We start from the raw sequence: 72,089 nt of genomic DNA on the forward strand, positions 1-72,089 counted from the left end.
TTTATGCACAGCATATATCGAACACTGTACTGTATATAACTCAGAAAATATTTGTTATTGTTAATAAAGTAATCGATGAATGAAAGAAAACTATCTAATAAAGGATCAATCTCACGACGTTAAATGAATTCGAGATTTAATTAAATTATATAATTAAATTGTGTGTATAATTACAAGTATGAAACAATTACAAAATCGAATCCAATTTACTTACGTAATTCATCCTATTAATTTTTTTTCCTTTAAAAAATATATTGTTTATTAAACGTTTCATGACTTTGGTACACTACCTCGTAACATTGAGGTGAAAGTCATTATCTTTCTATTCTTTCCTTACTATTATTATTATTATTATTATTATTGCATAACATAAATTATTATAAGAGAGTAGGGATTAAATTATTTCTTAAATTGTTAACGAAAGATTTTTAAAAAAAAATTCATATTTACGAAAATCGTCAATGTTCTGGCAAACGAAATTAAAGCGTCAAAATGTCGCTCAGAGGGATCCAGGATCGAATAAGGGCGAGCAATCCTAGATTTTCTGGGGTGATCTGTCCTGGAATGTCCAAACACGGCATTGCAGGACTGACTGTGGTCATAATAATCTTTAAAAAATGGCCCTCTTATGGTGGAGAGACTAAAAACAAATTGTATATATTATACAAAATATTTACATATTTTCAATGCGTAAACATCGAAGCACACGTACAAAAGTCTGATTAGAAATTAAATTAACTAAACAGCGTAAAATTACAGAAAACTGATAGAAAAATCGAATTTGAATTAGAGTTCGTGACACTTCAGAAATACGTACATAATGAAGTAAAAACAATAGAAGTAACTGCGTAATTTTGCTTGGAATGTATAATTATAACATTTTCATGCGAACTATCGGAAATTGATTTTACAATTAAATGTTCTGGGGAGTAAAATTACATCATTTCGTGTTAATTTATGTATAAAAGACGAGCGAAGGAATTGTTGCAATTAGTAAACAAGTAATCCAAGCAAATATGAACACACAGATTCTTCTATTCGTTGTTACCGGTGAGTATATAGTTATATTATATAATTGCTAAAGGTTTTATTCTTTCAAAAATGTTGAGAGAATTAATTATTTTTCATAATCGAGTTTTCTCCAATGAATTGAGTAAAATTTTAGATAAAACGCCTCATAAATTTCGTTTACAGGGCTAATTTTCGTAAAAACTGACGAAATTGTGAAATCGCACCTGATCGATAGAATATTAAAAAGCGTTGATGAAAGACTTGATAAAATAAAATCAGACATTTTGGAAAAGAAATTATTGCCACATCCCGCTTTACTCGAAATTCCAACTGCACCAGGCAAAGAAATTATGGAAAGAGCAATATTGGACGATGTACCTGATGTACCAGTGATAGGATCCCTTAAAGAAAAGATCATGGGCAAACTTCCATCCACAGAATTATTAGATGCACCCGTGCCAGGTAAACTTTCAGAAATAAAGAGCAAAGTTATTGATGCCCTGTAGTCTTACATGAAAATAAAGACTAGTATAACTTCATTCATTATTTTTTTTCTTGAAATTAGTTGATACATTTTTCTGATTTCGTAAATAATTTGTTTTTATTTTACATGTGTTTTGTACTGACAATTGTTTTGAATTTATAAACGTCATATGAATTCCAATCGTAGATTTTTCTAAGCGACATGTTTCTTCAGAACTTTTTATGTATTAAATTACGAAAAAATAAAAATGTTTTCAGTTTTTAAAATAATTGTTTAGATTTCTCCATACTATTTTAATGATTTGATAGTAATTGTATATATTATAGATTTTATGAGGAAGTCACTTAGCACTCAGGCCTCTAAAATGCAGGTCTCATCTAGAGCACGATGGGCATTTTAGGCCCATTGTGCTATAGGTGGGACCTTACAGCCCATTGTACTTATAGATGGGACTTGGATTCTATCTAGATCCCACCTATAAGTACAATGGGCTGTAAGGTCCCACCTATAACACAGTGTTGATTTTCGCCAGAAATTTAAAATTAGACGACTGTGCCAAGATGCATGCTCGATTAAAGAGTGTCAAACAACTAAAAATTGGCTGATTAGAACTTATACAAAAATTAAACAAACGATTTAACATTTGACACAAAAAAGGCGTAACAAAAAGGGGCGGTAACTTTCGTGACAAATTTATTCTGACAAGATTCTTATTCGTTAAAATGGTGTCTTTTAGGATATAGACAGCCAATCACGGCTTAAAAAGCTTTTTTACAAAATATTACACTATTTTGTAAGAAATTTTCATAACAGATGGCGCCATATACAATTTTTACTTTGTGTGAGTGTTACCTCATTACTATTTTTATTCTTGAACATTTTTTTCTTTTTTTTGACAGCGAAATTACTCATTAATAAAAAAAATTATTCCTATTAAGCTTTTGTTATTATTTAAATTTTATTTCCTAATATAATTGAAAGTTATCGGATTTCCTTCATGGTTCCCTTAATCTCTTGATGAAGTAAAGGAAAAGTCGAGCAAGAAAGAACCTTTGCCAGCACTTTTAAAAATATATTACAAATGAAAAATTCAGATTTTTTCCCCTCCGTTATAATTGTTAAAACAGATAAAATTCCATTTCAGCCAACGTTTTGTAAGGCCATTTTAAACTCGATGAAACCGTATCTTAAATTCTCTTAGCTGTATTTGAGAGTCAAAATACAAGTTTATATCTTGTACCTTCATCTTTGTACTTTAGAACATCAACATAATTACTTGATGACAAATTTTGTCATCGCCAAACACGATAATTTTTCATTGACAATTTAAATGTCTTTCAATGGAAGTAAGATAAGACATGTAATCTAAAATTATATTTTTGATGCCATTTTCATATCCAAAAACCGCTGCATATTCTTCGATTTTCTCGTGTTCACCAGTGGATAAAACTACTGAACCTTAGTAATTTTGGGTTTCCTCCCGACAAACGGGAGATTTTTTGGATTTTCTTCGCATATCTATCACTTAAATAGACACAAGTTTCTGTTAAAAGTCCTGCCCAGAAGCATCCTTCTTAGCATTTTATAATGGTTTTATTTGTATACAACAACGTAACACATAGACGATTTTCCAAAGAGGGGTGACTCCCGGGAGGTGTTTTAAAGGAACTCATCCCTATTTAAGTGTTACTAACGTGAAGAAAATCCACGTGGACAGGTGCGAGCCTTCGACCAGTGTTCAGTAGTTTTATTCACTAAACACTGGTGGACCTCCTCTAGGTCCAATCCTAATTTGTATTTGGAAAGTTTAGATTTCAGATTAAAAATTAGAATATCTAATTAATAAGTTTATTATAATACATCATTTCTATCGAAATATTTAATATTCCAAGTTCCAAAATGATAATGTTGTATCATTACGTGATAAAATCCATAGATTGATTTTAGTTGTCTCACCGATTCTATCGCTGCTTGATAAAATAGTACTTTGAACTTACTTGTTGGTAGTATTTATTTTATAATAATATTTTGTCTGGACTTAGGAAATTTCATTGAACTTCTATGTTGTATACGTGTTTATCGCATTAATTTTAATGTGGCTGAATATATGGCATAACGAAGTAAAGACGTCATTATGGACACATTTGATTTTATATTAAGAAAATTATTTCATTAAATATGTAAATGCGGATAATATTCAACATAACCGTGAAATTTTCTCATAGAAGAATAAAGTTTTGTCCAAAATCAAATGAGAATTACTTACGTTATAGAAACAACTACGTATAAATGGGTTAATTATTTAAATGTAAGTAGATTAAGTAAATATTTTTCAGTTTTTATGAAAAGTTTATTTGCTTATTTTATTCCAGGAAAATAAAATTCTTGGAAAAATAAAAGATAAAAAAATAATTTATCTGAATAAATATATTATTGATTGATTAATGCGAGGCACCAACATGTTGTAGACTATGACCTGTACAATTTCACTCTGTACGGGTGATTCTAATTCACAGTACGGTTGAACCAATATCAGTGGAGTTCAGGAATGTTCCTTTTACGTAATTCTCGTAATAAATTATAAAATCCGAAAGTTCTACACGTGGTAGGTTGACACCTTAATCAAACAACCTCAGGAATTTCAGTGTGCTTGGTAAAAATTGTCGAGTCCCGGATATATCAAGTCCTGTCTTTCACCACCATTTTGGATATGGCTGAAATCATTATGGGCTTGATTAAAACGGTTTCTTAGCGTACACAGGGTAGAAAGAGTGAAAGGAAAACCTCTTTTAAATGATAGAAATATACATATATTTTGTATTTATGGAATATGCAAAATAATTGTGCTTCACCTACCTACGTCCTCTTATCAGCAATTTGGCCCGCCAATCAAAAAGTTTTCGTACCATTGTTTAAATATATGAATTGTCTATTGTTCACAGAGTGGGATATACAAGCGTCCTCAATGTCCGAAAGTACGTTTGTTTCCTTTCTTTTTGCAATGAGACCATTCCTGTTACAATATATTATTGAATTGGACAGCCAGATGGTCCATTTGAAAAAGTTGTTCTGGAGATCTGAGTTTGACTCAGAGAGGACACTTCAGGAAATTTTTCAGAGGTAGACTCTCCTAAATATGTCAGACCCCTCTTTTCATCACTCAGTCACTCTCATTGTGGACATGCAATAAAGATCATCTTGCTTATTTGTTTGTTTTCTTAAGTTACGACAACGCGACACTTGGGCTATCTGCCTACGGGGATGCTTTCCGAGAGGTATTTTTAAGGGTAACTGGTCCTTATTCAGGCGTTATAGACGTGGAGAAAATCCTAAAAACTCCACGAGGCCAGCCCGTCTTGGCGAGGCACGAATCCACGACCGAACTTCCAGTGTTCAGGGAAGGGAACCGCTTGGCCACTGATGGGTCTCATCTTGTTAGTACTTGTAGGAAGAAAAGAGTTATATATATACTAAATCATAAATATTAGGTTACAAGCAAAGAAGGCTTGATTTTTTGCCATGCACGCCGACCAGTAGCCAAATGAATAAAACCACTAAACCGCCAAATACAGGTTGGAACGAACATGACCAATAGGCTAGCCGTGTGGAGTTTTCCGGGCTTTCTTCATATGTCTGGTAAACTAAATGAAAATACCTCCTGAAAGGCATCCCCTTCACAAATTGTTCTCGTATTGCGTAGTTTTATCCCATTCCATCATCTTTCACACGCAATTGATATTCTATATTTTTTTTCAAATGTCTCAATCAAACAATTATCATTTTTTTAGAAGAATATAATTAAAAACCTATTATTTAATTACTTTGTTCGTATAATTATTATTTTATTATATTTAATTAATGAAAAAATATCTTTAATAACTCTTTGCCGATTAACATCGACAACATACTCAAACATACTAGATGGACTTGGATTCTCTTGTGAAAATTTCAGCATATTGTCTTGTAACCCACAATAATGCCAACTAATAAAATCTAAGACAGGAAATTTACTCAGTTGTAACTATTTATTTAAAAAATCTGAAAATATAGCTATTCAGTTAGAATCTTTCCTTGCGACAATAAGATAATCCTCCATCGTATGGTCATTCCATGTCTTGTTAAATTTTGTATTTATTGTAAGTTTGTTAATTTTTTTCTATGCGAAAAATTCTTTTATTAATATTTTATTATTAATAAAAGAATTTTAACACAGAAAAAGTAAAAACCAACATTCCAATGCGAATTTTTCATTCCTTCATGGTGGGTCTGGTCAACTCACAATGGGATTGTTAAAAGGCCCTATTAGTGCCTACAAAGCAAAAAGATTAAAAAATAAATTAGTAAATATTAATACTAAGCTTTAAATATATTCTAGAAATGAAATTTATAAATGCATTAAAATCTGTAAAAATTACAGTAACAGAAAATTAAGTATCTAAATTCTAAAATATTCCAATTTTAGACATTCTTCTGCATTCAGTAGCAAACTATTTAACAGAACGAAATATAAAATTATATTTTAATTTGTGATATATTATGACTTTGTCGCAATTTTCCAACTCGTACACGCCATTATTGAAATTAAAAGTGATTTATAGTGTATTTCCCGCGGTGCAGACAGGTTTTATTCATTCTCCTTTATACAGCCCATCTCTCCAGTTAGTGTGAATGACCTCACTTTGCCGAATATTCTCTGAGGTCATCATCAAACTTAGCGCATTTTTTCTCCTACTTTAGTATACATCACTTTCACTAGATAAACTAAGCTGAAATTTTTGAAATTTTTACTAAATATGTACAAATTTCTCAGTATTGTATCGATGTTATATAAGAATCAATACAATAAATGCTTCTATACAATCAATATCGTTCTATAACCATACATATTTTTTTAGTTTCGTCTAATTATAATGCAAACTAAGAAATATGCGGAAGAATGAATAATAACGCCTAATAGACATTTAAACATGCAAGAACTTAATATATAATCCCCATGCAAAGCTTAATTTAAAGATTTTGATCTTTGAAACAAACTTGAGCCATTCTCTGTAATAAAAGAACAGAATAATTCTAGATTACGGAATCATCGACTAAAAAAATAAAAAGTCTACTCTTACTTAATTTTATTATACGACATTAAACTTAATAGTCCTTTGACTCAATTTTACAGTAGACCTAATTATTTAATTAGGAACCTTAACCTGATTGAAGTTAAATCCTAATATTATTAAAATCTTACAGTTCTTACAGTGTTACATTCTAAGAATAAGAGCTCCAGACCCATAGATAAATAGAAAATTGAGATAAAATAGTATGAAATAAAAACGGAATACGAACTATATTTAAAACCACTCACAAATAAAAGATACTTCATGCGAAACAGAGTTTAATATTCGCATAATAAAAAGGCAAATAAGAAAAATGATACGCGGATATCAATTTACAGCTTTTTCTAAGAATTCATATTTCGTAAGATTTGATAAAATTATTATTGAGAAGAAACAGAGAGTAACTAGAGAATCTAAGAGAAAATAAGCACATAAAAGCCACTTTTAAAATGTAATTCTTTTAAATTCGATGCGCCTACAAAAAAATTATATTTTTAATTTTTGTTAATTATTTTTATTGCTGAAATCGAAAAATTTAAGAAGTATTTAAATCGTAGGAATATATATAAAAGTATCAAAGGGAGAATAAAATGAATTTTTGCTTCATTTTTTCTAATTAGTGAAGCATCAGAGAACACGAAGCGAATTCGTGTTCAATTTTCTTTGACTTTACTGATACTTCATTTCCGTTTGTTCTTTTATTTTTCTGATGATTCATTTTTGCTAAGTTTCATTTTCTTCTGATCCTCAATTCCTCTTACGCTTCACTTTCATCTGATCCTTCGTTCTTCTAATGCTTCACTTTGTTCTGATCACCAGTGCCGCGTTATAGCTTCGTGGTGACCCAGGAAAATTTGAATTAGAGCGCCCCATGTACAGTACAGAGTTGATTTCAAACATTTTTCTTCGGGGAAATTTTTGGGGGAATTGCCCAGTGACCCTACTCCTGCGGATCCCCAAATATGGCTCAAATTTAAATTTCGATAATCTTACAACAGTAACGAGATTACTCGTATAAAAGATTGGTTTGAGGTCCCGTTAGTGATGGCCCCAAGAAATTGCTTTTTTCGCCCATAGGATAACGCGCCACTGCTGATCATCCTCTTATCTAACTCTTGTTTTCTTCTGATCTTTCATTCATTTTATGCTTTCATGCTCCAACCCTCTATGCTCCTTCACTTTCTTCTGACTCTCTGATCCTTCGTTTTGTTCCGATCCACCGTTTTTCCGATGCTTCAGTTTCTGCTGACTCTCCATCCCTCTTATCTAATGCTTCACTTTCTTCTGACTCAGCATCCCTCTGATCCTTCGTTTTGTTCTGATCCACCGTTCTTCCGATGCTTCAGTTTCTGCTGACTCTCCATCCCTCTTATCTAATGCTTCACTTTCTTCTGACTCAGCATCCCTCTGATCCTTCGTTTTGTTCTGATCCACCGTTCTTCCGATGCTTCAGTTTCTGTTGACTCTCCATCCCTCTTATCTAATGCTTCAGCTTCTGTTGACTCTCCATCCCTCTTATCTAATGCTTCACTTTCTTCTGGCTCAGCATCCCTCTGATCCTTCGTTTTGTTCTGATCCACCGTTCTTCCGATGCTTCAGTTTCTGCTGACTCTCCATCCCTCTTATCTAATGCTTCACTTTCTTCTGGCTCAGCATCCCTCTGATCCTTCGTTTTGTTCTGATCCACCGTTCTTCCGATGCATCAGTTTCTGCTGACTCTCCATCCCTCTTATCTAATGCTTCACTTTCTTCTGGCTCAGCATCCCTCTGATCCTTCGTTTTGTTCTGATCCACCGTTCTTCCGATGCTTCAGTTTCTGTTGACTCTCCATCCCTCTTATCTAATGCTTCACTTTCTTCTGACTCAGCATCCCTCTGATCCTTCGTTTTGTTCTGATCCACCGTTCTTCCGATGCTTCAGTTTCTGCTGACTCTCCATCCCTCTTATCTAATGCTTCACTTTCTTCTGCTCAGCATCCCTCTGATCCTTCGTTTTGTTTACTCAACACACGGTATATTTAGGAAAGCAGAACTTAAATTAATAATAATAACAATAATAATAATTACAACAAAAAATAAAACAAACCAAAAACGGTAACTCAGTTACCGAAATCGCCAACCGAAAAATAAAAAAAGAAAATAAAATGAAGTCAAAGCGTAAAAAATAATCCACGTAATTGAAGCGGAAGTAGTTTTGCAATACAAAAATGGAATGCAGCGGGTCGTTTCCAGACGACGGAACACCGTAATTCCTAAATTCGTCGCCAGGTGTAATCTCGTCGAACGGAAGGACAGAAAAAAAATAAATAATAAAACAAAAAATAAAAAAAGCGAAAGTTGTTTAAGAAAAGGTTGGTCTCCCGTCGCAGCTTATTGTCTTCCTTAACGTCTGTATACTTTTCGGCACCGAATTACAATCGAAATCAATGAGAAATGATACAAACCAACTTGTTCTTAGTCGTGCTTTTATGTTTTACGTTTAAAATTAGGAGCGGTGAGTAAAGTTTCCTCCTAACTCTAAGCCTAAAGTTAGTCTTAAGTCCATATATATCATCTTTTCTAATTACAAGTGTGAGATATGACGTACGAAATGACGTATATATATTTATATTTTTAAATATTAATTCCTTTATGCATAAGAAGAAAGAAATTTGTAACTTGTTAAAGACGATGACCTCTCGATTAATGTTTATCGCACGGCCTACAGGATATTCATTGCTTCTTATCCCTGCTACTGGCAATTTATTTGCTTAGTGTTTTACTCTGAAATCGAATTATAATTATATTAACAAATATACAAAATTTGCAATGTTCTGCTGCTGTATTTTTTAAAAATATACTGAAAATTCTGTAGGGAGAGCTTTCCAAATGTTAATAAAGCTTTTAATTGGTATATTTTCACAAGTTATAATAGAATATGACATTCCCAATTCCTCTGATTACAAAGGTTGTAAATGTTTTTAATTATTTGTGTGTGTCGCAGGTAATTGCCAAAACTGGGAAATTTATGTGTTTAAATGGTGAGAATGCGTGCGGAAGAATTAAATTAATTTTTGCTTCGTTTTCTTCCGATCGAGGGAACGTCGGAAACATCAAGCGGACTTTTGTTCGTTTTCTCCGACGCTTCGCTGTACCGGTGCTTCGTTTCCATTTGATCTTTTATTCTTATAATGATCCTTCCTTTGTCTGATACTTGCCTTCTGATCCTTTGTTTTGTCTGATTCTCCACTCTTATGCCGTCGCATTCTGTTTTTATACGTGATTAGCGAATTCTTATGCCAAAACTAACTATTGATTAATCATAAGTGTGTAAAACTTTGATTAAAATTTGAATGAGGCTTTGTTGAAGTAAGTCCTTTAAATATCTGTTTTGCTTGCTTTATTCCTAAATCAAGAAGTATTTATTAGTTATCTTTATAAATTTACAAATTTGAGTGATTTTTCAAATGTAAACAGGTGGCAAATGGAATTTAAATTGTATTAGCTACCAGCTGCAATAGAAAAATATATAGAATTTTCATAATAGAATGAATCAGGAGTATTTAATTCTTTTGTTATATTTTTTTTTGTGTTATTAAGGGTTTACTATGCTGAAAATAACTTTTTTTGGAGTAAATTCATTTAAATATTTAAAGTCATTTGAATAAAGTAAGAATGAAACAGTTTTAGATGTCAAAATATATATATATTTTTCCTGTGGTTTTATGTTAAGAAATTTTATGGATCATGAAAAGATTGTTATAAAATCTTATTAATAAATATGTTAGGATTAAAATATCCTGTTAATGATTTATGTATATAGATAATAATGCTATCTGCATCGCTTATCAAGTTTATTTATGTAAGTATTATATAAGAAACAAAATTTCTGAAGATTTTCTTTTAAATTCTTGAATTGTGACCTAATACTAAATATATTTTCAATGGGAACAATTTTATAGCCTATGTTATAAACAATACATCTAGGATATGGTTTTTTATTGTATTGTTGTTCTTCACAATGTTTCATTTTTTTTTTTAAATTAATAGTTAAACTAGAACTTAATATGAAATTGGGTAAATGCTACATATAGATGATCTATATCAATGTTTTTCAATTGCTGGTCTGTGAAAAAATTTTGCCAGTCTACAAAATTATTCCATCGTACTGACATTGGCACAGTTGATTACAGTTGACATTTAAATAGTAATCTAGAGTTACTGTATATACTTTGTTACATAAGATTTAAATAAGCATATATAAGCATAATAAATGAGCATAATTCATAGTTGTATTTAATTACTGGTTCACATAAAATTATCTATCTATAATTTTACTGGTCTGTGAAGAGAAAAAAGTTGAAAAACACTGATCTATATGATGGTTATATTTTGCATAGAAAAGAAATTTCTTATAAATTATCTACTTTTAGTATATGAGTAAATATGTTACAGTTTCCAATAAGTTTGATTATACTTTAGATGCTCACAGCTTGAACAAAATATATTATGATCACTTATATTATAATTATACTGTATTTTTATAATCAATAAATGCAGTAATTCTCTCTATTATGCTAGTTTAATCTTGTTATTAAATTTTAACATGAAAACAGATAAAGTTTAAAACATTCTGAACAAACGAAATAATATAATATAACATAACTTTTATAATGACAATTATTATATATAAACTTTAATTGTAACTTGCTAATTTAATTGAAATTAATATAATTAATTAATGACATATAAGTAAAATAAATAATTTAGTTGTATTATTATTGCAATGTTTTATTAATGCAAAGTATATGTAAAAATATTTAATTAATACATTATAACAGTATTCATTTCACTCTGTCTGTTTATGAATAGTTTGTAGTAATGGAAAAATTTTTTAATTTCCTTTTATAATTAACCTGTATTTTATATTAAATAATTGTATGGAAGATGTAAAACTTGTTGCCAGGTGCATTAGAAATGTGATCCAATGATATGTGTAAAAATATTTATCAGTGATATAAATTATTTTTCCAGTTGTTAGAACGTTATTCAGTATTAATTATAAATCTGTATTTAAATATAATTTAGATTAATCATCGTAGTGACAGTGCATAAAATGTTACGAATGAGACATAATTTATTCTATTTATGAAAATTTGAATAAGAATTAAAGCTGGAAAGATTTTATAATGTAGACCATAAATTATAATTAAATTTTACAAAACCGTTTGTCTGTTTATATAACTGTTTATGATGTTGTAAGTAGTAAGAAAAACCTTGATGATAAAAGACATATTTACTAAAACATAAAATATAAAAATTTTCTAGAAAATGACTATATTTACTATGTATTTTGCTTTTGTTACAATCATGATATCAAATTCATATATATATGTAAGTTTTCTTACATAAAAAATTGTCATTAGCTATCTATGCACACTACATAAAAAATAAATTCATTTAAAAGGAATCAAATATATTTTTAATTAAAACTAATAATAATAATCTTTTACAATTAAAATTAAATATGTAGTGATTTCTGTAAAACTAATATTTGAATAATTGTTTTTGATATAAATTAACAGCATTTATCACTAAATGTATCATTCTGGTATATTTTATGATAAATGATCAAAATAATGAAATACATTATTAATATATGGAAATTTTAACCTTAAAAAACCTTGTTAAATTTAAACAAATAATAACAATATGTTTCAGTTGTAAAGTTTCCTATAGCTTCAGAAATAAATCCTCTAAAGGTTCTGGTAGTTTTGTTTGTTGTTTAGTTCTATTTATAATACAAGGGAGGGCCAATATAATTTTATTTTTATATCTTTTAGTATTTGGATATATTCATTCCTATTTTTATCTTTCCAGGTTTAGTTGTTTATATCTTAAACAAATGTTTGCAAACTAACATCTGTAATTTTTTAAAGTAGTAATTATGTTTATAAAACATTAACAATTAATAATGAAAGCTGTATCTACAATATTGATCAGATTGCTGTCTGGTAATTCCAAAAATTTTGTACAGTAAAATTAATTTGAAATGATTCTCTTTTTAAAATGCATGTAAACTAACCAAAAAAGTTGTAAATATTAATAAAAGTATTCTCATATTTTATTAATAGGTTTGTAAATATTAATAAAATATTTACAAACCTATTCTAATTTGTCAACTTTATTGACATATCACAGAAATATAAAATTTTTATCAGAGTCATTGACTCCCATAAAACATATTGTGCAATTTGTGATTCATACATAGATGTTGGATTTTGGAAATGTTTTTAATCTTATTTTCATTTTCTGGGTTTATATTTTTTTCATTGAATATTTGGGTAGAATAGAATATAATGAGAAGAATAGAAAGATTAGTGAAATAACTTGTAAAGCATAGGAGTATAGAATTTGAAACTTAAAAAGTTTTACAAATATGTTAAGGTATATGTTACATGATTTAAATCAGAGAACATATATAGAATAGCAATCTATATGTTATTATTAATGCTGCAGGGTTAACACTTTGTGGGGAAAGATTGAATTTTTCGCCAGACTCTAATTTAGTTTCTTGCATAAACACTCATTAACTAAAAATATCTTATCCATTAACTTATCATTTCATTTATTTACTATATCAGAAAATATCCTTTAGCAAATCTGTAAAGTTCTTTCTTTAATTGAATAATTTATTTTGTATACTTGTTTTTTTGCACATTACATCACTAATCCCTGTTTGAGTGTCTAGCATGTAAGATATTCTTTTAAAGCATTTTTTATAATAGTAGATTTTTCTAAAAAAATTTCAGTGAAGTTATATGCTTTTAAGTATTACTTACATTAATATTAAGCTATACACGTTTAATTGTCAGAGTTTTGAGAAATATTTTTACTAGATCAGCGTTTAAATCTGTCTTTCAATAATTTCATTTTAACGTACATGATAGATTCTATTTATTCTATTTCCATATCTGCAATATGTTGATTAACGATGATAGTTTTTTTTAAATTCTAAAAAATGTTGTCTATATCTTTAGTTTATCACTCATAGTATTTTGCTTGAAATTTCATTAATCAATCACTTATTCAGTCATCATTTTATCTAATCAGTTTAAAAAGTATGCTTTATGATTATTCTTTTACATGATATATAATGTTTTTGTTCTTTATACGTAAATCTTTGATAAAGCATAAAATAAATATATCACATTTTGCTACTTTAAATATTACTTTATAAAATTTTCACATTTTAAATATTTAATGCTTTAGTTTACTTTATCATCTTACATGAATTATAGCATCACTATCCTATAATTAAATTTTCTGGAAAATAGATATATGAAAATTCCATTTTTATTACACTGTCAATGATGGATTTATGCCTAGGTAACTTGTGTAAAAGATGGTGATTATGCAAGGTCTACGTAAATTCATAATCTGTATAATTATAATTTATATAATTATAATTATGTATGTTGAAACACAATGTAATAGTAAATTTTTATAAAATTACTTTCTAGTTAAAAATATAATTTTTAAATTTAAGAGTAATTGATGAGATTATACATGAATTAAATACCGTAAGTTACAGTCTTATGTGTATAGTAAATTAATCTCTTTTTCCATGCAAATAAATAGTGCTGTGCCAATCTAGAATATTAATTTTATGGTATAAGGTACATGATACTCTTCCACCTTACGGTATTCTTAAAGATACACAATGCTCTTCTATCTTATGGCATCGATATCTTTGTGTACCTTCTAAAGAATATTGACATACTGAAACCAACATATGTTTACAATATCAGTATTCTAAAATCTAGAATATTGATATTCTATATTTACTATTTTGGTATTCAATGTTGATATACTGAACACACTGATGTATGAAAGGAATCTTTGTAACAAGCATGATATTGATATTTAAATTTTGGTTTAGCAAGTTCTACAAATAAAGATTACATATTTTTCAAGTAACTAAATAAAATTTATAATGTTTACATAAATAGTAATGCTATCTTGTAACTAAACTATAGCTTACTCAGTACTATGAATCATTAGAAAATTTTAATATTAATTGATGAAGTTTATAATTTGAAATAACAATGAAATTAGATAAAAACAAATTTTGTGTTGGTAATCAGTTTAAAAATGACTAAGTATAGAAAATGTTTGTATAAGTAGGTTAATAATAATCTACTAGAATATATATTTTAATTTTTGTAATAACATAAACATTGTTTACAGATAAATAAATAACTTTTTTATGTTAAAACTGTACAAACTTAAAAAATGAAATTATTGAATTACATATTCATATAATATGATCAGGTGATTAAGTAGGCATCTAAACATACTGTACTGTACATCAAATAAAGATTATAGTGCTTTATTTTATTTTGCAAACTGGTTATATCTTAATGTTTCATAAATGTTGCAAACAAAAGATTGGAACACTTTCGTAGCACATTTGTTTTTAAATATGTTGAAAATATACAAATATTATATTATAAATTATATATGTTTTATCTCATACACGATAATTCGGCCAATATAAATTCCCACTGTTGTCCACCTATCTATCTGTCCTTCCTTAGTCTCCAGAACTGGTCTTCCATATCTGGTCTTGATTTTCATCTAATGGTGTTAGATGAAAGTCAAGACCAGATACGGAAAGCGTAGGAGCAGGAGGTCCCGATTATTCTTTTAGTGATAATATGTTTAATAATAATAAAATGCTGATATTTATTAATCTTTGAGTTTAAATAATTTTCTAACATTGAAAAAAGATTTAAAAATATACAGTAATGTTTAAGATATGTGTGATTTTTCAATAAGTTTAAATTATATTATATAAATTTGTTTTTGTATTTGTAGATATTTTATCAATTAATTTTGTTAAACATTATAAAATTATATTTTTAAAGTTGTTCATGAGTTCATATTCTGCATTTAGTTTACTATTTCTTATGATGATTAATAAGATATTTGATGGTGCTAATTGAATTACAACAGCAGCTACAAATAAACAGTAAAATTAGTTATTTAAAATAGATTAAATAGATTAAATCCACAATTAGAAATATGCTATAAAAATAAAAGTAAAATAAGTGTTTTGAAGGAGTAATTGTAATACCGGTTCTAATTCTGTTAAAAATCAAGAATTTGTTTAAATTCTTGTTGCTGAGATCATAGCTGAGATAAAAAAGAATTGAATGTAAGTCTAGGATAATTATATAAACTTAGTGATAAGAGTGATTTAAAAGTAAATCAGGAGTGTTTAGATTGAATTATGGCAAACTCTAGTTTGATTTGGTTGAAATAATTAAATAACGTATACCTTTATTTACAATGAAAGGAAATAATCTCAAAAAGTCTTTTGAGATTATTACAGAAATTATTTGCTATGGTAATTGAATTAAATGAATAGTAATAACTAGCATGAAATTTTATATTAAAATATATATTATGTTGAAGATAAAATAATGATGATGCTACAGCTCTGGATCGTTATCATCTAAGGAGGAGTGAATCAATTCAAAATAGAAACATTGGATATATTTTCAAGTACAGTTAGTGAAAATCTAAGTAAAAAATTAGTTTAAATAAAGTTTATTGCAAAACTTATAGATGTTTAATACTTTATATATTATAATATGATTATTGATAAAAAATAAACATAAAAAGACATTTCTAGTTAATGTCGGATTTTGTCATAAAATATATAAAAAGCACAAATGATAAATTGTGATGTAATAACATAATGCGTTTTGAAATATATTATTAACGTTCGGTAATTTACTTGAAATCCTGAAAAGTTGTTTGAGAATTTTATTATTATTTTATGAAATATTTTCAAAGTTAATAAATTTGATATAGTTATCATACAAGTATCTGAATGTGACCTATTTTAATATCATAATGACATTGATTCATTGTGATTGATGGCAAATGAATCAAACTGTCCTAGATCGGTACTTAGTTTGGAATGGATAAAACTGTTTAAAATTATTTAAAATAAAAATAAAATTTTAAGAATAAAATCTTAAAAAAATAAAATTTAAGTGTAAATTGAATCAATTTAGTAAATTTGCTTCAATACAATCCTTTATAAATTTTAGGCCTTTGTATTGTGAAGTTCTGAGAAAAAAAATATTAATTTCCACTTTTGGTAATGGATCATTCTGAAATCAGATTGTATAATTCCTTACATTCATAATAATTTGATCAGCTGTTTGTTTATATTATGTGTTTGTTGGAATCACATGAATTAGTTTGTGTGATGTCTGATTACAAGTATCATTAAAATATGGTTTTAAAAATATTTGACGACATTATATTTAGTACTTATATCTCATATGTATTAACTGTGGAAGGTGTCTGAAAAGTTACTGCGCAGCAAGAAATTTGTAATGACATTAAAGTTGTATGTATGGCATTACATATGAGATCTGTAAGTTATATGTTCCTCTAACACAGAAATGATTCTAACTTTAGCACCGGGGTGAAATCTACACACTCTGGAACCTGTAACCGGCGTGTAACACGTATCTACAGTAGACCCTCCTATAACACGGTAGATACGTTCCGTGTTATATGAATCTGTGTTATACGAGTCACTTAAATACATGACCCAATCACAGTCCGGCACATGTGCAGTTTAGGGGCTACAGCTGTTTGAAAGGTTTTCTTCCATAAAATTAATCGATTCTAGACTACTTTGACTCAACATTTCCAAATCACGTATAATTTTTTGGGAATAATCCATATAAACTATGCTATAACAAAAAATCGTAGGATTACTTACCAAGTTTGGCTTAAGCAATGGCACCGTTCGACGACGCCATTGCTTAAGCTTGTTTTCGTCATGGAGCAGCTCGTCGAAGGGCAGGCACGTGTTTCCTGATCAGCAAATTTTTCTCAGAAAAATAACTTAACTTTGGAGACATCATTAATAAAAATATAATTTTTATGGCTGTTAAATAATACATGGTTTTTTAGTAGGTCTGCTGCTCATTTAAACTCAACGGTTTGTACAATATCCTCTATTGGTCCAGATTCGACCAATCCTGTCGCGACAGAGTCGGCGATGACGTTTACCGTGTTATATGAGTCTCTTTTAGCATGTTATACGAACACAATTGCAATTTTTTTGCCATGTTATATGAATCCATGTTATAGGGGGGTCTACTGTACTGTATATCACAGGTGACAAACATTTTTGAACAATCTGATTGTTCATGCAAATGTGATTGTTTGAAAATGTTTGTCATCCATGATATACAGTATATACGAGTTACGCACCAGTTACAGGTTCCAGAGAGTGTAGATTTATATGTCCCTCATTTCCACTTTGCAGTAGATGGCATTACTGCTTGCTTAGATATTCTGCATTTTGGACTATAGTTTTTGGAATTCTTCTTTGCTGATTTTATAATCACCCACAGAATCTGACCCATTAAGTCTCTTGACTTCACTCCTCCTGGATTTTGGAGCCTTAGAGAGACATTTCCAGTATTTGCTATAGGAGAAAGTGCAATATTTAATGTGAAAATTCACTTTTATTAAAACTTTTTCAAGTATCTTTTTATACACAAGTTTTCAAAATTTTTTAAACATTTTAAATATAGTAAAGAGTTTAACTTTAGCTAAACTGGCTATTGATACTTTTGATCCAGAATTGGATGATACAAAAATATTCTATTGAGTACTCAATATGAATGTTCTTGAATCAATTTTAATTAGATTATACAATACTTCTAACATTTCGACACTAATCTTTTACATGTGAGATTCTGCAAATGATTCTGCAAATTTTAAATAATTTTATTTGTTTATATAAAACTGATTCAGTTATATAATAAATTTTAATCTCAAACAATTTATTAAATTAAGTTTTGTAAAATTTAAATACCTTCACCTTGATTATCATCTTTTCAAGGAATGACTGAAGATGCTGATAATTTATTTTTGCTAAATATTCTAAAATTAATTTATATTCATTTAGCAGTAAATACGAAGTAAATATTATAAAATTAATTTTTTAAATGTTGGCTGGATCTAGATAATTTAACAAATACAGAATAAATTGAATAATTCTGTATTAAAGAAAAGGATTTTTTTAAATTTTAGTTATCAAATAAAAAAATAACCAGTTCTCCTTAATATTTCAAGTGTGAGTTCATTTTTTTTCTGTGAATGCTTTTATTATTAAATTATCCAACTTTGCTCTCTAACTTTTAAAAAAATCTAACCATTACAGTTTGTCCTTTCAGTTTTTTGTTCAAGAACCTTACGTCTACATATACATATCACATCCTTATGTCTACATATAAAATTAAATATATTCTCATCTGTTTCATGATTATAAATTCAGATTATGATAATGATGATTATAATTAGACCTTCATTATGATTGTGAATAGCATGTATTGGACCATTTTTTCTTAAATGATCTTTCAAGTTTCACTATAGAAGTACTCTTATTTTGTCGTTGGTTATCATATAGTCTTTAGATAAGAAAACTTGCTATAGTTCATTGCATGTTTTAATATATTTAGTTCAAAATCATTGATCAAGAATGAAATGATAGATCTTCAATGCTCTGAAGGTATGCTTATGGATGACCTGACAAATTATCTAAATAGTTTCTTCTGCCTGACAGGTTGATGGTGATCTAGAATGTTCTGCATTCGTAACATGTTTAGTATATTTTATCCATTTTATAAATAGGAAAAGGGAATTCTTGAGTTTTTACTGTCTAAAAAATAAACATAACCATTAATTTCTATATCTCAGGAACTACTGATCAGAACAATTTGAAACTTAACAGACACAAGCAGTACATTGCATTTACATCAATAAATATTTTATTCTTTATTCAATTAAAAACAAAAATTAATATAAATTACATCAAACCAAAAACAAGAAATTACTAAGTATTCTTATAAAAATTTTTTTCTTAGAAAATGATTAATTTGGCTTGTGGTTTCTCCTACATAGCAATTGCTTATGCTGGTTATAATGTTCATCTGCTCTCTCAGTAGCAAAGTCCATTCTTTCATAAAAATACTTTGATGCTCCTTGAATGCTCTTGGTAGAGACTGATGGAATATAATTTGTTCCCTAGAGCAGTGACAGCAAATCTGACCCATGCAGTGATTCCAAAGTATCTACATTGAATATTTAGAAAGTATTAGGTTTTTATAAATTATACAAAGTTTTAAATTTTATCAAAATATTTTTTACCTGTTATGTGAAAGTAAGGTCCAAAATCAGTCATGAAGTCTGACTTGAATCTCAGATAGAAAAATTATATTAAATAAACAACACCAGGTTTCCCATTAAATGAAATGCTTTGTTCTGTCATAAAAACATTTTTTTTCCACTTATAGAGAATTTATTATTTTTCTGATATAGATTAAAAACTTAAATAAAATAAAATTTGTAAGCAGTATTTTATTCTTTTTTTGATTACTCAAATTAAACATTTGATTTGGAGTTACTAGATTTTGAATTCACTTTCAACCCATCTTTAGAGAAAGGTTAGCCATCACTGTCCTAGTGCATCCCACATGTGTTGTGTAGGATTTGGGTCCAGATATCTTGTTGGCTATTCCATTTGACAAATAGCATCATCATGATGAAAGCCATTGATGAGCATTTTTATATATGAAAATAAAATCTGCATCTGCAGCACATATGAATTGGAAAACTCTCAGTGGAGTTCCAAAATCTTATCTGTACATTCTTACAATAATGGCAGGTCTTGTAAAAATGTGAATCTTATTAAGCATAGTGCTACCCAAGACCATGATACCATTACCTTCAAACTAGTCTCTTTTCATAATGTTTGAGACAGTATTGAGTTCTCTGCTCTCTTCAGATTCTAATTTGATCAGAATCATTTTGTAGTAGTTGGATTCACTAGTGAACAGGACATTACCCATTTATTCAAAATCCATGTCAATGTTTCTGACACAGATTCTTCTGTATACAGGGGTCAATGGAATGGCTGTGGTGTCCAAGACATTTGTCTGGAATCTCCTGTAGGGAGTTTTAGGGTCAATTTACACACAACAGTGATGTGCCGGCACAGTACAGTAAGCATCGATAAATATCACACGCAGCCAATCAGAGTTTCATGTACGACACTTGTATGATTAACAGAATACAGGTCACGTGTCATAGATGAAACTCTGATTGGCCATGTATGATATTTATCGATGTTTATGCACCAAACAGTCACTGTTGTGTGTAAATCGACTCTTAAACTCAAGGACAGTGATCAAGGACAGCTCTACCAGGCATTCAAACAGAAAAAGAAAGCTGCCTACCAGGCATTCTTCTGTGGTGATAGCAGTCATGTGTCGAGAGATGTTAATTGTTGATGTCCAACATCTCCTGTTCTTTGAAATGTGGCTTGAAGCCTGGATGCTCTATGGCAGAATTCTAGACACATCTGCTGCTGCTTTGAATAATTCTTCCTTTCATAAAATTTTGTATGTGGCATTATTACTGTCAGTATATAAACTAAACAGTAATTAACTATCCTCAATGGTTAAACCACAACTGAAACAAAGCCATACTACTACTATATTTATGGAGCTTAAATAATTTTTTAATGGAAGATTTTACCCATATCTATTTTTATTAATTGGAAATATTCACATACATTTAGCACTCTTTATTTTGTTTCATCTATGGCTTGGTGGATGATTACGCTTATTTTTTGGACATGGGTATATTTAATATCTTTGTTCCTTTAAGCCATTTTCAAATGCTATACTAATTACAAAATATATTTTTTTATAAGTTTATGCAAATAGATTATGGACTTGATTTAGACATTAAAATAAATTTTAAATAAAACTCTAATTCCATTTAACAATACAAAGCTATATTATGATACATTAGTTTGAACTTTTACATTGTACGACAAATTAGTCTGTAAATGTAATCATATTTTTAACATTAAAATGATTCATAAAATATTTTAACTTAGTGTGACTAACATCCGAATTACTTACATTATTTTCTAGTTTCGACAACTCTGATTTAGTAGACAAATATACTCATTGCTTTCATATAGCTTGTAGGCATTTTACTTTGCAGTAAAAAATTTTGTGATTCAATTAAAACGTATTTCTACAGAAAATCTTTGTGATGTATTGTGTGTGTGTGGATTATTTAGATATCAAATTTTTGTTATTACTTTTAAGGCATCTGGAATGTAATATTTAAGATATGATTTACAAAATAGTATCAGTACAGTTAGCGAAGGTTTCACATATGTTGCTAAAACTTTTTGCAATTTATATGTAAATAGAAAATTGTATAACAAATTGTTGTTATTGTGTAAAGTTTTTTATTTTATAGACAATACATTTAAATTTATTTATATTTTTTTCGCAACAACTATAATAGATCTTGGTTTCCTGGATATGCAAAAATAATAATAGGGAAATGAATAATATTACAGCAAATTCTTGATATCTTTGTTTCATTATAACATCATTGAGGAAGGATACATTTGTTATCGTCTACAATTATTGCTCTTGGATTTTCTTTGTAAACAATAAAATTGATTTTATGAGGTGGGAATTAAATGCTGGAGGTTGCAAACAAGATGCAATTAGAATGATATTGACTGAATTATATCTTGTTTATATCAATTAGCATATTGTAGAATTGATTTTGTTATACATATTCTTTGATTGACATCACAGTTTTCAAGAACCTATTGACAGTGTTATCTGAGTACTTCACTGTATCTTTAAAATTATTATTTTTATAATTTAGAATCTATTGACAGTGTTATCTGAGTACTTCACTGTATTTTTAAAATTATTATTTTTATAATTTTAAAAATACAGTGAAGTACTCAGATAACACTGTCAATAGATTCTTGAAAACTGTGATGTCAATCAAAGAATATGTATAACAAAATCAATTCTACAATATGCTAATTGATATAAACAAGATATAATTCAGTCAATATCATTCTATATATCATATATATAATCTGCTATGTAAAAGTTAAATTATAAAACTAAATAAAAATTTTTTAAACAAATAGCAGATATACAATGTGTGTGTGTGTGTATATATATATATACACATTGTATATCTGCTATTTGTTTTCAAAAATTATCATTGAATAGTCTAAGAATAACTTGCTAGTTTCTAAAGAATCAAACAGGTTCAGATATTTGTATTGTTCTTAAGAAGAATGTTTAAAACAATTATATTGTTTTGAAGGAAATTCCTTATTGGTTTTCATTGGAACTATGATGATGATTTTTTTTAACTTCTAACTGTACATTGTCAATAAACTGGAATTTGTTTAGTTTGTTTTTTGGTATATTTTGAAAAAATTGTTGATTGATAAATTGTTAATATTTTTGTATAAAAATATTGTTTCATATTGATATTTATGTCATACACACACACACACACACACACACACACACACACACACACCACAGGAGTACTAGTAGAATTTATTTGTTTAATAAATTTATTGATTGTATTTTGATCTGTTTAATTATTTAAGATATTAATCATTTTAAATAAATTCTTATCATATAACATCATATCAAAAGTAAATTATTTATTAAAATTTCTTGAACAGTAAATAGTAATTTGAAGAAAAAAATAATAATTTTTTTCTTTATAGTACTTCATAATTTAAATAAATAAAAATTATTGGTTCATTCGGTTAATAATTATAAAAATAACAATAATAATAATTTCATATAAGAAAGAAGAGAAAGAAGTCTATTTTATCCAACAGTAGTAGTTTGGTTTATTATTTACAGAGAGAGTTCTACAAAATGCCAACCTGCGTAAATAGTGCAATGGCCAGTTTGTCTGCACCGAAATAGTTACCAGAATCCAGACATTTCTCAACAGACGAGTTCTGACTTTTAGAAACTTGTTTGCTGAGAAATGTTTTCAGACGTACATTTTCGTTAACAATGAGGAACAAAAAAGAAACGTTTGTGTTTAAAATTATTATAATTTAAATTTCAGAAAATGTGCAGAAATATGAAAAGAGTAGAGAATTTATATGTATAAAACATGAATTTTGTTGCAAAAATGTTTTACATGTTTATGTTTTATTAAAATATTATCCAATCCGTATAATTAGCAAATATATGTCTTTGTATTCGAAGTGGAAATTTAAATATTAATATAAAAGACAAAAATGATATAAAAATTTAAAATATATTCCTTACATATTTTTAATAAATTATAATTATTATTATTTTCATTCAGATTAATATATTTGTACGAAAATATTTAATTTAGATTTAGTGTACTGAATTCTGTGAAGAGTTTTTTTTACAAATTAGAATTGATTTATTTACAATATTTTACTTTAGAATTTTAAACATTTATTATTTTAGTACTTAATTATTCATGATATTAACTTAAATTTTTATATGGTAAATTGGATTTAATAATTTTTATTAAGTTTTAATTATAATTTAATTAATTATAAATAGCTTTATCTGAAAGATTAAAATTGTGGGAAACAATTTATTGTAGTTATATTTTACAGTTTGGACTTTGTAATAAATATCACATTCTGCAATATTATGAGTTCCAAACTAAGAAATTATAAAAATTAATGGCTTAATATTAGTTAGCTTATAGTAAAAACTTGATAGTTTAATTTTTAAATGAAATTAAAATTGAGATTTTTTAAAATATAAATCCAAAGATATACTTAGTTAGAAAGAATATGCATTAAGTTGAGGCATTAAATTTAGGTTTGGTGCCATATTTTTAATAAGTTACTAGAGTAAATGACGAATTTGCTTTTAGTCCAAAACAGAAATAACTTTTTTTCCCTTAAGTAGCCATTTTTAATGCTTTAAAAAAATTTTTCGTTGCAGCGGTAAGAGATTCTTACTAATCCAAGTTCATTGTAGATTTAGCTTGACTCACAATAGGAACAGCTGGGTAGTGAGGACAGGGCATCTCTGGCCAAACCACATATGAAAATTATTGAGACTGACTCAAAATGAAATCTGGATTTCTATAATCACAGGTGATACCTTTACCATTTTGGCCAGTCTGCTATTAAATTTATTTATTATCAGTATTTTAAACTGCAAAATTTAGTTTCCTTTATAATGTATTATCATATAACTGATTTACTATATTTATTATTACATAAGGTATTTACTTGGAAACAAGTAACCTTTAAAAGTGTGGTTATAATTGAATTGATAAGACTATTGAATTATAATAAACTATTACATATTAGATGATATAAAAATGGTTATTAAAGAATAAAACTAATCTATAACACGAAGGTACCCTAAAATATAAAAGTTTTGATAGCAAAGTGTCCTAATTTACTGACTATACCTATTCTATGTTCAGTTTTGTTGGTGTTTTGGAGACTGAATCACTTAAAACATTTAACTAAAAGTTAATTAAGTAGCCTCTCCCATACAGTTTATTCAGCTTTCAACATTCAGTTAAGAAATGAAAACAAAACCAAATTGAAAGTTTTCATTTTCTAATATATTCTAAAAAATACTGAGTTCAGCGTCATATCCACATTTGCTTGTCGCAAGTACTTTCGGCGATCCTTACTGTCGTCGTATTTGGCGTGAAAATTATCGTAGCGATATCTAAAATGTATGGAGAGAATTCATTAAAATTATAAATTTACATGTGTTTGTTTGAAATATGCAGAAATTATATAATACAATCAAAAAGAATATTTATCTCTTGAATAACTTCTTTTATTTTATAAATATAAATCCCAAATTTTAGTATTAAAGAAATTATTTCTGATATTTCTGTGTTTATTCTTAGTATGATTAGTGGTCATATATCTGTGAAATTTTATATTTTGGGTCAAAATCTAGCACAACTAAATATTTTAACCCAAATATCCTGAATGTGACATCCTAACATTTAAGAATCAGTGAAGTGTTTATTGGGAAAATTACCTCAATCTTGATTTTATAGTTTACTAGCAGACCCAGCCACGCGTTGTCGTGGCTTAAAATGTATCTATTATAAATGTATAAAACTTCCCCCGTGGAGGGAATTTTAAAAAATCCCTTCTTAGTGTACATTCTCTTGACGAACCCTATTAAAACGCAATCAAAAACAAAAAAAAACACATCTAAAATAGTATAAATAGAAGCCGAGTTCTTCATGGTAAGTCTTATTCCTGTCCCACTCCCCGCGGGGAATATCGAAAAATACCTTTTTAATGTATATTCTGTTGACGTACCCTATTAAAACGCAAAAAACCGCATCTAAAATAGTATAATAGAAGCAGAGTTCTTCATGGTAAGCCTTAATCCCGTCTATCTCCCCTGGTGGGTGGGGAATTTCGACATGTATATTATGTAAAAACTTGTGTTTATTCAAATGCAACGTTGTGTCAAAATTTCAAAGGAATCGGTAGGAACAGATGAACATTACATTTCTATTTATATAGATAGATAGAAGATGATCTGCTTTAGTTCAGCCTCACAGAAAAGCATAATGCCTCACAGAAAAGCAAACTTAGGTCGTCGGAGTTAGCGCCATCTGTTGGACATAACATCTAGGATTAAGGCTTTTATCTTTTAATTTATATGAATGTTTAACGGAATAATATATACGCCTATGTCCACCCTGAAGGTCCATTCCTAAATATTGGTGAAAGAATTTTTGAAATCGGCATGAGTAGTTTCGGAGATTACCTGTTACAACCAAACTTAGTTACCTCTATATATTAGTATAGATTTTGAAATTGTTAAATTTTCAGTTATGTGGAATTGAGTCAATGGAATGTATGATTTAATAATATAAAAACTCTTTAAAGAACGTGAAGATAGAATATAGTAGAAGTAAATAATTTAATTAATAAAATATTTATATTGTAAAGATATACAGAGGGGTGTTCAAATGTTCTGGAAAATGTAAAAAAAAAATAGCAAATTGAATTTAGCACTTAAATGGAACATATGTTGAAAAATAAAGTTAAAATATTTTTCCATATAGCATTGCTGCCCTTCTATGCTCTTCAATAAAAATCAGTGCTCTTTGATTCTAGCTGCTGCACTATAAAATGTTTCATTGCTCTATCATTTAAATTTGGGAATGAAAAAAGTTAAACACGTTTATGCTTGTATTTAATTATTAATATATCATTCTGTTTAGAAAGCCCTGATTAAGTGAGGTTCTATGTTATTTAAGGGAAACCTATAAGTGAATAAACTACTTTTCTTACAGTATAATTCATAAAAAAAATTTAAAACAATAACATGTTAAAAATGATTTGTTTCTGTTACTGTTCATTATTTAACTTTTATATGACACATCATTCATATTAGTGTCACTGCAATAATATACATTTTTATTCTTAAAACTATTGTATGTACAGGGCAATTTTTTTTTTTTTTTTAATTCATGCAAAACTTTAACTTTTCAACTGAAGTGAGATAGAAATAAAATTCCAAAAGTACTGCATTCTAATTCTCCAATTGGTGCACTATTAGTATACTATCAGTGCTAATGGAGTTATTGGACCATTCTTCTTCGTAAAGAACTTTACTTCTGCTGTATATGTTGAATTATTGGAAAAGAAGTTTTATCCCAAAATGGTTGCTGGGCGTAAACATCGTTGTGCTTGGTTTATGCAAGATGGTGAAGGCCCCTTTGCACGAAACATGTGTTCAAAACCCTTTACAGCATGTTTGAGAAGTGTGTAATCGGATTAGATTATGGAAAATATGCTGGTGGCTGACTGTCTTATTGCCTCGACTTAGCCCCATAAAAAGAAATCACTTGGGTTTATCTTAAAGATAAAGTATATCACAATGCTCCTACAACTATTGAAGGGTTGATAGACACAATAAAAAAAATAATAGTGATTCCAAGAAAGACTTTTATTATTATTGAATGTTTCAAACATCAATTAAAAACTATTATTGCGAGAAAAGGTAGTCATTTTTAAAACCTAATTCATTAAATGGCAATAAATTCTGTATAATGCACTTTTTGAATTTTCTTTTCATCTCATATAGTTGAAAAGTTATTAAAGTTTAAAATTTTGTGTGAATTAAAAATCACCCTGTATTAGCTGTGTTAATATATAGGATATGACATAAATATTATTGCTGTTATATGTGATTAAATTCAATAAGGTGTAAAAAAAAAAGATCTTAAAAGTGATACACTGTATAAATCATTTATACTTGTAATTTTTAATCTGAGATGGTTGTGACCATCCATTTTATCAAAGATTTTTTTTTTAATCTGAGACAGCATTATTTCACAGACTCTATTATTGGATTCTACTGTACTTTTAAATTCTAAAATTTAAAAGTACTTGAAAGAGGAACATTTAGTAAATAAACAGAAAATGTTTTTGTAGAACATAAAACAAAAAGCTTTATATTCAACAAAATATGATATGAAGCATTTGTTTTGAAAATGTTATGACATTAATCTTCTGCTTATTTAATTCTATAATGTAAAAATTTGCAGTGAGAAATTGATATTTGTTTAAGATTAATTAATTTATCTGTAAAATATTTCAAATTAAATTAAAAATTAACTAGAAATAAATATATTCTTTGTGTAGAAATAAATATGTACTGTACAATTTTATATCATCAGTTTACTTAGAAAATTATAACATACAAACCTTTAGATGATATATAATTTATTTGAACCTTTATACTATAAATATAAATTAATATTCATGTAAACAATATGGATTATGTTTTTTTCAAACTAATATTACTTGAAGTCAAAAATGATTTAAATGAACAGTTTTTATAAAAATAGTTTGGTCTAGAATACCAAACTATTTTTTATAACTAACACTTCTCCCACACCGGGTTGTATAAACAGAAAAAAATTTAAATACCTTCTAAAACCGATAACCGGTGCGAACTATTTTTCTAAATGGCGAACGTTTTCATTGCCCCTCCTGGGCTCTTCCTCAGGCCAATTCTGGATTTGATCAAATCCAGAATTGGCCTGAGGAAGAGCCCAGGAGGGGCAATGAAAACGTTCGCCATTTAGAAAAATAGTTCGCACCGGTTATCGGTTTTAGAAGGTATTTAAATTTTTTTCTATTTTTTATAAAAAGACCAAACTATTATAGGAATACTTTCAAAAGAAATTAAAACTTAAAATAACTGAATTTATTGAACTATTAAAGCTTTATTATTGTACAATTTGTTTGAAGAAATAACTTCCTGTTTGTTTATTTATTGGAAAATAGTTTGTCAAAGTTTTATTTGTTAAATTTAGCTATTTGTAATTCCAGTAATGGGAATTCCTTCCAAAATTCAATAATGAAAATATTGAATTATAATAAAGCATTAGAAGTTTTTAATTAAAATGCATAATGGAGTATTAAAAGGAGGTCAAGGTTATCGTAAAGAATGTTTTTAGAATATTGGATTTTTATAGCTTCGAGATGCATTTAAGTTCCACATTTAAAAGATAAGAAATTCTAATGATGTTATTTTATATAAATTTTTGTTTTGACAATTATTACTTCTGAAAAGATGTTTCAACATAAGCTTGAAAATATCAAGGGTTTAATTGTACAATTGATATTTTTAAATATTATGTATCTTTATTCATTATTTATATTTTATTGTATTAAGTATACAAGCAGAAACTTACAATGAAACTTTTCAAGGTTAACATTACAATGACTAAGTGAGATGGTAAAAAAAAACAAGGTTAAACACCAGTAATTATCTTTATTTCCCATCTTTACAGAATGATGCATTATTAACAAATAACAGTTCACATTTCTTTTTATCTTGTCTGTTTTGTGTACCTGTAAATATTACTAATAATCAATTGCAAATGAAGATGAAACAAATATTTATTAATTGATTTATGATATAAATATTAAATTCTTTGTTATTAGGCATTATATGTAAGAATATAATACACACGCTGATACCTAGATCCTCTGTGCGCACTGTAAACACTGCAAATGTTTATTTAGATAATATATGTTCAATTATTAATCAAAAGTAAATTTATACAAAATTTCTGACAGTGCAAATAACAACAACATTAAATTTTTATAAAATTAAACTGTAAAATATAAAGATTTTATTAAAATTTTCTTTCTGTAGTACTTCTTTCAAATAAGTGAATTAATTACTTTTTATAATACTTTGTGATACTAATTAAAGAGCAATTAATTTTTCAATTATGTTTACTTCCTATATTAAAAGTTGAAATATACAATGGATCACTTTTCAAAAGGAAAATATATTCAACGTAAATTATGTTAATTAGGTGAGAAAATGTAGGGTATAAGTTTGAATCTTGATAATAGAGCAGATATCAATACTAAAAGTTTCAAGCTTATTCTTTCTCTATTGCTGTTTATCTGCTATCATTTTATATTTTTATGAATGGAAAAGACACAAATGATGGTACCAAATTGAGTGTTTAGTTTGATTATCTACTATATTCTCTTAAAATGTATAAATTTCTTTATTAAAGGATATTTTTGCAATAAAATGTTTTTTAACTTTCAAAACTATTTAAACTTTAAACGGATGCTGATGTAAAAAGTGGCTTCGAAATGCTTCGAAACTTTGTGATTGTTGCAGACATGTCAATAGAAATAAATGCCCTTGAAAATATCCTGTTTGTTTCAAACTAATAAATTTTTAAATGATTCAAAGTTGATTTTCCTTTCACTTTAAATCATTAAAAGAAAACTGTGAAATTAATGTATAATTTGAGTACTGTTTTAGTTTTGTTTCATCATGTATAATTTTGATTAATGCCAAACTGTAAATTGAGATAACACATTAGTTTACTTTGTAAACTCTTTATATACAGTATATATAAATTTAAATATATTCTCTTGTGGTTTTTTGAATTTAAAAACGTCAACTCATAAACAAGTTGTTATATAATGTATAACATAAAATAAAAATAGGAACTAAAATATAGAAAAAAATTAAGCAATCAGTTGATATTAGTAAAAGAAGAGAACTAAATTCGTGTAACTGTGTAGGTTTTGGTAATCAGCATCGTATGATAAAGAAAATTCTTAGTTATATATTCTAAAATTATTATAAAATATTTTCACCTAAATAAAATGAAACTGCTTTCAGTTGCTATCAATAGTTTATTTGCAATTGAAAAGAAGTGACGTGCACTATTGTCAGTTTAGAAAACTGCTGAAAGTAGTATTGAGTCTAGAAGATAATGTTATATATTGTTAACTGTGCTTATTTGTTCATTTTATTTTAAAATCTGTTGTGAATTTAGGAAGAATTCAAACAATAAAATAACCAGTCGCTACTACAGTGTAACCTACAACAAACGAAGAATATTTGTTTGTATTGGGTTGTTCGGAAAGTTCGTAGCGATTTTTAAGAGAAATAAAAGAAATTGTTTTATTACTAAAAATATACTTTTATTCCATTATGTATGCGCCATTGTTTTTAATGATGTGTTGCCATCTATGGGGCAGCTTCATGATACCCTCTTCGTAGAACTTTCCAGTTTTTTTTGCGAAAAACTGATCCACGTGGATTTTGCAAGCTTCCAAAGTATCAAAGTTTTTATCATGAAGGGAATTTTGTAGAGAACGGAACAAATGGTAGTCCGACGGGGCAAGGTCGGGTGAGTAAGGGGGGTGGGGTAAAACATCCCAGCCTAGTTTCAATAATTTTTGGCGTGTTCGTAAAGACGTGTGAGGTCTGGCATTATCTTGGTGAAACACAATGCCTTTTCTATTGGCCAGTTCCGGACGTTTTTCTTTAATTGCCATGTTCAGCTTATCCAATTGGGAACAATACTTATCAGAATCAATTGTTTGATTCTGTGGAAGCAGCTCATAGTACAGGATTCCTTTCCAATCCCACCAGACAGTGAGCATGACCTTCTTTGGATGAAGACCGGCCTTTGGAGTTTTTAATGGTGATTCATTTTTCTTACCCCACGATCGTTTTCGGCTGATGTTGTTATAAATGATCCACTTTTCATCACCTGTCACTAAACGCTTCAGAAAAGGGTCATTTTCATTTCGTTTTTCAAGAGAATCACAAATGGAGATGCAATCCAGTAAGTTTTTTTCCGTTAAGTCGTGAGGTATCCAAATGTCATAACGATTCACGTATCCGAGCTTCTTTAGATGTTGAAATACAGTACTGTTTGATGACTTCACTATCTCTGCAATCTCTCAAGTTGTGTAATCAGGGTTTTCATCCAATAATGCTTTGATTTGGTCCTCTTCAATAACAGGAGGTCTTCCTGAGTGAGGAGCATCTTCAAGGCTGAAATGACCCGTTTTAAATTTTGCAAACCACTTTCGAACAGTTGATTCTGATACAGCACTCCCACCATAAACATCACATATCTTTTTTGCTGTTTGTACAGCATTTTTGCGTTCACGAAAAAAGAAAAGAAACAAGTGTCGATAATGCACGTTGTTTGCATCCATTTTTGCAATGAGCCAAATTAAACGCTATTTGAATAATCTTAACGGTTTTTTTGTAACGGACGCGTCTCAAGGTCATTTATCGTAATATTCATTGGTTTGTACAATTCTAATCATTTTTGCGTCAATCGGGTTGTCTCAACTGTCGGCTATCAAAAATCGCTACGAACTTTCCGAACAACCCAATATTTTCTTCCAACAGATTCAAAGTTATGTAAACAGTAGTTCTATTTATTTATTTAATTTTTTTAATTTGAAAAGGAACCTCCCAAGAATGCTTTTTCTTGTTGTTTTATATTTTGGTATGACTGATTATATATTGCTACGTAAATAGTTTTTACTATGTGAATTGTCTTAATGACTATTTTGAGAAGTATTATACATATTCATTATGAAATATTTAACTAAAGATTTATAATAGATTATTTAATAACTTATCGTTCTGTCTTTTCAATCTTCTACCATTTATTGTAAAAATTTAAACTCTGAACTATGCATTATAATTATAAAAATTTTTAGGAATTTATAAATACTGTTTTATATTTGTATTCAAATCAACATTCCACTGTGGAACTTACTATCATGTAGGTAATTATGACTGCGGAAAAGAATGTAGTGTGTAATAAGCCCTCAATTTTGAGAATACTTGATGCTATATTAGAAGACTATAAACACAAAGCTTTGAGGTGAGCTAAACGGTGCTGAAGATCAAACGAAATTAAATGTTGCGAATCGAGCACAGCTGCTCCTTCAGTAAAACACCTCTATTTGTTTTTCCTTTCGAATAAGCTAATATATGCTCAATTTCATTTTGTTGTAAATGTTACTAATAAATATATACAATTGCTGTTCACATGTATACACAATGTTAAATTAACATATACTATTTTCAACAACCATGTTGTAAATATTGCAGATAATTTCACAATTTTTCAAACTCCATTGTTAAGTTTTATTCTTAATGTCTGTAGATTTAAAAATAAAAAATGTTATTTGAATACTAAACAAGAATTTTATAAGTGTTAACCTTAGTTACATAAAAGTTTTTTTCTATAACTTGTGAACACATCAAAATAAAAATTAATATTGAAATGTTTTATTACTTTTGTAAACATGTAAATAACTGAATTAATCGAGTAAACACTAGATTTTTTGGGCTATAACTTGGTTAGACTTTTGCTACTTAATTTCATTACTTAACGTCTGTTTAGACATATAATTATTAAAATTTTTTTGTTTACATGCAGTTGAATTTAAAATTGCTAGAAGACAAAAGTTTTGATAAAATTTTATTAATAAAATATGCAATTTTAATTTAATAATTAATTTTAATTAACTAACATATTTACATAATCATATTTTAATCTTAATTTAATTCCATTATAAAATATATTTACCTCTTTAATTAATCTATTATAAACCAGAGCAAATGTTTTTTATTTCATTTTTTTTTTTCTATACTCTGTTGTTTAGATTTGTAAACAGTTCCATAACTAAAGATGTAATTCGATCCAATTGATATTATAAATATATCATACACATTTATCTAACTATTATATTAATTGATAGGTCATATTATAAGATTTTTTTATTATTTTAATAATAATAATAATATATTTGTTTTTAAAATCTAAATATATTTGTAGAAAATTTTTTAGATAAAACTATAAGACTGCACAGTTGCTGTGTCAGCTAGCTTTAGTAAAATGTCAAATTACTAAAAATAATTGCAGATTTATCAAATAGTCAATAAATTATAGAATAATATCTTTTATATTTATTTATGGAAATATGTGCTAATGAATTAATATGAGTTTTTTTTATTTAAATCCCGACATCATTAACGAATATCAAATTGGCACTGAAGTCATTTGTGTAGTATCTTTAAATTAAGACTTTTTTTTCCCCTATTGATAAAAAAATGTATTATATAGAAGCTTGTTATTGTGTTTACAGTTTCTACGAACAAAGATGAAAAAATAATGGAAAAAAAATTTGTTTTCCTTGTTAAATTTTCATTGCAGATTTAAGGAATGTAAACTTAACTGAGTGTGTTGATGTTTATTGAAATATGTTTAATCTGTTACGTAATTATTGATTGAAATTCAATAAACAGAGGGAGTTATGTGCTAATAATTTTCATAATTCTTAATTCGAATTAAATGATTAATAACATGAAAAATCTCAGAGAAAATTCTTTCAAGCTGTATTAGGTGTAGAAATTGGAACAATTTCATTTGCATATATCAGATTTTTTTAAAATTTTTTTATTAATAGCAGGTTTAAACTATTTTATTCATTGAAGATTGCTGCTGCTTCTGCTGCTTATCTTTTTATTTACTTTAAAAGTGTTTTGTGATATGATTTTTCAACTCCTTGTGAGGTAGTTGCTTCATGCGATAATACAATTATTCGTTTTATTAATCAAAGCATCAAAACTTGAAGAAAAATTCTAGCAGTCATAATGTATTTCTTAATTTAAACTTTCTTGGAGATTTCTTTTAAGCTGTTAATAATAAACAATTTCAAACAAATTTTATTTCATTATATTGTCTTTGCAACTGTAGTAAATGACAAATAAATGTTTTATATCTAATATTTATTATTATAATTTCAATAAATGAAGTTTAAAGAACGTATATAATTATAAATCGTTCCTGTTGAATGAGACAAGTATAATAATTGGAAAAACTGATTTTATTACTCATAAATTTTTGAAATCAGTAATCATTTTTATTTATTTTGAGGAAGAGGAAGTGATGATGTATGTGTTCTCAGTAGGTGTAAGTTCTAACAAGATTAGAAGATTTCCAGTAAATTATTTACTGACTTGAAGGTTATCATATAAATGTTTTTTCTTTCCAAAATTATTCAATAAATTAGTCTTCTAGAAATAATTTACTGCAAAATAATTCTTAAAAAATATCCAACTTAACTATTAGTAGAATTATTTTAATGTAAAAATCCTTAACAAATATGTCTAAGATATTCTTTATTTAAAATCAAGTGTTCTTATCCTGAGGTCCACGGATAGATTTCTGGGAGTCCATGAATTTGGATGGGGAAAAGTAATTACATAATCATTTTTAAAGTAAAGAATTAATAAAAATTCGTGGCCAGCGTTAATTACATTTAGTAAATATAAAATATAATTATGACATACAAAGATAAAAATCAGTTTTTCAATAATATTGATCTTTTCTAATCTTATGTACTTCATTTTATGAATTTAAAAATATTCTTAGAAGGAGGATCCACATCCACAGGCTTTAGCAGTCTGCCAAAAGTGGTATATGATAAAAAAAAAACAGCTAAGAATTCTTGTTTTAAGTAAAAAATGGGAATTATTATTATTACTGAAGCAAAATATAAATTGATTAATACAAGATAGGACAAATAATCTATTTTGGAACTAAAATTGTTAATTTTAAAAACATTTTATTAATAATCAATAACAGATATTATCAGTTATGGAATGAATTTTACAGAAACAAAATCATAGGTGATAAATTTTTAGTATTCTCTGATATTTTATTCCTGAACACATTGCATGGGAATAACAGTTTTAATTATATATTTCTTTGACATAATTAATCTTTTTTTAAGGGAAATTTTACCATTTTTTTATTAGTTTAATTCATAAAGCATTTGACAAATTTAACAGATATGAATTAACTTTTCAGTTAGGATAAACCTATTTTTCCCGTTTGAATGTCATGTGGACATATGATTTTTGTTCTAATATATATTATTTAAACAAACATCAGCAATTGAATTTTCTTTTTTTCCAGAAAAAAATTTTCTGTATTATGTTTTTAATTTACTATATATTGCATGCTACTAAAAATAGTACAGCAAACTGAAAAAATAGAACAATGACATAAATATTTCAAATTATATTTGTGCACTAGTTAATGTGAATTACATAAAATGTATCACAATTTAACACAATGCATGCATGCTTATGCTAACATTACTGCAAAATTTATTTAATGTTTAATTAAGTGACAGTTACTTTCCTGTAAATTGTGAGAAGCATTGTGATTTAAAGAGTTAATTATTGAGTGAAAGTTTTTGTTATAATTTATCTAACTGAATAATAATCAGGTTTTTTAACGTGTAAAGTAAGATTCCTTTTTCAATCTTTTATTTTTGCTCAATTTAATGTTGTTTTACTTTACCTGTACATGCTTACATACACGCACAATCCCCCACATGCATATAACACATGTGCATGTGTGTTTTCGTGTATTTATAATAATTATTGATGTAAATCAAATTAGTTAACATACTTGCAAATATTCCACGTTTCTTTGTTTTATTAACATATGTTTAAAGTAGAAACTTTAATGATATTGATCTCATTATGTAATTTGATACTGCATATTATTGTAACATTTGTGCTATAAATAAATTTAATTTTATAGCATAATAAAAATGATTTCTTCCAGGAATTATCATCTTTCGAATTCTGCCTTTAATAATTCGATTAGATGCAATCTCTGGATTTATATGAATAATATAAATACTGTTAAAAGTTTGTGAGAACTTAATTCACATCCATTCTATAAATTTAAAAATAGTTTTTTTTTTTATAATTCAAAATTTTCACTTTTTAAAACTTAGTCTTATTGTGTTGTGTGAAAAATAGAAATCCTAAAAAAGAATTAAACTGTATTGTGAGGTCTTATGAGTTTCTGCATGAATGAACTTACATTATGAAACTCTGATGGATATAACTGGAAATTTTGATGAGTCATTGAACTAAACAGTTTTTTTTATTACTGTATTTAACCAGTGTTATAAAGCAAAATGATTCTTTTTTAATTTTATGTCAATTGGAATTCAGGTTTTGTTTCGAAAATAAAAATTTCTACGTGATTTCTAACAAAGTTTTAATTTCACTTAAATTTAAGTTTTGATTTAATGAGCGCTTTTGTTTGAAATCTAAGAATTTGTGTTACTGACCTTGTTGTCGTTGCATGTTACAATTAATTTTTTCTCTGAAGCGTGACTCAATGGTGTAATACGTATGATATTTAGTTCCTTGTAAATTTTCTAGACTTGCTAATGATTCTGAAAAGTCAGACTTAATTTCAACTCAATTTGAATTCATCGATGTTTTCGATAACAGAATGTTATACAGTATTTTTGATTTAAACTAGACGAATTACAGTATAAAATTGTTCTTTTACCTGAATATTTTTTTAATTTTTATTAAAATAGTAAATGCAAAAATTGAAATTCTAATTATTTAAACTGTTTTTTAGTACATAATTAGTTCTAAAATATTTTTTAAACAGTAATTATTATCCAAAGAAACAGACTTTTTTGTCTTTTCCTTTTTCTTTTTTTTGATATATTGCATAATTAGGAAATTCTAATTATACTTTATCTATTTTATAAATTTAATATTCTTCTGTACAATGTAAATAAGTTCACATCCTGTTTGTTCAAAAAATAAAAAAACAATTTAAAATGTAGGTCTGGCAACTCAATATCAAGTATAGTCATCAAAACAACTGTTAAACAGCTATATTAGCTGTTTAACACTTGTTTTTAGTTTGTCTTTTTTTTTTTTTTTTTTTTAATTGTTAGTAGTATCAAAAGATTACCAGATATCGAATATTTGAATGTAATCTTGTTGATTACAAAATTTAATTGAAAAATATAAAATATTGCCATACGAAAAAACTTACCGAAATAATAAATTATAACTTAAAACTAAAATTTTCGAAAATAGAAGAAACGTTCCAAAATAAAAATGTATTTACATTGCAGAATCAATAACGTTAAAATACTAAAAAGTACAGTTTAACTTTATCCCATAAAGTTCAAGCAAGGACATGATAGAACAATCATGAGCAAATTGCTTGGAACAATAGCCACCTTAAATCACTGTCTGCTTTACTTTGTTACATTATACTCTATGCTATAGTTTACCAAGGAAATATTTTCTTCAACAGTGTCTATATAATCGGTTCTTACAACTGATGCTCTTGTTATATAATTTGTGATATCAACCAACCGATGATATATCGTAGTATATCATGTTAAAATATATGATGCACATTGATTTTTTTTTTTTATTTTAGTACCTATCTTTAAGTTAGGTACTAATTTAATGAGTCAATTATGGATTGTTTTTTATTACTAAGCTACTTTAAGTTTATGTATTGTAATATCATAAAAATACCTGTTCCTGATATTGCATAAAATATTTATCTTATGAATAATCATTTAATGGTTTATCATATTTATTAAGCATAATGAATTTGAGTTAAATTGAATTATTCTACAAAATTCAATGTTTTTAACTTTATTTTAAATTATAAAAATGAAAATTAAATTGTTTTATTTAAATAGTAATAATAATAAATTATTATTTAAATAAAATGAGAAAATATTATAATAATAAAAATCATACCCTTATGTAAATATTTTTATTGTTTAAAGTATAAATTTAAATTTTGTTTATATTATTTTGGAACAGACATTTAAATATGAAGTAAATATTAGTGAAATGGATGTTTTAAAATACAGTCGACTCCGCATAAGTTGACACCCGAATAACTCATCACCATAGGTTAATTAGTCGGCTTTCTGTGGTCCCGGCCGACTTACATAGGCAATAATGTTATTAATGTTAAAAAACTCGGTTTCCTCGACATCATTTAACTTGTCACCACTGGATAAATCAACATACTTTTTCTGTTTCACGCTTTTTTGACGTCTGATAAGTCGACTCCCCTCCTGAAAAAAATGAGTTCACACCGTACAATAAGCTGTGTGGTGTGAACTCATTTTTCAGGGGGGGAGTCAACTTATCAGAATTCTAAAAAGTGTGAAACAGAAAAAGTATGTTGATTTATCCAGTGGTGACGTATTAAACGATGTCGAGTAAACCGAGTTTTTTATGGTTAATAACATTAATGCCTATGTAAGTTGGTCGGGACCACAAAAAATTCACTACGTAACCGACCGGTGATGAGTTATCCGGGTGTCGACTTATGTGGAGTTGACTGTATTTTTAATTATGATTCAATTGAAATTTTATATCTTCTTTGATTTTAAGATGCACTCTGTTTTGGTTATTTTTGTTTACTGAAGTCAAGCTATGTCTTAGAATCACTTTCCTACCTTATTATTTAAAATTTGATAAAATTTCCTTATTTAAAAATTATTCCCTTCATAACAGAACTTTTAAAATTAGATTTCAAACCAGTGGTTCTCAAACTTTTTCAGGATTTCTTACATGAGTGTGTTTACGATTTTTTAGATTGCTTGCGAATCCTTTAAAATTAACTACAATTAACATATAGGCTACTGTTACCAAAACAATTTTTGACAAACAATTATTCAGAAAATGGCAAATCTTAGTCATCAAATGTACATTCAGTGGGATGGGTGCATCTGCTTTGCCTGAAATGGTGACCCCTTCGCGATTTCCCCAAAATTGTTTCGCGGCATCTTACAATCATGGAAATTTAGTATATCTTATTTGCATATTATCTTTAAATAACTTGTAATTTTGGATTAAAACATTTGGCCTATTTGTTACTGTGAGAAAGTTTTTATATTGAAGTTTTGTGTGCAAGCATTAGTTAAAAAAAAACTTAAGCTATCAATATTTATTTAATTATATTGCTCTAGCTCATTATTCCATCTGTCCAAATATCATGTTAGATATAATTATTGTTTTTACCTGCAGCAATTTCTTATGCATCCATTAAAAAATATTGGTATATAACTTAGTTATTACAACTTATATTCTTAAATCAGTTAATATTTAACATTAATTTTAGCTCATAAAACATTTGTCTTTTTTATGGCTTTTATTTCTTTGAATGAAAATGTGATAGCCATCGTTTTCAGTAAACAAATGCAATTTATAATTTTTGCACAAATTGAACTTACCTATTCAATCCTGTCAACATTTTCTGTGAAAATGTTAAATTCTGTAAAAGTCTGTGCTCTTGCTTAAACATACCTAGATATACAGATACTTATATACAGAAAATATCCCAAGCACTTGAGAACCACTTAGCTTTTGTTTTACAATATTTAACAAAACAATTTTATGAAAATACTATGTCAAAATAATATTTTGTAGTTAATAACGAGGCATGTGCCATGATATTCACCAGACACAAACAACACAAAAATGTCATAAGACATCCTATGTGGATGACACTCATTGTGAGACTGAATATTCATGCATTTTGCCATCACTCAAGGTAAACGCGACAAACAACATTTTTTATTATGAAAAATTTCACGATTGCCACCACAAAAACATGAATTTATGAATACATGTCACGATCTGGAGACTTGGTTGTATTTAATATATTCTGCTGTCAGATAAACTCTAGAAGCTGCTTTGTCTGTAAAGAGTAAGATTTTTTTTATAGTTTGTCAGATACATTGCAGTGTATGTATTAAGTGCCAGATTTAAAAAAATAATAATTTTATTAAAATAATTAAATAAATTATATAAATAGCCCAAAATTTAGTTTTGATTTGTTACAGTAAAAAAGTAAGTATATTTTTGCATCAGTAATTTTATCTGTCTTATTGTTTGCATTAGCTAAGTAAATTTTGTTATATTTTATTAATTTTATAAGATATAGAAATATTATTATTACATAACTGGTATAAGAAAATTTGATATTAATTTTTAGTTTTTTTTTAAATTTATGTAGAAAAATTGAGTGAATACATCAGTTACTATGAGCCATTGACATATAATAATGAACTACTGCATCAAAGTCATCTGCGTGCCAAAAGATCAACACACAATTCTGTAGTTAATCTCAATTTTAAAGCTCATGGGAGGTAAGTTTAAAATTTAGGAAAGAAATATATTTTCATAAAAATTAAATGAATTCTACTGTATTTGTTTAATCAATATAGATGAAGTGATTTATAATAACTTTGCCTATACTGAATATAGGTTGGTTAGTTGGTTAGTTTGGGTTTATTGGTGCAAGGGCCACAAAGGCCAAGCTGCGCCATGTCAAATGGTAAAATTGTGCTATCTAATACTCTTTTGTATTTTACATTATATATTTAACAAAAAACCAATAATAAGAGTATATAACACTACAGATATACATAACAACAAGAACTATATACAAATAAAAATAATAAATAATAATTAAATATGTTTATAAATGTTTGTGACTTTCAAACAGTTCAGTAATCTGTCAAGATTTGGTCTCTGGCCCAAAATCTGTTAAACTTGCATTTTCAAAATGCTGTCTACGAATCCTCTCAGAGGCAGTGCAGTTGCACAGTATGTGTTTTACGCTTAGAGGGCAGTTGCAATACTGGCATACTGGCTGGTCATTGCCCTTCGAAAGGTATTGATGAGTCAACCGAGTATGTCCAATTCTCAAACATGTAAGAATGACCTCAGATCTCCTATCATACTGTTTGTGTGTCCAATTTTTTATTATAGGTTTGATCTTATGTAGTTTATTGTAGGCTTGTGCATTTCACACATTTTGCCATACTGGATATAGTGATTGACTGATAACATTAATTACAGTAAGTAGAAATTGTAGTTTTATTCATTCCGAAATTAAAAGGACATATTAAATCAGTTATTATTTAACTTGAAAATTTGTTTAGATGAATTACTATTAATTTATAATTGTGTTGTTTCCTCGCTGTTTTTGCAATGCCATTTTTAACAACAAATCGTATATAACTGAAGTAAGAAATTCTACTAATTTAAACTGCTATACAGACTGTGCCCTCATTTTATGCCAATTCATAATAATGCTGGCTTCAAATTTTCCCTCAAAAACTCTCAAAAAAAACTTTTTGACAATGTGTAGAATGTTTTTTATAAGTGTTATATGCAAATACTTACACAGAAGAATTAGCAGATTTGGCAGGAGTGTATCCAAGGTGGTGTTTATGGTGCTGCAGCAATTCCTTGTTACCAGAATAATTAATTTTGTTACTTTAAAATACAAATAAGTATAATAATGCATATCGTGTGACTTCAATGGCAGAAATTAATCGTACACAAACAGAAAAAAAGCAGAAAAATTTAAGCTGATATTTATCAGAAACACATGAATTCAAAATAACTGTAATTTCAATAATTTGTAGTGAAAAGAAGAAATATAATTATTTTATATCTTTTCTACTCCTCATTTGAAATTACAAGGAGTATAAAGCATAAATCCTACTGCAATTTGTATAATTAATAATAAATTTAACAATTTTAAAAGATAATGAAAAAAGAATGATGTGAAAAGTTAGATGACAAAGGTAATTCTAAGATAATTGAGTAACAGTTTCTGAAAAACAACAGGTTTCATATCTTGGTATATTTTGAATCTGTTTTGAACATCCATATTCACAAAATCCTTGATAAACTACTGAAATTTGTACACAGAAAGAGAGGAGGAGGCAAATGATGATGAACTAATGTTGTTAAGGTAATAACTTCTGATGTCCTTAAATAATTTCTTGCTAATGCCAGCTCGATGATTGGTTGAAAGAGTTACGAAATGGATCTGATTGGGAGTAAACTGACTTTGCAAGGAGGAGTTTAAATGAAGCCTTAGCACCTTTTTATGAAATTCTCAAGGAGAGGAAAAAGCACAAAAAATAGCTTTTAATAAATATTTTACAAATCTTCAGCCTAGCTTGTCATTGATTGATTACCATCAATCATGCCATCACCACAGAACTGAAGTTGCATTCAGCAGCACTACTATACAAAATCAACAGTGGCAGTATAAAATTTTCATTATCAATTTCAGCTACAAATAGATAATAACAATACAGAAATTTAACTTATTTTGTATTAGTAAAAATTCTGGTACCAAACATGTTTATTAAAAATATAAATATTGATTTTTGCCTGGAGCATATCCCTATTTATTCCATAATAATGTGGATGTATTTTGTTTATACTGCCTCCTCCAGGAATGCATCACCAGAATAAAATAAACACAGCCTATATTGTGAACAAAGAAAATTAAAATAATAATTGTGCATTTAACATTAAATGTTAGACTTATGTGCAATTAGTATTATTATAAATTGCATGTTGAGGCCAATAACACAAAAGAAAGACAGCTTAAGAATGTCTATTTATCGAAAGATAATGTTAACTATAATTAGAATTACAATAATTACAATAATAATTAGAACTATAATTACAATAACTGAAATTTTATACATCTGTTTAAAGTACAGTGGAACCTTACCACGCATAACAAGCAAATCAAATTTTTAAAAAACAACTCGCGTAATAAGTGATGACAAATGGGGAAATCCCAGATTGTGTGCATGCTCCATCGTGCTATTGTCTATAATTTTTTTGTTTTCTTTATATCGAATTGACATTCCAGATTGGTTTATTTTGTGCTAGAAGAAATTATGATGATGATTCACGCTCCTTAATAATGTATATCGTATAATTTTCTTTGAATAAACATTATACATAAAATACTGTATTTACTCGCACATAAGACAATCTCGCATATGGGATGAGGTGTGACTTTAAAGTTCAAAGTAAAGAAAATTAGATTTATTAATACAATTCTAATTTTATTTCATTTAATCACAAATAAATTATCTTCAAATGAATGTATTAAGACAAACAACCATATTTTCTTGACACTATTACCTTTGTCTACTCGGACTCGCCCTCCAAAGCTTCTTTACAATTCTTCTCTTTTTCATTCTTACTCCACAAAGCATCGACCTCTGATCTGTCGAGTGAATTTAAAATGCAGTATTTCCTGAATGACTGCTATCAGCTTTTGAAGATTGCTTTTATTGCCTTTCCATGCACCTGATACCCATGTAGCAAAAACAAAAGATCATAATGCACATGACAGGAAAGAGTTTATTTTTAATGATTTAGAATGTACAAATATTCATTAAAAATACCAATTTAACAAATATGAAATAACTACATTTATATATCATTGCTAAGTGACCAGCTATTTTCGGAGCATCTCTTTAAAAGTGACATTCACCTTGACCTCGATAGCACTCTGCAATAATGGCAGCATGAACTATACATGGTTCACAAAAATTATTTGAAAAAACGCAAACGATCCTTCACTCACACACATAGGACGACCTAGGTTTTTGAAGCAGTGAAAAATGAATAAAATCGTCCTATATGCAAGTAAATACAGCATTTGAGTATATTTTTTTTGGCGTGGAATGCATTATCATATTTTACATTAATTTCTACGGGAAAAATTGTTTCGCTTAACAAGTGTTTCGCATTACAAGTAAGGTTCTGGAACAAATTACACTTGTTAAGCGAGGTTCCACTGTATATGCTTTTGGGGCATGCCAATATTGATAAATTTAGCAGCTGAAGATGTCTGCGATTACAATAAGCGAATTCTACTGTAATTTTTGCTTCTCTAAATATAACATAAATATTTTGATTTTGTTTTCAAGGCATTTCAATCTAAGATTGAAGAGAGATACCTCTGCCTTTGCATCAGATCTCAGTGTAGAAACTTCATCTGGTGTTTCTGATATTGATATGTCTCATTTATATAGTGGACATTTGCCAGGTAATGGTTAAACTGAAAAATTAATAATTTATTATTGAATTAAATAAAATTTATCTATTTTACTTTTATCAGATGAACCTGAGTCCTCAATTTATGGTTCTATAAGAAATGGTGTATTTGAAGGAAAAATTCATACTCCAGATAAAGTTTTCTATGTAGAACGAGCACATAAATATTTTGTAAAACATCCTCAACCATTTCATTCTGTCATTTATTCATCAGATGATGTCAAAGATCCACATGCACATAAAAGGGAGAATCATTTAGGTGGATGTGGTATAACAGAAGACGTCTTACAATGGATGCAAGAAGTTAGCAATTCTGCTGATACTAAGGAGTTTACAAATAAAGAAAAGGTAAAAATTGAATATTTGATTTGAAATATTTGTAATAAAATGTGTATGTTTTTTTAATTTGAATGTATTTTTTTAAAGCAAACTAAAACAGTTATGCGTGATCGAAAAGAGCGATCAACAGGTGCAGAAAATACACCTCATTATATATACACAAGAGAAGCTCAAAATTTTTTATTTCAAAAAGAACCTTTAATTGATAAAAGGACATGTACATTATACATTCAAACAGATACTTTCCTCTGGAAACATATTAGATCTTATGAACCATCCGAGAGCAGTGCAAGAGAAGAAATTTCATCATTGATTTCCCAGCATGTAAAAGCAGTTAATTACATTTATGAAAATACTGATTTCGATGGTTATCGTGGCATCAAATTTGTTGTACAAAGAATAAAGGTACTATTTTTCAAATTTTTCTTGTAAGTTATAAAAATTTAAATGTAATTATGTATGGTTTATTTTTTTATGTTAATAATTAATAAATACTACATATTATTTGATTTATATTTAATTTTTTTCATACTGTTTCTGACAGATGAGTGCAAAGTAAGAATCTATAATAAAATGTTTGAGTAAAAATAATATAAAGAATTTTGAAGTAAGATTGGTTCAACATAAACAATATTGTAGATGATCTTCAGATCTATGAGTAAATGCAGATTTTTCTAGAAATTTTCATTTCTTCAGATAGGAAAAAATGTTTTAATATGCTTATAATACAGCATCTGTTTATTATGGGATATCACAGACTATACAAACAGTAATGTGTTTAATATAATATATGTTTGGATCAACATACTGTCCCTCAGTGTAATGAAGTTTTAGGGATCCTCATCATAGAGCAATTGATATACTACACTTTATTAAAGAATGAGTCAAAACCTCATTAATATCAGTCATAAAATTCCATTTTTCTTTAGTTATAGGATGGGTAAGTGTGGAAAATAATATTTTTGGTCATTTATTAGTATTACATCAGATTAGTGAAAAAATAGAATAACTTATAATATGTTACTTCAGAGATGTTTATTAGATATTTTATAAGGTTGTCAACTTGTGGAACTATTGTAAAATATTCTAAATTATTAACACAGTTATCACTTTTAATTTACACTAGATAATTTACACAAAGTTGAATTTACAGTATACTTATACTAAGAACAAGCAAAATTTTTGTGTTTTGAAGAGTGATTTTATCATTTTAATAGATACGTTAACTCTGTTATTGGTGTAAGGGGATGAATGAATTTAAAAAGTGAAACAGATTCATGAAAAATTCATCTATGTAATGCACATCAGATATTTATTCACAATGAAGATGCACCTGATTCAGTTCACAAGACTTATTTATTTAGACTTAGATTATTGTTAAACTGAAAGTTTAACAATAATCTAAGTCTGTAAGCTGTTGTGTGAATTTCTGTTTCTGTTAATCTATCAAAATTTTTTTCTGTGTAATATAGTTTAGATTAACTGTAACCTATATCTTTTGCATTTTATAGAATTTTAAAGGTTTCTTCACAGAAGCTACAAATGAAATCTGTTATTTTATCATGAAACATTATTTGTATTACTATTTGCTTCTTTTACTGTTTATACAATTACTGTTTGTGTGTAATAGTTCTAATGATTTAAAATCAGTGTGAAATAATTGTTTGAAAGTAGAATATTCCACAAGTTCTTGACATATGTAGCATTTAAAATGAGATAGTGTTTATTATGAACCATACTTTAAACCTTAAACAAGTTATTTATGTAATTTAATTCTGATATATTTCTGCTATTTACATTTCTTTTGTATGTTTAATGTAGACAAGATATCAACTACTGTTGTCTGTTATGAATTTTAAAGTAATAATTTAGAATATTTTTATTTATTCAATATAAAATATAAAAATTAATATATATTTAAAGCGTAGTATAAATGTCTAATTCATTTTTTTTCTAGCTACTAAATTTATTAAACAAAAGTTTAAGTAAAATTTGACCTAAGGATGTTCAGAAATTGTGTATAAAAATTGATTCTAATCAAATTATTTACATGTTTCAATCATTAATCATGTAAGCAACTTGCATGCCATGTGTTGTATCAGCACATCATTATTAAAATGAAATAATTTAACATTAGATTTATTAAATTGACAAACTGCCACACATTAGATTTCTGTTTGTTTAAATATTTGCTTTTACAGTGCCAAACCATAAAATTTGAAATAAATGACTTTATTTATGATTTTGTTGTCGTAGTTCTTATATATTAATCATAATATATAAAATAACTTGTGTTGCATGTTAGGAGTGTAAAACAAAACTTTTATATCATTTACAACATTAAAATATTTGCATCACTTTTATTGATAATATGTATCTCAGGCCCTTTGCACCTGATCAACTGATACTTATCTGCTGCAAATAATACTAGTAACAGATGCATTCAATACAAAAAATACTAATAAACAGAACATAGTTTTGGAAAAAGAGTTAAATAATTATAAAACAATAGCACTGTAAATCAAATATAAATGAATAGTACTAAATTAAATAGAATATTTAAAACTGATTGATTATAAACCTAATTCATGTATATATATATATATATATACATACACACATAGTCAAACCTATCTAAAGTGGAAACAGAAAAAAAAAATTGGGCCATATAATGGAAAAATTGGTAGGTTTATCAAATTTAACAAGCCTAGCATGTATAAATCATAATTTCAAAAAATACACATATGCAATACAGAATAGCAAAATGCGACTACTGTATTACAGTAATTTCATTGAGATTTGAACAAAGTTTTTGAATAATGTTATTAACAGCTGGTTTTACTTAACATGAATATGTGATGTGTTAAATTTCATAACTTGTAATTACTGATGTGAGATTATATTCTTTGTTTTGAAGCTTATTTTAATCTTTTTTCATCACATTTTGTTTCAATGAAATAAAACCAAAATGTCAGCAGATGAAATGCACATCGGGCATATTAAGCATGGTTTTTAAGTTTCGTAAAGGGTATCGCAGTATACAAACAGTACTCTGAATGTGTCAAATGTGAGTTTGAAAGTTTTGTTTGGGAAATTTTGAACTAAAGGATAAAAGACATGTAGACCTTCAAAAGCTGTTGCAGAGAAATTGTGGCAAGAAATTGTTAAAGATTGATGAATAACAACTCCTGAATTTGCGACAAATCTTAGTGCGTCATAGACACATAGTGTTGAAACACTTCATCCACTTGAAATCGTTGTAAAAAATGCTGATGATTGTGTTTCTCACACACTTTGTTTTTTTTCATATATGAAAAAAACAAAGTGAATTGAGTATAATTTTGTCTGACACAGGTAGGCAGCTGTAAGGTTTTATTTTATTTTTAAATTGGTTACTCATTTTTATCTTGGAGAACATTTTTATGGATGAATGAAAAAAATAAAGTTAAAATAAAAATTTGTTATTAACTGAAAATTTGTTTTAGCGGTTGGTGATTGTTTGACCGAGTACAGAGTTACCACTGTATTTGATTAACATGATTTTGATATACACGGTAACGTTGAGAAATTTATTAATCGCATTAATCAAATGGTACCTATAGTAGGTAATCTGTATATAGCAGGAACCTGTCTACTGCAGAAGAGTTGTTTGATCTCTTGGGGTTCTGTTATAGACAAGTTTGAGTATATTTATATATATAAATACATAATAACCACTTATTAATTTACCAGTTGTAAATATAGGACAGTGCTATTCCATTTCCTAATCTTTTACTTTACAGAATTGGTATTAAAGATCGGATAAATGCATTTAGTAAATTCAATTAATTTAAATTCGCTAATTTGTTTTGAGAAATTAGGTACTTTCATTTTTAATAGCAAATTTGATAATGAATTTTTACATCAAATAAGTAATTAAAGGAAAATTATACTTAAAATTTTTATATTATTAATATATTTTGACACTAATTTATCAAAATAAAACTTCTTAATATTTTAAATTTTGTTCTTTTTTTTAGATCAATGATACTTCGTCATGTCCAAATATAGGAACTGAATACAAACGATCAAATCCATTTTGTTCTCCAAATATTGATGTGTCAAACTTTTTAAATTTAAATTCTCAATTTAATCACGATGATTTCTGTCTGGCATATATTTTTACATATAGAGACTTTTCAGGAGGTACATTGGGTCTTGCTTGGGTAGCATCTGCGTCAGGTAAGGAAATACATGTTTTTCATCCTGAAATTAAAATAAAATTGTTCGAATGAATTTTTCAGGTATTTATTGTGTTATATAGTTTTATGTTATGTTTTCCAAACTTGAAACAAGCTTGGAAAATTTAATACAAAACAATGAAATTTAATCAATTACTTTGTTATAATTTTTTTCATTTTGAAGATTCAACATTATAATATATTTTTCACCTATATTACTTCACTAAGTGTAGATTGAAATTACCTGTATATTGGAATGTCTCTTCAAGAATATTACGTTTTCTTTGAAGAAGAAAATAGATTATAGAAATTTGAAAGAAAGATTTGGCAAATATATAGTATTATTATATTGTATTCTGAAATATTTTTGTTAAATTGTTTCCTTCTCTTCTGTCAGTTTTGTATGTTCCATTTTTTTAATTGGTATTCATTTATATTATTTGGAATTAATAATCTGCTTCAATAGTGCCGCGATTACAGCCTCTGGTCAAATCTGGCCTGTGAACATATTTGGCATATTACTTATAAATGATAAAAATAAGCCTGCTTTTTGTATATGTAGGGAATACAAAATTTTAATGATTCGTCTGCCTATATAAACAAACTACTACTAACCCGTTATAGATAAAGCACAACCAATGCCGAATTATCGGGCTAGCAAATGGCTATATTAATATTAATAATTTAAGATATTATAATGGCTATATTAATATTAATAATTTAAGATATAATATTTATCTTAAATTATTAATATTAATATAGCCATCAACTTATGTGTAATTTGGCTTGCCAGTCAAAAACTTGACACCGCTGATCTACATTTGCCATATCTTTATTTGTTTAACATTTTCAAATTTTGTTTTTGCAAATGTTGAGAAAATACCATGGTTATTTCTAACTTTTGGAAGTCAAGATTGGATTCAAACCTGATTATTTACATTAGTAATCTGATGTTTTAGTTTCTGGACATCTCGATGATCAATGTAACAAGAATTTGTAAAATATAGTTACATTATCATTACTTGCTAGAAATTTAGACTTCATTTTATAAGTTTTTACTGTCCTCTTCTTGTAAAGCTTGTATTCTTTTTCTGATTAAACTAATTAAAGATTAATTTTGATGATATTTAAATTAATAAAACATGACTTTTTTCAAATAGGTGCATCAGGAGGAATTTGTGAAAAATACAAGCCTTACAATGAAAATGTAAATGGCAGACAAGTGCAAACTAAAAGAAGTTTAAATACTGGAGTAATTACGTTTGTAAATTATAATAGTCGTGTGGCTCCCAAAGTTTCTGAATTAACTCTAGCTCATGAAATTGGACATAATTTTGGATCACCAGTAAGTATATTAGTGTAGATACCTGAGAGTTTTTCTTACTTGTAAGCCTGTCTACTCATATTTTTTTAATTTCTAATATCAAATTAATTATCTAGAATGAAGAGACTGAAAATTAGTTTTTAAAAATACTTGTACAGTACATTATATTATACGCACAAAGTGTACCGATTGATTCTTTCAATCATACTGTACTTTCTGCAGAAAGATTTTATTTTGGGAATAGTTGTACATAAGTTACAAATCACTCTTTGTACAGTGTGAATGCAGAACTAGTTTACCATGAAAATAATTGCTTAATACATAATTATTCAACATTCAAGTAATTACACAAGAATGATAGGACTGAATAGTCTATATATCAGGTTGTAAAGGTAAAATTTAGACATTTTGAAAAAACTTTATTGACAATTAACTCAACAACAATTACAGTTTAGCTTGGTAGGTAATCACCATCAATATCAATCAAAGCTGCAAACTTTCAATTCCATGAGTTTAGAATGATTGAGGTTTTTCATCAAAGAAGATCTCACATTATTACATCATCTTCATGAGTATTGTCATTGAAGCATATGGTTCTGCAAGATGTGAAGTAGATGTTAGTTAGCATCAAGTCTGGGCTATAAGATAGATGAAGTAGAACCTCCAAGTCCAGACTGGCTAGCTTGGTTGCAAATGTTGAAGGGCTGATATTGCAGATGATGATAATCTGTATTTGTTTAGCATTATCATGATTGAACTGCTTCCAACAAACATTACTTTCACAAAAGAATTCTACTGTGAACAACTGGGTCATCTGAACACCAAGATCAAAGAACTTCACGCAAAAAATTAAGAAAGTTCAGTACCACCATGAAAACACAGATGACCTCAGAAAAAGCACTAAGGTCATCTTTGCAAGTATCAGACTGTCATTGTCATTTTTAGGCAAAGTTTTTTGATCTTGGTGTTTAGATGATCCAGTTGTACACAGTAGAATCTTTTTGCGAAAGTTATGTTCATTGGAAGCAGCTCCATCATGATGCCAAACAAATGTGGATCATTATCATCATCTGCACTATTAGCCCTTTGACATTTGCAGCAACTAGTTGATCTGCATTTACCCATGAATGCTTTAACAAATACTTTGCAGATCAGACTGGGAGCCTTTGTTGTGTTATGGTCACTTCTGTAATGATAGAGTAACAGCATGCAAATATGTTCTTTCTAAAGTTCCTTATTGTCAGGCATTGCAATGAAATATTTTATGAAATCCTTAATGGTTATTTTACATATACTCAAATCAAATGTTTTAGAACATTATTTTCTAGTTGTTTCTAGAAAAAAGTCAGTCTGAATTTTACTTTTACAACCTGATATAATAAAAGGAAAAAGAAACTGGGGGACAGTAATTTATTTTTAATGTACTGTTTAGCACTTTTGGAATTTTTTGACAGAAGTTATAAAAAGTTTCAATCTTTATTATTTCATTGAATAGTTGCTTATAAACCAGAGATTAAGACCAAATTAAGATAATTGTACAGTTTTCTTTCATTACATTTTTCTCAAAAAGAAATAATATCACTCATAATATTACATTTGTCTTTTCAATACTAGTTTGGATACTAGTTTTGGTTGACTAGTTTAGGTGGCTAAATACCAGGTCTTCTAAAATAAATGCTACTATTTTAAATTATAATAATTACATTAATTATTACCTGAGAAAAATGTGATATATATCTGTGATCAAAAAGTATTTGGAATGGTTCAAGAAAATGCAAGATTTGAATTTATTCATCACAACGTATTTCATTCCCTTCAAAGTAATCCCATCCCACTGCAATGCACTTACACCAATGTTTTTTTCCAATCCTCGATACATGCTTTAAAGTTGTTTTCATAAACCCCTTCATGATTTGCAGCAAATTTTATTTTGTGGCATCAATCAACTTGAAACAGTGACCATGAAGCAGAAATTTTACTTGAGGAAACAGAAAAGTCACAAGGTGTCATATCAAATGAATGCAAAGCTTGTAGAACTGTAGTTTTGGATTTTTGGCCAAAAATTCACGAACAAGAAGAGTATTTTGAGCCAGGTGCATTATCATCGTGCAAAATCCATGAGTTTTCTTGCTGCAAATTGGGTTTTTTATGAATTGCTTCATGCAAACAAAACAAAATGCTCAAATAATAATCTTTGTTGACAGTTTGGTCAGTTGGAACAAATTTGTGATGCACAACACCATGGCACTCCAAAGCAGTCAGCATGACCTTAATTTTTGAATGACTTTTCATGGTCTTTTTAGTCTTGTTTCATCTTTTGAGCCCCATTAACTTGATTTTTTAGCTGTTTTGGTGTATTTATATTTCATCAACCATAATGATCCATTTTAAAAACAAATGAGTGACAAATTTAGATCTACTGTAGGAAGGAATTTGAGTATTGTTAGGATGTGTGCTGTGCAATATGTGGTGCACCTGTTGAGAAATTGTAACAGACAAATGTGAAACTTGGAAAGTTTTCTAATGTTCTAGTGTACACTACAATGTTCTCAGATAATAATTAGCACTGCTACCATTTTAAATTTATAATAATTTTCCTTTTGAAGACTGTATATTTTTATCGTGATTGAAATATTTCAATTATTCTTTTTTACTCTTTTAATTAAGAAACACATAAAGCATATTTTTAGGTGTGTTTGTTTTAAATATATTAAAATATTGTAACATATAGATTATGCTTTCATACTTATTGAACAGAATGTGAGTGCGAATGATACATTCAAATGATTGATCATTTAGCTTTTTATAATTTTATATATAATAATAATAATAATAATAAACTGCTTTCAAGATTTCATATCAAATTATGTCTTACAGCAAAATCGTCATTAGCAATTAAATTTAAATAATAAATGAAGTAAATGTATTTTCTTATAAATGTATGCCCAATTTTAATAGAAAGTTCATACTGTGTTCCTTGTTACAGAAGGAAATAATAAAAATAAATCTTTACAGCATGATTATCCTCTTGAATGTCGACCAGGTGGTAGTGATGGAAACTTCATTATGTATGCCAGTGCTACGTCTGGAGACAGATTAAACAATAATAAATTTTCCCCTTGCAGTATTAGAAATATTAGTACGGTGCTTCGTGCAGTTTTCAATGGCGAAGGCAAAGAAAATTGTTTTCAAAGTAAGTGTGATAAATTGTATTTTATGAAAGATGGACTTTTGTTATATATATGATGACTTATTCAGCTGAAGTTCTATACTTTAAGATCAATTTTTGGTTTATGTATATATAAATATATGTGTATATACATAAAACAAAAATTGTTCTTAAAGTATGGAACTTCAGCTGAATAAGTCATCACAAAAATTTTAATATTTAGAATGACTTATTTAGCTTAATTTTTTATTATAACACCTTTATATTTTTGTAAAATGTGTGTTTGATATAACTATCAATTATAAAATAATTTTTTAAATTTCTCTTTTTATTCAAAACTACTTGTAATTTTTAACATTTTTAGAGGGAGATGGTGCTTTTTGTGGTAACAAAATTGTGGAAGCTCCCGAAGAAACGTGTGATTGCGGATATGACGGAAAAGAGTGCAGTGATAAATGTTGTTATCCTCGCGATGTTAAACCTTATAAGTTGGCAAATCCAAATGCTGAAAGATGTACCTTAAGGCCTGGTGCTCACTGCAGGTAAGGCTGTATTTTAAATTATTTTGAAATTAATATATTAAAAAATTGAGTTATTAACATTTGCTTTTATTTGAAGTCCTAGTCAAGGTCCCTGTTGTTTGCCTTCTTGTAATTTTGTTAAATTTGGAGATATGTGTAGAGCTGAATCGGAATGTACTCTCAGTTCCTATTGCAAATATCCTTTGAATGTACTTGTTAATGAGTTAGAAAATTTAATGTTTTATAGATTTTTTTTGGTCCTTAAAATATTGCAATTTGTTATTCTATAGAAAAATTTCTTATTCTATAGAATAAGTAATCTTTTTATGAAATGGTTTAAAATGTTCATTTAAAGATTTGTAATATTTAAAGAAATTACTTTAAAAAATGCACACTTCAGCTACTTTATTGAATTCTTTTTAATTTTATATAATTATTTTTATGAACTATCTTAAATAAATAGTTTATCAATTCAGGAAAATTTATTTTCCTTAACATTGTTTACTGGAAGAAGTGCAATTTGCCCAATGTCGGAACCAAAACCAAATAAAACCGAATGTAATAAAGGAACCCAAGTGTGTTGGAATGGTGAATGTACAGGATCAATTTGTCAGAAATATGACATGGAAGAATGTTTTCTCACAAGTGCAAATGGTGCAAAGCCAGAAGAAATGTGTGAAGTGGCTTGTCAAAGTAAAGGTAGCATTGAATATTAAATTGCTTAAATATATTTCATTTCAAGAATCTGAAATCAATAATGAGTATTTTTGACTCTGCTATTTGATATTGAACTGATTTAAAATTTCTAGGTCGGTAATAATTAGTAATAATCTTATATTTTTATAAATTGAAAGGTCAACCATCTACATGCAGAAGTACCAATAAGATTCCTTCTATGAAAAATATTAGTGGACTGAAGCTTCAGCCAGGGTCACCCTGCAATGATTATCAAGGATATTGCGATGTATTTCAAAAATGCAGAGCTGTAGATGCAGAAGGACCGTTGGCACGGCTGAAAAACCTGCTATTAAATCAGCAAACATTAAAGAATATAAAAGAGTGGATAACGGTAAAATTTAAGTAGATGTATATTAATCAAATTTTAAAGATTATGTCAAAAATATTTAAGTATATTTGTTGTTCTAGACGTATTGGTGGGCTGTAATGTTGATGTTGGTTGGATTAGCCATTTTTATGGGATTTTTCATCAAATGTTGTGCTGTACATACACCAAGTAGTAATCCTAGGAAAGCTCCAGCTCTTCGTATTACTGATACATTAAGACATCCTGCTGACACACTTCGCAGAAAGGTAATTTTTTTTTATTGAGTATTGTATTTACAAAACAGATAAGAGAAGTAAATTACTGTATGATTTATTTGCTCACCATTAAGAACTTTTCCAAAATTCTATGCTTGAATTTAAGATCTAAATTTTCTAATTTTCAAAATGGAATAGTGTGTGTAATTTTTTACACATTTTATTTAATTGAAAAAATATTTTTTAACTATTATTTAATGGTCATTTTTGGGGGACACACCCAAAATATAGAAGATCAAAACATTAAAACATTAATTTTTTTTTTTTTTTTTTTTTTGGAACATAATCTTTTTGCTTGTTATGTGTTAATGGTATTAGGTCTTCTCTGTTGTCATTTTCTTCTTATCTTAGATTGTTTTGTTACATAGGGCAGAAAGTTTTTTTTTTTTTTTTTCATGAAATGATAAGTCAAACTTGTTGCAGGAAACTTTGCAATAATACTCAAAACTTGCCTATTTCTCATCTTTTCTATTAATACTGCATGAGCATTTTCCTTGGTACTGAGTCTGTTATGTATGGTGCTGCTGTGTAATGTACTATACATGTTGCAAATCTTGCTAATGTTTATCATTAGTGTCACTGGAATCAATATCTTGATTCATTTGTTGATTGTAATCATCTAATTTACTACCAGTGCTAGAAATGTTAAAATCAGACAAAAATCTTTCTATGTGGCTTGCTTGGAAGCTGCCATATTGAAATGAGCATGGTGAATCAGATACTACCTTCTGATAGGGAAGTGACAGTTTGTTGCTTGAGATTAATAGAGCATTCTCTATTAATCTCAATGTTTGTGACATTTTTTGGTATAACGAAGAAATAAATAATAATAATTCCTATCTTTGATTTAATAAAATTTTGAAAATATATAATAATAATAATAATAATAATGAAAACAATTTTTAATTCTAGCGACATCGTCCACCACCTCAACCAGGAATTCCGAGCGGACCTCCACCACCCTATCCGGGACCTCAACCTTCGGCACCTCCAGCAAGTAGCATACCCATTGCGGGACCTTCTCGTGGTTACGGCGAAGGTCGAGGTCACTACAATAGGAGGGACAGGCTCCAACACGGGGACAGATCAAATCCGTACGTAGACGACCCGTCCTATGCGCCCGCCTATCATGGTCGTGGTACCGCCATGGAAATGAGAGTCAAATCGCACGCCTGACCCCTGCACTTCACATAGTGAATGTAGAATTGTCCAATTATGTAAAGACTGTTTTGGATGATATCCAAAATTAAAAAAAAAAAAAGAAAAAAGGAAAAGGAAAAAATATATATATATACATATATATTTTTTCCTTATTTACCAATCTTTAAAGGAGGAGACGGACAATGCCATTATGTGATTTAAAATTGGTACACAATAATCTGATTGTAATCAGTTCATATCTGCCATCCTGGAAGGAATTAATGGATTAGTGTCATCAAAAATCTGCAGTTCTGGTTCAAATTTCAGTGTCTTACAGCAAAGAAAAAAATGAATTTATGAATGTTATCTTTCAATACTGGTGCTATGGTTTCAACAAACATTAGTTTTACAAAATATATTTCTCTCAGATTTGGAAAAAAAAAATATTCAATAATTTAGATTTTTCATAAAATAGTGTACAGTGTAAGAAAGGAAAACATAACTATGCCAAGAAAGTTAAATTAAATTTTAGCTTTCCTTCATGTTAATGACAGAACCCAATTATATATGTATGTATATATATATAATTTTGGCAATGAAACAAAGTTCCTTTCATTTTTCCTCATAGAATGTCCTTAAGAACAAACCTACTTTTATTGTTAAAAATGAAGAATCTATATGGAATTTTAAATAGTTTTCTTCCTGTTTTTAGTTAGTTTTTACACAAAGTACCTATTATTTTTGAAGAAAACTAGTCAGTCCTTTACATTTTAATACTTGGCTTTCTCGAGGAAAGGCCAAAAAGTGGGAACTGATTAACATTCCATCGGGTACTTTAACCATCGGTGGCCAGTGTTTCGCAGTCTTTTCTGTACACAAAATGAAACAATGGTATTATTTTATTCAGCTGTGATTATTTAGATGGCCACTCTAGAATTACACCTAGTCAATTATGGATATATAGTGTAAATCGTAATAAAAAGAAAAGAAGAAAATCTGGCCCGGCGGCCAATATTGTGATAATTTCAACCAATGTGTACCAATCCACCTCAAGTGACCTTCCATGCATTTTATTCACTATGTACATTATGTTTGAAAGGATGGTTGAATGAGCATAATTGTTATATCATCTCTTAATTATTGCTTAATTATTACAAATGCTGTCTCATCGAACCATCGTTTTTTGAGTTTTTCTCTTTATATGGAAGCGAGTTAAATTCGAGTCCTGTCCATCGTTGTTATCGTCTGAGTAAAGAACAGTAAACGTTTTTATCTGCAGCGTAGATATTCCGTGGGACAACAATGATCATAAACTTATAAGTGTAAAATTTTTAACGTTGCATAGATCCCACCATAGCAGCAATAGGAAGTGAGAGTTTGCATGAAGTTCTTAGTCTTCTCATTTTTTTTTTTTTTTAATAATCTTATTTTTTATAATTATTTTTCAGTCGGTGGACTAGGCGCGGTCGCCGTAACGAAACCCTTCAAATCATCTTATTTAAGTCACCAGTTTTGTCGAGGAATTTACTAATTATATATTATTGTAAGAACTATTTCTTGCATGTCCTATCTACTTGATTATACATTTATATATATTATTTTCTAAAATATATCATCTTAATTTTAAATTATTTGTGATCAAAATTAGATATTAAGGTATATAAATGAAATATATATAAATATAAATATATATATATATAAAAATTTAAGAAAATTGTATATATATATATATATATTACAGTCAGTTATATTATTATATCAATATTTTAATATGTAACATCTCTTGCTAGGAGAATAAAATCCCAAAAAAAATTAATAATAATAATAATAATGTAAATACATCGCTTCGGACATTGTGTTCACGTTTGCTGGTAAAGTATTGTATCCAATACTTAAATTCTGGTGTTTTGAAGAGCCTAAAAGTTGTACAGAAACATTCAAACATATTTGTTATTAACTATATTTAAATCTTAAGGTTCACATTTAAAAAAAAAAGTCATGGAAATATTCTAACATCTCAATTTAATTTTGTGCATCCATTCAGCCTTCCTTTCACTGGAAAATCATCTATTTCATTGTAATCTGATGCAAACTCTATGGAGGGAGGGAGGCAGAGATATAAACTATGAAAATTTTTTTAGAACAATTGCCTGTTGGCTCAATATATTCTGTTTTATAATAAAGTGTAACAGTCATTTAGTCTTTGATTTTTCTATTTATTAATAAAACAATTTATATAAATATATATATAAATAAATATAAATAAATAAATTTTTTGTCATTAAAAAAGTGAAACAAGAAGAGTATATTTTTATATTTATTATTTTTTTATAATTAAATTAATAATGTTTGATTGAAATTTGTTCATAGTTTAGCAACTTCATGCCCTTATTTTTATTATTCAAATTGCTTTCAGTCGGGTTTGACCCCCAATGGGGTCGAGCTGACAGAAAAACCATTCCCGAGCTTGAATTACTGTAAATTCTTTTAAAAAATTATCCAGTGGGAAACCCATTTTTATGCCCGTTGTGGGTCTGGTCGGGCATGGGTGAGCGGTGAGGATTGGGTTTTTGTGTCTGAATCTTCAGTGTGCTTAAAAATTGTTTCTCGGTAAGTCAACCTTTGTAATAAGGAACTCAACGAAATTCGAAAATCAAAATATTGGACGATTCGTTACACCATTGGTGTGTCGGAAATGTCGCAAGAATTGTAAAATTTCTGTCGATTGCTCGTTTGGAATGATTCTAGCGCTACTGCCACCAGGTGAGAAAAGTGCGCATTGATGATGGTGAAAATGGCTGCTTTGCCAACCTGCAATTTGGATGTGATCCCTGTGAGTCGTCAATTCGAAGGTGATATGAACGATTTTGCAAAAGTGGATGCAACTGTCATCGAGGAAAGGGGACCAAATGTTATGGAGAAAACAATTGACAGTGCATGTGTGACGTAGGAAATTCTGCAGAAACCCAGTCAAAAATTGAAGATCCGGAATACCCAGTGTAGAAGATTCTACAAAAACGAACTGCAGTTATATCCTTACAAATTGCAACTGTTACACAAACTCTAGCACTTTGTGAGAACTCGATGACCGTGAAGGGATTGTCCCGACTTCATTTATCCGTAAAGGTTAGTAAGCATATCCAGATATGGGGGTTGCAGAATCTCCACCGGTCGTCGAGATGGAAGATGATAGCCCAAGGTGAGCGTGTTTTGTGCTTTTTTCAGACGTGCTTGGAGGACAGTGTCACGGGAAAGGTGTTTCCTGACATGTCTAAAAACTGGGTAATGTCACATCCTGGTGATGAGGAAGGACAAGTTCATTCACCAACAAGACGGGCCCCAGCCGTCCATGTATCAAAAAGGACACATTTGGGTACTCCGGGATGTCCATATCTCAATATGGTGGTGGGGCCCCGTCACACAAGACACGATTGAAAGGGTTTGGCGAGAATGGAGTCTGCCTTGCCACACGTCAAATGAATTTAAGGTCAGTACGAAACTGAAAATATTCTTTCAAATGGTGTACTATTTGATATACAGGGTGTGTTTTTTTTTAACCAACGGTACTCAGGGACATCTGTAGAGCAATCTAACAGTCGGACTGGCGCTAAATTTGAGAGAGTGACTAAGGATGACATGGGAAAGAGATTCCTCAAAGAAAAAAGTAGTACCTAAATTCGCCGGTAGGGGAGGATTTGGCGCTGTTGTAGCGAAAAAGCTACCAGCACCACTGAAGAAAGGGTCGTCAGTCGCTTTTTTCCGCTTGCATGGCCGCCTCGCTCCCCGGATCTAACCCCATGTTACTTTTTCCTGTGAGGTTACTTAAAGTAAAGTCCAAGGTCTATCTTGGTAGTGTCCCAAACTTGATGACCTTGAAGGACAACATTTCTCGAACTGTCACGAACATTCCTGCGGACATGTTACGTTCGGCCATAGAGAACACTGTTCAGGATGCAATGAGTTGTCCAGCAGGACAGCGCTCACATTGAAGAAGGGGGAAGGTTATTTGCTTATTAATTAAAGTTTCGTTATTACACTGAAACTCTGTCTGATTATTCATTCGTGTGTTTGTTAATTGCAGCTGGATTTTATGCAGATTCTTAGCTGTTTTTCTACAATAGCGCCAAATCCACCCCTACCGGCAAATTTGGGTACTACTATTTTCTTCGCGGAATCTCTTTCCCATGTCGTCCTTAGTCACTCCCAAATTTGGCGACAGTCCGGCTGTTAGATTGCTCTACAGATGTCTCAGTACCGTCAGTTCAAAAAAAAACACCCTGTATATACTGAACAGAAACACATGGTGGCAATAAGTTAACGTGTATTAAGAAAATGTTGGAAGAATACAAAATAAATATTGTAAATATATAACAATAAATTTTTGAAATAAAGTCAGAAAATTTTCAATGCAACACCCAAGAAATTGTAAGAATAATTACGATCAGTTCTGAAGCAATTCTTGTAAACAAACCAGAAACGAATTGGAATTCTTCCAAATTGCTATTTGACCAATTATTCTCAAACAAGGAAAATACTCATTTATATTTTCCCTTTGGTTAATTAAAAATATAAATGAGTATTTTCCTTGTTTGAGAATAATTTTGCCGACACAAATTTAATAATTTTAAATTTTATATAACCGCTGTTATCTAACTAGCTTATTGTTTCTCAGTGGCGTTAAAGTGGCTAGAAAATATAGTGTCGAAATCGAGCTTATTTTCTGTCCCTCTATTGGAGGTTGCCGCTAGAGGCGCTGCTGTCAATCGTTGTGCGACGTTGGCTGTATCATCCTATGTTTATATTGGTTTTAAGTTGGATTTTTAGTAATAAAAGAATTTAGATCGATAATAAATCATATCACAAGCAATCAATTATTATATAGTATCATTTTATTAACATTTATACATAAAGGAATTAGATTTTATTAATGCTAATTAAGATTCTTTTTAAATCAAATAGCCTATACTGAATTGTCTATTTTTACATTACAACTGTTGAGTACTGTACAAACACGTATTATTTAGAGTACAAGAGTATTCTACTCTTGTTATTACCAACAAGGTTTATTTATATTTACTAAAAAATACAGAATTTATCCTACTTTTAATAATAAAACGTGTTCCACTGTGAGGGCTTAGCATTTGCCTAATAAGTTCTATTCTATCAGTTACATAATACTGTATACTGTTCATACAGTATTATGTGACAGTATAAAGCAATATTAAAATTACAATTAAATTCTACACAGTATATAAAATATAAAGACAGAATGTTATCTCGAATCTAATCTCAACCCATTAGATGGAACACGTGAGGTCATAATATTAATTAAATCACTAATTTGCTTAACAAAATTTTGTGTAGCTGATATACTCCCAAAACCTTGCTCAATTTTGTCTTGATAGGCATATAGACCTTTTAGCATTTCATCACTGAACAGTCTGAATGCATAATTAACCCTCATTTTTTCATAATTATTTGGATTAATTACATAGCTGAAAACATGTGGCATAAATTTCAGGGTTTCGGGAGTATCATCCAGTTTCCATGCCTCTTTCATATGTTCAATACACACCTCCCCCTCAGGAGTTTTAAATGGACATTTCAAAAGATTGTTTCTCAAGCACTTAATGAGATGAGGGAAATCTGATATGAAATGAAGATTTCTCTTTGAATCTACTGGATGAGTTACCTTACATGAAATTTTTTTGCCAACTGGCTTATATCCAATTCCAAATTGAGCCCACATGTTCCTGTTCCATGATGCACCATCACATGTAATAAAGTCCACCATTAGCCCAGATCTTTCAACCAGTGCTATAGCTTCCAGAAGTAGTTTTGATAGCAGCTCACCTATAAAATAAGGATAAAAAATGTGTTGATTATTATGAGTTTATGTAATATTAACATGACATTTTTTTTAGAAGTATTTGCAAAATGTACAATAGAAAAGTACTATACTTTACTTACCTGATATATTTCCTCGAGTTGCAAAAACTCCCAGAATCTGTTGCCAGTCACCTGTTAATGGTTGGTACATTATCACCATGCCATGATCACATGGAGTAGTCTTCATTTGTTCTGGTGTAAAATCACCCAAGTCTACAAATCCTTCAATAAGACCAGAGGATGTAATGTGATAACTTTCTGAAAGTTTGAGTTCATCTACTAAAAGCCCACCATGTTTTTGAAATTCATCTAATTCTTTAACTTTTTCTTTTAGTGCATCAAATATTTTTGGGTTAAAGCCAAATCCACTTTTAAAACTTCTCATATACTTCTGTAGTGTGTTATGGCATGGTAGTGCAAGAATTTTATTGATTCTAAGATGCTCATACAATCTGGGACTTTTCATCCTCATGATGATACATTCCAAAATCCATTCTGGGTCATAAGGTAAACCACGGTTGGATTTACGTTTAGATGCTAGAAAACAGTGCTTTACTGCTAGCTGTTCTTTTGCAGGCAATGATTTTATTTTTTCTTCCAATGTAGACTGCTGAATTTTATTGTTTGATGTATGAATTTGGGTGATTACAGACTGTAAGTTATTTACTTTCCTTCTTAATCTAGAATTTATTTTATTCAAAGCTCTGTAAGTATGTTGAGGCTTTCGCACAGTTTTCGATGTTTTAACTTTAGTTTTTCTTTGTCTTGATTTACGGTTTATGAGTAAATGCCTTGTATATTTGCAGGGGATGCAGGATTTACCATTATTAGCAATAACCAAACATTTTGAACTGTAGATACAGCCAAATAAATTTTTCATATTTTTAAAGCCAAACAAAATGTTTGATTCTAATTCTGTCTCTGTTGCAGCACCATTGCATATTTTCAACTTATCTGTATTTTCAATAATATCCTCAGCTTGCTGCAAAGAAGAAATTGGTGAAATATTTTCAAATTGAACACCCTTGATATATACTTTGCATGAAAATACATCTTCATACTGGGCAAAAGTTATTAACTTTAGTGCATTTAGACTAGCATGATTATCTTCTAACTTTAGCTTGTTTTCTGCATACACAATTAAATTAGATTCATTTTTTAAAGGGCACCTTATCCAGAAATCTGGCACTTTTAATTTTTCAAAATCTTTAAGCTGAAGGGATGAAAATGAGGAAGATGCTGAGGATAATTCTGGCTGGATATCTAGTTCCTCTGAAGAGAGAAGAGGAGGGTTGACCTTCTTCTTCTTGTTTGTATTATTACTTAAATTTCTGTTTGATCTTTTCCTTGGCAGTGAAACATTACTATAGTACTTTGGGTAACCTTCAAACTTAGTAGGAACTGCATCAACAGACAGTATTGGAACATCACGGGGGATAATAACTTCTTCACCCTTCACAATATGTTTCCAATTTCTGATTATAAAATGTTCCTCAAAGTGTAATTCACAAACCCTATGCCAGGGCTCCAAAGTTAAGTCACTGCGTCTGATTAATTTTTCCCAATCTTTTCGACGATTGTCGTCTTTTGGTGCCAAGAAAAGAGATTTTTTTTCTTTGCAGGATCGGTACCCTGTTTTACACAATGGAACAAAACACGTACCTGATTTTGATTTTCGGGTGTTTGGTTCTTGTTCAGCCATTATTTGATTAACATTTCCTATAAATATATTTACTTTAAAAACACAAATTTAATCGCTTTCAATGTTGTTGTATGAAAGGATGCTATGTAAACAAAGCGAAAGTAGCGCTACGATTGACATCAGCGCCACCTTTTCTGTGACGTCACTAACCTCGACGCAGGACTGAACCGTTATAATAGAGGGATATAGCGCTTTCGACACTATATTTTCTAGCCACTTTAGTGGCGTGCCGTGACATTTGATAATAGGGAAGCTGTGTTTCTGTAAGAAGCCGACTTCCAGGGGCAATCAGTTAATTGCGCTACAGTGATGGCCTAGGATCCATTTGTACGTGTGTGGTGGCGGAAAAGACGTATCTAACAAAAACCGACAAAAAGGAAACACAAAGTAAACATATACTATGTACAAAATAGTTTGCTTTAGGACAATCAGCCGTTCGGACATCCTGGACGTCGATGTGGTTCTTCGATGATCGATAGAAAGTGGCGTTGACAAGTCTAGGGCGCGGGGAGACGGTCTAAGGCCACGAACACACATGCGTAAAATTGTTTGGCAGGAAACTGAATCAGAAATCAGCTTTCAGTTCAGTTTCTGTTTTACGCTTTTATGCCAGAACACACACACGTAAAAATTCTGACCGAATAGGAAACACCACTGCCACCAACAGTGCTAATTTTATTAATTTTTTTCTTGTCATATATTTATTCCTTTGTACCTTCCATTTTTTTCCGCTTCCTCTGCTATAATATAGAAAATTTAAATTAATACACATGTATTCCGAATTCAAATAAAGAACGTGCGTGTAATCTAAATACTAAGCCTATAAATCAATTCTACTAGACCTACCTGTTGTTTGAAATTTTGCACCTATAGCCATCCATAAACGTTGTTTAAATATAGTGGCTCTATACATGACACTGATGTGGTCGAATGGATTCAATAAACTCCTCTATTTCATTTATTTTTTGTTTTTTCGAGACCGTCACAATTGTAGGGTTAACCCTCATTGCCGCCATTATTAGAATAAAAAGCACGTGTCTACTTTGACGTCACAGAAAAGACTTCTCTTTATTGGAGGAATTTTGGCGTAAAAATTTTACGGCGTAAAAAGTAGACACACGCTCTACTCTATTTTCAGTTCTGTTTCAGCCAAAATTTCAGAAAAATTTTTACGCTTTCTGTTTTACGCGAGATTTTACGCCGAATTTTACGCATGTGTGTTCCTGGCCTTAGTCCTAAGTGGGACGGGTTACAGATTGGCACAATAGACGAGAAACGGTTTTTTTTTGCGCGCGTTGACACACGGCGTTTTGGTTATTCGGAACGTTAACCGAGTGCCCGGTGTCCTCGATTGTCGGGGATTTATCAATCTCCGTTCTTTTTTTCGTCCATTTTGATTGGTCGTTCTCCCTCAATCACGCTTCCCGAGTGGTTGGTCTCTGGTTACTAAACGTAACGAGACACTTACCTGGAGCGCGAGAAAAGTCAAAATCGAAAATGACCACAATTTTTCCTCCGACCGAGTGTTCCTGGCCAATGTATGAATTTGTTTCGTGGTCGAAAAACCGCTCGACAGACGCACCGGTAGATGGTACCGTAAAAATTAACGATATTAAATCATATAATTCTTTTAGTACGTCTTTGTTCGGATCGACATTAATTATAATATGTTTTACGTTTAAGAGTAAGTTGTCAATATAGTCCGGACACGAAAATAAATATTGCGATTCGCTATGTAATTTAGATAAATCGAAAAATTTTCCATAAAATTTACTTAATTTAAAGAATTAAAACACGCTTGGAAAAATTGTTTTTCGTAATATTAAAATTATTAACATCTAAAAGTGATAAAAATTCTAAAGATTTTTCTGTCAATATAATTACAGTATAATTAAAAAAAAATTATAATCAAATATAACTTTGCAAAAAACGTACATAAAAATAACATTGAATACTCTTTACTTTTTAAATCTTAAACAATTCACTTAGTCGGATAGCTTCCTACACAGTGGCTAAGGGATAGAATCGTTGGAAGCGTTACGCGTGTGTAGCTTCCACCGGCTAAATCGGGTGTGGTTGGTGCTCTGTAAAGAGCATGTACAGTACCAATGCCCTCTGGCTGCTTTACATCATTCGGTTATTCTCGCTGTGGAAGCTGTCTCGTAAGCGCTTCCATTCCGCCACTGATATTCGAATATACAATAACAATCTTATCGTTTTTTTTCACATGTAGTATAGTAATTTGTAATAAGATACATAATGCAGTTATAATAAAATATTAATTTTAATTAATTCAAAGTACGTTAAAATATGAAAATTTATATTTTATAAACTACAAGGGAAGGTCATTGCAAGGTGAAAGCGGCGCTTCCACCGCTTCCAATAACGGCACGCCACTGTAATGTTTCTGGTAGTTTTTTTTTTTCAGAATTATCGCCCTTTATAAGTATCGGAATATAATACCTCCTACTTTAAAATTTATCAAATAATATTTTCCCGGCTCTGCTATATATAAAACAAACGGAAATTTAGCGATCGGTCAAAAAATTACCCCCGAAGATTTTTCGACTCGGGATACCTTGAAACATCGAAAAGCACAAAAAATTTCGCGTTTTTTTCAGTACGTATGGATATTAGTGTTTGTATTTGTGCATGTGTGCACGATTTTGTTCACCCTATTTGAAGGTTTATAAGTCCTGTACCTTCGTCGAAAATTTCTGAAATTTTGCAGGGAGGTTTGCTTATTAGAGGCATTGATGAGAGTAGATTTTGGTGATTAAAAAGCTACAGGGTATATAGATAAAGGGGGTCGTGCGTCATATCTCATAAAGGGTCGGACATAGTGACGATTTTCCTCGTTATTAGCATTTATAATTATTTATAAAACGCATACTTACCCTCATAATTAAGTTTTTTACCATTTTATAATAAATAAAAATATAAAAAGTTTTTAAACATCGTAACAAATGGCAACATCAAAATTCTAAATATTTCCTGGAAAGTTAAGCAACTTCTTGCCGGATTTTTACCGACAATGTTTCAATATTATCTTGTGTAGACTTATATAAATTTTCTTCAATATCGTTTTGCCAGTCGATCGACATTTCTTGCAAACGTGGGGACATCGTATTTACGTTAGAAGGGTTAGAGATCAAATTTTCATCTCATAGTTTCCATTTTCTGTTTGATGTAGATTTTATAACTTCGTTGAGAATACTTCAAGGGCCCTTATTCTTTAAAACATAATAATAGTTTAATAACAAAGAAGTTTTGAAAGGTTACAACAATCACTTCACCAATAGATCGGTTTGATTATTTATAAGATCAGGCGCTAGACTTTTCCTTGTATATATTGATAATAAATAAAGTTTAGTGAATGTCTCCTCCGGAAATTTAAACTTAAATATACCTTAAAGCAATTCTTCGAAATAAACTTGAGAAAATTTAAATTCACACGAAACTGTACTTATTTTTGAATAGATTCCAACTAAAGGAAATTCAAGGGCACTTTTGCATTTCAACTTAAATATTCATATGAAATATATATTAAAATTCTTTAATGTATCTAAATAATATATAAAATTACTTGTCCTGACTGACTGACTGATTCATGAGAACAAACCGCTGAACCTAGAAATGAAATTTGGTACACAGTTAGGGTACGTCACGAAAACGCACACTAAGAAGGGATTTTTCGAAATTTTCCCAAGTGGGAGAGGGAAAGGATTAAGGTTGAAGAATGGCTTCTACCGTACTATTTTAGATGCGAGTTTTCGTTTTCAACTACGTTTATTCTTCATTGAGTACTTAAGTGTATTAAATTGATAACATTTCAGACATTGTTCGAACCGTTTTAAATTCGAATTCGTTATTGCATATTGGTTCGATTAAAGAACGATTGTAAACGTTCCAGAAAATCGATCAAATTGAAAACAGTTCGTTTGATTTTCGGCAATTCTTATCATTCTTAGCGGTAGGTGTTCTATAACAATTATTATTATTGTTGAAATCCGCGCGGGCGAAGTCGCGGGTAACAGCTAGTATTTTATATGAATATTTAATTACATATTAGTTGAAAATAAATTTTTAACTTAGGGTCTACCCACACGAACGAAATTGCAAGTTTTTACTCTAATTTATTTAAACAACTAGCAGACGAGCCCGGCGTTTCTCGGGCAGAAAGTAACGGTAGCGAAGATTAAGATTATTAGATTATAGCCGCTATTACCCGTGTTCATCCGGTGCAAGAACTATGATAACCTTACTTGAATAAAATGATTCATTTTAAATTCTAAAATCCAAGAAAACTTGTTTGGAACGAATTCAAATATTCGTTCAAATTCGTCTATTTTGGATTTATTGTTTTTGACTTACCCGAACAGTGACAATGATTAAAAATATTTATTAATTTATTTCCAAAATGTATACTATACGTGCCACTATTTACTTTCCTTCTTTGTTATTTACACTTTATACTGACTAAAAGTAACTCTCTCCTCCTTTTCCTTGAAAGAGTTGAATTTCTAAAAAATCACTTCTTAATGTGCATTCTCATGGCGTACCCTACTAAAACGCAGTCAAAAACGCAAAAAACCACGTCTAAAATAGTACAACAGAAGCCGAGTTGTTCAAAGTAATCCTTAACCCTCTACCTCTTCCCTGCGGGGGATTTCCAAAAATTTTTTATTAGTGTTCATTCTCATGGCGTATCCTACTAAAGCGCAGTTAAAAATTAAAAATCGCATCTAAAACAGTACAGTACAAGCTGATTATTAGGATAAGCCTTAATCCTCTCCCTCTCCCCCGCGGGGGAGGGAATTTCGAAAAATCCCTTCTTTGTGTACGTTCTCGTGAAGTACCCTAACAGTGTATTTCGAGTAGGGTCGTACTTAATGACGTTTTTATCATCTACAATATTTTACAATATTAATTATAAGATGAGCCCATTAAGATATAAAGGCATTCCCATGATTTAACTGCATTTCTGTGCATAAATTGCAGAAACTTTGTCAATTAATCAGACATTGGAAAAATTCTTCCAATGTTGTAATATTCCAAGTGCCTTTTTATTATTGTCGATTTAATTTATAGTTTTCGGTGTCATGTATAACACGAAGCCAATTATATTCTAAAATTTATTTTACTATGACAAATAAATCAAGGTGTTTGATACGAAAATACCATATTTTTTTAATCTCCAAAACAAGTTTTACTGAATTATTCTGCACGTGATTGCGTGTATACGTAATGTACTGTACAGTACACATATGCTGCGATATGAGGTATAATATAAATTTCGTACGCAAATGTTGATCCATTGAGATTAAACTGCATTCAGGTAAGCTCACTTTGATTTAGTATAGTGTGACCGGGGAGTCGGCACCTCTTTGATGCCCTGTCAGGACTGACACCACCGTGTCGTAACGGACACGGAAGCCGTAGCGGTTTAAAGACCGGTCACGCGAGCGGTCGCGTTACGGAGCGATCGGATCCGGGATGGAGAGAGAGACAACACACTGGAAGTAACTTTCGCGGAGATTTCATTTACTAAAACACGTTTATTGACACAGGACATGATTGATCTACATTAACAAAGGAAAAAGGGAAGGCCTAATATCGCGATATTTCGAGAGAGTGTGTGTACATAGGTGCGCGTGGCGATAAATACCTGATATTGACCGGTTTCTGACGGTTAATCCGATAGACGAGGCGATGAGTTTAGTCCGAGAAGAGGTTAATCCAAGGGCGATGAGTTTCGCACCAACGGGAATTGAGGCACACTGTGCGTCGTGGTCTTGACAAGGCTAGATCCGTGCGACAACTGACGAATTTGATGTAAAGTTTTTCTGGGGTACCGAACATTAGGTTAAGAGGTGGTGGGAAAGTGTTCCTTTAGTGTCTGAGAACCGAACAGGTGTTTCTCTCTCAGGCGCAAAAGTTGACAGTTAGTCGACAGGTAGTTGACAAAAAGGCGACAAACTATGATGTCATGATATAACACGGAATAAGTTGTAGGCTAATCCTTACAATAGATTTTTTAATTTCGCATCATAGGGGACTGGTGCCAAAGTATCTGACGTTTAGCGGCCGGACGGCCGAGCGGTCTGCCGCCCTGGGGGACCCGGGATCGAATCCGGACGGGTCGAGAAATCCCCAGGAATTTTTCGGGGGTGGTCCGTCCGAATATGTCGGTCCCCGTCCCTCACCACCCGGCCGCCTCATTGTGGGCCTGGCCGAACCCATAATGGGTTTGCTATAAGAGGCCCTCTTAGTGCCCACTGGGCGGAAAGAGTTACAAAAAAAAAAAAAAAGTATCTGACGTTTTCGTCTTTTCGCGAAATTCGATAATTCAGTTCTGTACGGCCATGTGGAACAAACGAAGAAGGTTGTAATGTTTATTCCAAGAAAACAAATAGATTCTAAGTAGGATTCTAAAGCGGAAAACTCTTTGGTTCTATCTACTCGATTAATCGAAATTAAATAATTCGAAGTCGCTTTTATTTCGTCCCTTGGATTTCGAACTATCGAGAATTTCTTCTATATCTAAATAAGTAGTTTTTGATCTTTTCAATTTCTAATTCGGATTGGATTCGCGCTTCTGTTTCATTTACTATTATGTTCCTTAATTGTGGCATTATCAAAAAATTCATTCGCTCGTTCTATGATATTATTACTTTTATTTACTTCAATTGGGCTGAAATTTCAAAAAATTGTAGACCTATAAATGCCCGCTGTTGTCTGCGCGTCTGTCTGACCTCCTTGAGTCTCGACAACAGTGTAAGATAGATAAAAGTCGAGACTAGATATGGAAAGCGAACTGGTAGGAGGCCCGAATTAATTATACAGGTAATGTACGTCTAATGCAAATTGAAAGTCTCATTATTTTATTTCAAACATTTTCTCCCGATAGTTAATGCACTCGGAATTAACAAATTTCTCATTTAGCAATCAAAACAATTTTGTTCCGTAGGAAAACTAAAACTTTTCTTTATTTTCAAATCGCAACAAATCATGAAACTGCCTGATTCCTATTTACAATATTAGTTACTTCCCAATGCACTACGCTCTAGTCTGTTAATGAAAGTGGTTAGTAGGTTTTTAAGGTTCTGTCGTTTAAAATTGCAATCCAGATAATCATTTGTAGTAAAGACACGTTTCAAGAATTCGAAGATTACTCGATTATTGACATAAAGAATAATTGTTTATTTCTTTTACTTCGGTACAGGTTACTTTTAGTAAATTACTGAATTCATTACAGATTTTCGAAAGTTTAAATATTATATTTCTTTCAATAATGTATTCATATGTCTGGAATACAAATTTCCAATAAGATACAATTATAGTAATTCATATTGGATTAATATAACTCTATTTCATTAGAAATTGATTAAATATAAATTTTGTCTTATTAGTCGTAATGGAACAAACCAACAACGTCTTCAAAAAACTCCCTCGAACACAGATAACATTTCTGTTTAGATAATATACTGTTTTAAGAATACTATTTGACATAGGAATTAATTTAAAAACGTGAATTTAATGTTGCGGTAGCGTGCAGAAGCGTTGTCATATTCATAATAACTTTTAAATATGTTACAAAGTAACTCTCATTGTCATTATATTCAATATATTTACGTTTTTTTCAGCGGAACAAAACACCTTTCAAGCATGAAAGTCGATTGTATTAAACGTATATTAACCCGGATTTTCCAGAACCTAGGAGAAATTATTGCACGTCGACCAATTTACTTTATAGTTATACCTTTATTGCTTTCGTTTTCTCTTTCAATTGGGATACTCAGATTATCTGCAATGGAAGATATCGATGATTTTGTTATTGCTGAT

At 29.3% G+C, this 72,089-nt stretch overlaps 3 protein-coding genes across 6 annotated transcripts in view; 2 read left to right on the plus strand and 1 right to left on the minus strand.

The window, feature by feature from the left end:
• The first annotated feature begins 8,873 nt into the window (after positions 1 to 8,873).
• kuz (zinc-dependent metalloprotease kuz) lies at positions 8,874 to 58,852 on the plus strand. 4 transcript variants are annotated; one of them, XR_010881659.1, is made up of 15 exons: positions 8,874 to 9,096; positions 40,749 to 40,881; positions 44,494 to 44,612; positions 44,685 to 44,968; positions 45,047 to 45,364; positions 48,979 to 49,180; positions 50,340 to 50,524; positions 53,519 to 53,696; positions 54,037 to 54,214; positions 54,291 to 54,380; positions 54,690 to 54,892; positions 55,048 to 55,262; positions 55,340 to 55,504; positions 56,426 to 58,028; positions 58,114 to 58,852. XR_010881659.1 is itself a non-coding variant. In XM_067277443.1 (14 exons), the coding sequence occupies exons 1-14, from the start codon at positions 9,036 to 9,038 to the stop codon at positions 56,687 to 56,689; spliced, it is 2,595 nt and encodes an 864-aa protein (XP_067133544.1). In that variant the 5' UTR covers positions 8,874 to 9,035; the 3' UTR covers positions 56,690 to 58,852. The 4 variants fall into 4 exon arrangements, 2 of the variants coding, with proteins under 2 accessions (XP_067133544.1, XP_067133543.1); XR_010881658.1 differs by having other exon boundaries at positions 56,426 to 58,022; positions 58,102 to 58,852; XM_067277443.1 differs by having other exon boundaries at positions 54,291 to 54,389; positions 54,699 to 54,892; positions 56,426 to 58,852.
• Positions 58,853 to 61,925: 3,073 nt separating this feature from the next.
• LOC136981194 (uncharacterized) lies at positions 61,926 to 64,244 on the minus strand. The gene is made up of 2 exons (XM_067277476.1): positions 62,624 to 64,244; positions 61,926 to 62,506 (listed from the first exon to the last, which is right to left on the minus strand). Exons 1-2 carry the CDS (start codon positions 64,242 to 64,244, stop codon positions 61,926 to 61,928), a joined length of 2,202 nt encoding a protein of 733 aa, XP_067133577.1.
• Positions 64,245 to 72,056: 7,812 nt separating this feature from the next.
• Positions 72,057 to 72,089, plus strand: part of LOC136981195 (patched domain-containing protein 3-like) — a 3,788-nt gene continuing 3,755 nt past the window's right edge. Inside the window, exon 1 of the mRNA XM_067277477.1 lies at positions 72,057 to 72,089. This exon is cut by the window's right edge and continues 820 nt beyond it. Coding sequence (XP_067133578.1) covers positions 72,057 to 72,089 — 33 coding nt within the window.

Source organism: Centruroides vittatus, unplaced genomic scaffold (genome assembly GCF_030686945.1).
Source record: "Centruroides vittatus isolate TY-2023 unplaced genomic scaffold, ASM3068694v2 contig_747, whole genome shotgun sequence".
Classification (NCBI taxonomy): Eukaryota; Metazoa; Arthropoda; class Arachnida; order Scorpiones; family Buthidae; genus Centruroides; species Centruroides vittatus.

Bases quoted from the DNA above. Each gene is read 5' to 3' on its own strand.
- LOC136981194 (XM_067277476.1), bottom strand. From the start codon at position 64,244: ATGGCTGAACAAGAACCAAACACCCGAAAATCAAAATCAGGTACGTGT. The intron at 62,507-62,623 runs GTAAGTAAAGTA...CTTATTTTATAG, and splicing joins AACTCGAGGAAATATATCAG to GTGAGCTGCTATCAAAACTA.
- kuz (XM_067277443.1), top strand. From the start codon at position 9,036: ATGATACAAACCAACTTGTTCTTAGTCGTGCTTTTATGTTTTACGTTT. The intron at 45,365-48,978 runs GTACTATTTTTC...TCTTTTTTTTAG, and splicing joins TTGTTGTACAAAGAATAAAG to ATCAATGATACTTCGTCATG. The intron at 49,181-50,339 runs GTAAGGAAATAC...TTTTTCAAATAG, and splicing joins TTGGGTAGCATCTGCGTCAG to GTGCATCAGGAGGAATTTGT.